This window comes from Saccoglossus kowalevskii, chromosome 12, assembly GCF_978046115.1.
Source record: "Saccoglossus kowalevskii chromosome 12, keSacKowa6.1, whole genome shotgun sequence".
Lineage (NCBI taxonomy): Eukaryota > Metazoa > Hemichordata > Enteropneusta > Harrimaniidae > Saccoglossus > Saccoglossus kowalevskii.
In genome coordinates this window covers 13,682,969-13,755,057 of record NC_140652.1, presented here as the reverse complement: position 1 = coordinate 13,755,057, position 72,089 = coordinate 13,682,969, and the positions used below count along the sequence as shown (strand labels likewise).

The 72,089-nt window shown below is 35.9% G+C and overlaps 4 protein-coding genes and 2 long non-coding RNA genes across 6 annotated transcripts; 2 read left to right on the top strand and 4 right to left on the bottom strand.

Moving 5' to 3' along the window:
* The first annotated feature begins 18,682 nt into the window (after positions 1-18,682).
* LOC146735542 (uncharacterized) lies at positions 18,683-19,465 on the top strand. The gene has a single exon (XM_085505905.1). The coding sequence runs from the start codon at positions 18,683-18,685 to the stop codon at positions 19,463-19,465; it is 783 nt and encodes a 260-aa protein (XP_085362031.1).
* Positions 19,466-22,468: 3,003 nt separating this feature from the next.
* On the bottom strand, positions 22,469-23,924 carry LOC102805151 (uncharacterized). The gene is made up of 2 exons (XR_438642.3): positions 23,139-23,924; positions 22,469-22,913 (listed from the first exon to the last, which is right to left on the bottom strand). It is a non-coding gene; the product is annotated as an uncharacterized LOC102805151 (long non-coding RNA).
* Positions 23,925-33,839: 9,915 nt separating this feature from the next.
* Positions 33,840-34,519, top strand: LOC146735541 (uncharacterized). The gene is made up of 2 exons (XR_014931106.1): positions 33,840-34,176; positions 34,402-34,519. It is a non-coding gene; the product is annotated as an uncharacterized LOC146735541 (long non-coding RNA).
* Positions 34,520-41,133: 6,614 nt separating this feature from the next.
* Positions 41,134-44,354, bottom strand: LOC144356556 (uncharacterized). The gene is made up of 5 exons (XM_078011269.2): positions 44,264-44,354; positions 43,732-43,809; positions 43,034-43,318; positions 42,700-42,742; positions 41,134-42,587 (listed from the first exon to the last, which is right to left on the bottom strand). The coding sequence occupies exons 1-5, from the start codon at positions 44,352-44,354 to the stop codon at positions 41,390-41,392; spliced, it is 1,695 nt and encodes a 564-aa protein (XP_077867395.2). The 3' UTR covers positions 41,134-41,389.
* A 4,289-nt stretch (positions 44,355-48,643) lies between these two features.
* On the bottom strand, positions 48,644-57,446 carry LOC144355115 (uncharacterized). The gene is made up of 4 exons (XM_078010520.2): positions 57,274-57,446; positions 55,991-56,759; positions 55,718-55,828; positions 48,644-54,035 (listed from the first exon to the last, which is right to left on the bottom strand). Exons 2-4 carry the CDS (start codon positions 56,355-56,357, stop codon positions 53,908-53,910), a joined length of 606 nt encoding a protein of 201 aa, XP_077866646.1. The 5' UTR covers positions 56,358-56,759; positions 57,274-57,446; the 3' UTR covers positions 48,644-53,907.
* Positions 57,447-58,073: 627 nt separating this feature from the next.
* LOC146735540 (uncharacterized) lies at positions 58,074-61,330 on the bottom strand. The gene is made up of 4 exons (XM_085505904.1): positions 60,961-61,330; positions 60,686-60,796; positions 60,174-60,237; positions 58,074-59,986 (listed from the first exon to the last, which is right to left on the bottom strand). The coding sequence occupies exons 1-4, from the start codon at positions 61,328-61,330 to the stop codon at positions 58,786-58,788; spliced, it is 1,746 nt and encodes a 581-aa protein (XP_085362030.1). The 3' UTR covers positions 58,074-58,785.
* Between the last annotated feature and the right edge of the window lie 10,759 nt (positions 61,331-72,089).

The following is a 72,089-nucleotide window of genomic DNA, read 5'->3' as shown; positions in this document are numbered from 1 at the left end:
TTAAATTTGATAACTAACGGGACTATGACATGCATGGCTTGTTCAATTATGCGACATTACAAATTGGATAAAAACCAGTTGAAAGCAGCCTATAGATGTTCAAATGAGCTGACTGTATAATTTTGGAAAACAGCGTGCAAAGTTTGAAAAAAACGAAGGAAATGTTGGCGGAGTTGCGTGTATATTTAAGTCATTATCATGACAGCCCCGTAGTTAAATTTCAAAAACATTAAGTAAATGCCTCATATATAAGCAGATTATCATAACCGTCAACCGAAAAATTGACACAAACTGCTTACAAAGTTGTGAAAAGCGATTGGAAAGTTGGTAATGTTTTGAAATGTTCTTGCCCTGAGTAAGGATTTAGTCATAATATTGGGGGCAGTAACAAATTTGACACAAAAATCTGTATTGCGGAAAATCAGAGCAGTTGTACTTTCAACATTATCAAACGCCGGTTAATGCATATAGACCCTTGACAAAAAATCTAAAAAATAATGTTTTGACATTTATCAATCACTATAAGTATCAAAGTATGAATAACTCAATCCATAAATACTCAATTCCGAACTGTAGACGTATGTGTGTAAATGGATTTTGTCCCATGTATTTCATTGTTGTGAGTTTATTGTTGAGTATGTAAATGCTTTATATGTTTCATACACGGTTTTATAAACAAGTTCTCGGCAAAACCACACTAAACGAGCATAGTTAATTATTGTGGAATATGAATATTGGTATATACGTGTGAAAACTTGTAATGTTCTTTTAAATTTGTAACAGACCAAACTTTCCTTTTTCCTTTCTAAATTATGGCTTTGAATATTATGAAGCATGGCATATAAAAATCACGTGATACAATGTCAGTCGAGGAATAAAAATGTTTATAGTGACACGTATTCCACATGATTTCGATCAGAAAACCCGACACTATAATAACATATAAAACATACTAATTCGTATTGTATAAAAAGTTAGTATGAAAGTGTTTTACATTTATGTTTTAAAAATATGTTTTCCACGTGACACAACGATAAGTTCCCGTCCTCAGCTCGAGAAAACATACCAGTGAAGTAAAATAGGCGTGTTGAATATCTTTTCTGTATCTACCAATTAAATAGTTTGTCCCATATTTTAAAATAAAAATGTGCACACAATCTTTTATTATTTGGTTACTACTTTTTAATCTAATAGTAACTCGCAAAATCGTTGTTTCTGACTGTTTAAGACGTTCTTTCAACTCCTGTGCTCTGTCGTACGCAATATCATATCTTTCTTGGTCCGTAAGAACAGTGATTATCTTATTTTGCCATTCTTCGACATCTTCTCTTTCTCCATTGTTATTTACTCCTATCTCGACAACAAGCTCCTCGGCAATGTTAGGGAATTCCATTTTTACCAGTTGGGCAATGCTCGAATTAATAGACAACTAAGTGGGAACACCAGCTGCGATGGCCGTCAACCCAAAAGGTTCACTGCGTGAGGGCACGATGAAAAGGTGACTTTGTTGGAGTCGTTCCTGCATTCGGTTTTGTGTGCCATATGAGTATCGCTTTACATCTACATATTTTGAAGTCGCGCTCTGAATAACTTTTTGACAACATCTTGTGTTTCCGTTAGAAATAGCGAGGACAGTCTACGATATCCTCCTTTTATTTTTCTTACCGTATATATCAGCTAATTCACTCAAAGCAGCAGCGACATGGTTATACCCATTCAGATGTCCAGAACGACCAACGGTCAGTACTTTCAGAATTTGGTCTTGTGGTGGCCTAATGGTTTGTAATTTGGAAATGGTAAAAGCTGCTTATGCTGTGTTTTCGAGAACTGGAAATTATGATTGAAATGATGGAAAATTCTTGGACCAATTGAAAACACTGCATCAGATGAGACAGCCTGACATTTTATGTCATCCTATTTATTTTGCAAATGGTTACTATTCCTATTTTCTGCATCCATCAATAAGTCTTCTGGGGTCACATGTGAAAATGAGAACAGTTTTGAATTACGAAAACACTTCTTTTTCAACTGGGCAGCTTCATTTCCCGTATATAACATATGCGCAATAATGACGCTTATATTCACTTTACACAGATACGGGAAATGAGTGTGGAGATGCATATTTAGCCATGACATATTTTTTTTCTGTTTACCCTTTTTGTCAGCAACAATCAATTTTATACCATTCTTCTCGGCATCTTTCTTGTCATCCTCACTAGCGCTTAGTGCAGTAGCATATACTTCAACTCCAGTTTGTTTAGCCATGAAAGTAATCTGCCGGTTAACACTGGACAAGCCTCCATCTGTAGAGTCCCAATAATTGTTCAGTAATAAAACAGCTCTAGCAGGAAACAGGTTTTGTGTTAACTATCGTAACTATAGTAGAATTAGCCTTACAAATTACGTTTTCACGTTTCGCCCGGCCCATTCTATACAACAGACAATATATCTTACCTAGTGTTTTCGGCGGTGTGTTCGTTTGCAACTTCTTGAAAATCTTAAAATAAAAATTGTACGAGCATTTGTATTATTAACTCTGCATAGAATTTATGTTTTGTCGGCATTGATTTTGAAGAAAAACAAACATAATAATTTCATGACAATAAGTTCGGTGATTCATAAATTAGTCTTGATTTTACATTTCCAACCAGACGCCATTTTATCTTCTATCAAATGGTGAAACAAAATTTTGCATATTTGTAATTAGCTTTCTACAATAATGTCTTTGGTAATATTAATTAGCATTAGTTTCTATCGGCTAAAGCTGTGATGCTTCCTTGACAAAGAAGCCATAATTTTAATATGGCATCCAAAAAGTTTATTTTTTATGACAATAAACATATTCCTCCAATAAAAAACATATGTACCTTGATTCGGTAAATATGAGGACTTAATAAAGTCATTAGACAGATTTCATATCATTCTTTGCAAATCGAAGATTTATTTGTTTTGAAGAGCGATCTGATGGTTTAGCTGCTTTCCATGAGTTTTGTTGAGGTAGGTGATTCCATTTCTTTTTTACACCCCTCTCCATTCCCGCTATCAGGGAGCGTGAAGACATGCGAACAACAATTCGCACTTCTACATACATACTGCTGACACATCGTACCACACTGTACAATCGTACGTTGTATAATGTAAGCTGTTGGTAAATCAAACTTTAAAAGGTAGAAGCCTGCTCAAAAATAAAAATACCCGGAATGTGTATCAACACCGGTCATTGTGTAACAGTTGTGTAAAAGAGATTATATGTTAAAGACCTATCGTATCTCAAAATAATGACAACAAGGGCGTACGATTCAGTCAGAATCTCAGCCAGAGTAAAATAAAGATCATTGATATAGTAAAATGAAGATTCAGACAAATGTTACTATTTGACGTATACAACACGCGTTGAATTCGAACGTGCGCTGCGTGAGGCATATTGCGTTTCATCATGTTTAGAACGTTCATCTCCTACTGACTTACCTGATTGATCATACGTATATTGAAATAATACAAATAGCACAATAAAACCACATGCTTGATAATATTTCCATTACCTGCATAGAATTAGAAAGATACAATAAATCAAAACACGCGTCTCTCTTAAACCAGATCACGAGTTTATTCAAACACGTTGTCAATGTTCTATATGGGATAGTTTATTAATTCTCTTACGGGTCCTTGAAATTGCATTCATCAATTTTTCAACATTGTAATTCCATATTACCAAGTTAAATTCACCCATTTCTCCATACAAAACGCATGGTAAAAGGGGTCTCATTTTACTTAAGTGTGTTCCATAAGTCTATTAAATTCACAAGCACAGTGCTCCTGTATAGTAATTATTTATGCAAATTAATTGTTCTGATAAGACAATAAGGCACTTTCCCAACAAGGGGTTGTGTCTAGTCGAAGGATGTTTATTGATTTTTTTTTATAAATAACAATTATCATTACTCTGGAAACTCAATAAATTATATGTCAACTTTCTGAAATGTTTTCACATGGATTTATGACTTGTTCATCCTATGTCACCGAACAGCATACCAAGAACTGCTTTACTTTGCACTGGCCTTTCTCGATTATGAACTCGTAGGTTATTATTCTCAACATCAATACGTGCATGCATAGCTTCCATGGTACATAAGTTATTTCTGAAATAACACAGTACATAAATTAGCAGATCAACTAGAAAATGTTACTGCATTGACGAGAATAACAAAAACGACGATGCCAAAATTCACATATAACCAACGTCTGTATTATCATTATTACAACCGGGCGATCTCTAAAATAAATTTCTGTGTTCAGTACACGTCACAAAGTATGTAAGTAAGGTAATTATAACTACATATCGTAAAAAACGATACGAAAACAGCACAGAAATCACATAGATATAATATCCATTCGTGAGTGCCCTTACAGTGGTACATTTAAAATAACTTTTGAGACCACATCACTAAAACCTTTGTACACTTATGTTCCAACGACATGCCGTCAACTATCGCAGATACAGGCTAGTGAACTTGATTTCATGTATTATTGGTAATTTAATGGTTTGGATTAGAATAATAAATAGTTATTCACTGATCGATGTTGGTAGTTTTGTCGGAGTTATTCCTATTCTCATGGGAATTAGTTAAAGTGTCTGTCATCGTCCCAAGTTTTAAGTGATTATCAAAATGCGATGTGTTAAATTATACTATGATCGCATTCAATTATAGATCAATACACCTTAAAAAGTTGACACAATATTGTCCATTTGTTATTACATTTCTATGTACATTTAAATACACAACATGGACATGTGTCATTTTCTCTGTTAATTCAGAATAAGAGAATATGCCAAAGAAACTGACAAATTAATTAACGGTGATTTTTTTTTAATTACTTCCAAGCATTTATATTAAATTGATGACAACTTTACCCAACATGTACGACCAAGAAAAAACGTGCCTTCTAACTGTATATACGAATAGAAACACATAGCAATCTGTTGTGCTGCCGGACTGGTTGACAGGTTTCCTTCAGTTTATTTCTCGTTGTTTTTATGGATTACACTATTTTTCAGCTAGCACTCATTTCGCTATAAGCACGCGGTGATTTTGCGACATGTCATGTCGTTCACAAAATATTATTTTTAGCAACTATGTCATCTAATTGTCACAAAACAACAATTAATTTAGAAACAATATTATCCCACAATGCAACTGTTCCAGCATCATTAAGGGTTAAACTAGCTGATCAAGCTAACAAATGTTGTTGAACATTAGTAGCGCCCCCTGGAGGCAACTTATAAAAAAAGTGTTTGTTTTCAATATAAAGAGCCTACTAGTATATCGCACATGCATAGTTATACACAATACTTCCGCATGACAAGCCCGATTTCAGGGTTCACTTTGTATATTGAGAATATAATGATAAAAACTAAATAAATTAATCTATACTAGTCAGTAAGCTCGCAATGTGTTAAAATAATGTCACATTAATTTCCTAGGTCACAATGCAGGTGGCAGTAACATACGCCATCTGTAATAAGGTTTTATTAATTTGAAATCCACTTCATTTTCCACGTTAACCCCAGAGATACACATCATTTTCAGAGGAAAGTGACCAGCACATACGCTGTCAGGGCAGTATTCCTATTGTGTACAATGTGTTATGGTACAAAGCGCCATGTGTTTACTTGAAATGAAAAGCGAAAGAAAGCGAGCCACCAAATTAAATAGGTCGCATGGGACCAACTGGCTGTTATATGATATATGATAGGTCCTAGGATGACAGGTATTACTCACTTGGTTAACCTACTTAGCCCCGCATACTTCACATAATTCTACACGGAGTACGATAGCTTAACGGAACCGATCCAACCACGCTGCAAACTATGTTATCATTGACCATCAAGCACCCTACAAAATGCTATAAACGTTGCATATATCGTTATCACAGATTGTAAGCACGGAAACGGTAACATAAGTGGGAAAATCCATTTGCGAGGTTAATGAAAGGGCCACATGATGTTATTCTGCAGTATGCATGGCCTTGCAGTGCTTTTCGTTAAGGCATCAATGTTGACCGGGTCAAAAGTACCGGACCGTGGTTTCTAACACAAAAGTGCCTGGATGCCGGTCATTGTATGTGTGAAAGCCGTTGACACTGAATGAAATACAGCATTTGTGAAGCGTTTCCTTCACAGTGAGTAGCACAAGTTTCTGATTCCATGTTATAATGTCCTTGAAGTTATTAGGGATATCCCAATTGAGTCTGAGGGAACTTGATATTTTTACTCTTTTTGTATTTACAAAGGCTGGGTGACAACTTTTATTTTCTGTTATTCTTTCATTTATGGAAAATTTTTGTTATCCTTTTTCTGACTCACCCACAACGATCCCACCCCAAAAACATCCAACACGCCCTGTTTTATAATAGGTGACCCCTTATGCTTTGTTTTGTCAGTAACATTTTAATAATAAATTAAGCATTTTAGGGACTCCACAAGCCATCGAATAACACGCGGGAATCTCTGTTCGACGATCGATAGACTAATATTACAACACTATTGTTCGATGTAAAGTCATTTCTATGAAAACAAACCGGTTGGCCGGGGAACGACACAAATGATCATTTAGTTGGTCGTTGCCGTGGCAACGATATGATGGGGTTTTCTTTAGTATTTTTTCCGACTAGCTATACTGCAGGTGTTCAATGAACTTCAAAGATTTTCGGTATTCTTAATTAATTTCTCTTGGCCTCATTTTGAATAACTTCTAGCTACCTGAGGGGGCTATCGAGGTTAAACACAATTAACTGACCTGAATTGTAATGATCGGGTTTTTTTTTTATTTCTTACTTTATTTTAATATACCATAGAAAAAGGATATTTTGTTTGAAACGTTTAGTTATATTGAGTAATTACCGATGACCACGATAACCTACTACAATTTTCTATATATTACACTCTAGAAGATGCATATTATGCTTAAATACTGCCATTCAAAATGTCCGGGTGAAGAAAAAAACGATTTCGTGAATTTCTATTTTTAGTCCTTTGGACCAACGAACTAATGCCATCAATTTTCGTATTATGTAAGCCGTATGTCGCAGACAAGGATATCTCGGAAACCATTCAGTAACTTTTTTTAAAACTTAGTAGGATGATAACTTGGGCTAACATCTTTAGACGTTGTTTTTGTTTTCGTTTTTTTAGTTGAATTGTATAAAAAAAAAATTCCCACATTTTTGGTAAAAAATGCATTTCCAGTTTTATTCAATATCTTTAACTGGATTGGTTTAATACTTTTTATACATTTTCAAGGAGTTATATTACACTCAGATTTGTTCATTTTGCAAAAATAAATGTATTTTTTTCTATTTTTACGGATTTTGTTATTATTAATTCAAGACTTCGTGGTCATGCTCAAAATGTAAAACTAGGTGCCGTTAAACATAATTAGGTGCTCAGCATTGTCTTGAAATATTTGACTACAATGAACCATGGTCATAGTATGTTAATGGTACATTCTAGTTGTACTTCAAAGTATCAAAATAATTAATTAAGTTAATGATATTCATAAAAACATGATACAATATCTGCCTTTTTACACCCACCCACTGTTAAGTATTGTGATTCTACCCTAACATGCCTTTTGGCATAGTTTGGTAATAGTTAGGTCAAACCTTGGTGGCATGCCCATCTGTATTTCTTTTACAAATGAGATTCTACGTAACTGGTAGAAAATTCTTGGTAATTCCTGTTGACTAGCAATTACAGTAAGTTAAGGAGGCTTGTATCAATAAATACTTGTTCATACCTGAATGTATCACACACAACCTGATTTAAATATAAATGTGTGAAAATTTACGACAAATTTATAGCATAACACAAATCACAGAGTTTTATTTGATCAATCCGATGTTGAGGTAGCGTCACCTGAAACCATAAATAGTTGTGGTGTTATGCAAAACGGTGCACTAATGCCAGACGAAGTGACCTGGCACTGTAGACTATAATCAATCACATATTTAGTGCACGTTTTATTGATTTGCTAAAAATAATATTCGGGAACATGCGGATTTCTTTTAAATATTCACCTATGAAACACAAGAAGACGAGAGAAAAGTTAGAGTCTGATTACAAATGTTTTCCTGACTGGTGTGGCAAAGTTGAAATTATTTATTTACATAAATTGTTTTTTCTATGATATGAGTACCCCTCATCTTTATTACGGGCAATTCGTCATAGTTGTTGTTAAGGGAAGATAACCTTTGACACATTGTACGTAACTCATTACGGGAATTAGGATTGGCTGAAATGTAGATAATGTGATCAGTGTTTCGAGGTTCGTTAGCTTCGAGTCATTTCTACCCAGCAAAGCCTGCTAGAAGTATATATTCGCACGACATTGGTGAGTATTTTTGAATAGAGCCATTTACGTTCAAATGTGGAAGGATGAACTGTACCGTAATGAAAATTCATAATGAATCAAAATGGAGGGTTATATATATTATGTATGTTTTATTGCACTACAGAGAAGGTCTGTCACCATTTTGTATTTTTGTCATAAGTGATGTGAGTATTAGAAAAAAGCTGTTGCGTCAATATTGTACTGACATACAACCTCGTATAATGTTCAGTATGTCGATTCAGTATCTGAATCATGAAGTTGATACAGATCGGGTCTCATTCGCATTTTGCCGTCCTTTTGTATTATTATTATTTCTGTAACTGGGTTACTCGTTTGCTCAGCAATGCGTCCAAACACCCAAGAAAACAGCCTAAAACTGTAGAATATGCAATAAGGGTTAACACGTTTGATTCATGGGGGTGGCGGAAAGGGTGTCACTTGTGCACTTTTTGTTCATGGAGGTTTTATCTGGTGATAATTTTTTTTATCAATTTGCCGAAATGTTCTGCAGCCAATAGCATGCAATTTCCATCTTGTATTTTTTAAACAAATCTTCCAGACTCCCCATAATTAGAATTAGAATTGATTGGTTGAAATATATGGCGAGCCGTAAGATCACGAGATCACGCAGAACGTTTCAAATATTCCACTCTGCTTTAAGAGGGATACAAAAGATATCATATTATGAGGTTCACTGTGATAATTCTTTAGCTCTACGTAATTCTTATGCATTTTGTAATAACAACGTGGATTTAGCTGATTTCAGTGACCAATGCAGGAAAGGCAAGTAACATTATGGAGTCGTTGAGACTCTCAATCATGAAGTTTATACAGGTCAGGTCTTATTGGCGTATTGTAGTGCATTCGCAGTATATTCTGTAACTGGTCCACTCTTTGTTTGATCATTTAGTACGTCATTTGGTATCTCAAGTTAACAGTCTAAAACAGTCGGACATGAAATAACGGTTAACACTTTAAAATCATGGGCGGGGCAGAAAACATTTGACTAGTGCAATTTGTGTTCGACTTGTCTTATCTGATCATTTTTTTTTTTTTTTTAATTTGCCAAATTTGTCTTACCAGAGCACCGTGCATGCAATATTGTGAATTTTCTCATTTATTGTAATTTGGTTCATATGGTTGTTGTAGTTGCCTGCAGACAAAGGCCTGACCAAAGGTTCGTCAATAATAGCACTGTTTTTTATTACGTGGCGTGACAATCTCGAGTTAACAGCTTTAAACCGTATAATTAGGAAATGCAATAATGTTTAAGAATTTGAAATCACAGGGGTGACAGAAAACGCGTGACTAGTGAAATGTTTGTGCATACATGAAATACATTCTTACCCTGACTAAGCTGATAATTTGAAACAAATTTTAATTTCATACACTGTTTGTTTCTCGATATAAGTAACATATTGAACATAATTGAACAACCAAGAAAGCAACATATATCAGGCTGCATCTTGAAAGCATCGAGATACCACATTACAACCAGTCATTACAAACATGAATCCCTCCACCCCTCCCAATACACCCTACAACATTAATGGTTCATATACTTATTTTCATTTATGTAAAACAAGCTTAGCCAATATATTCATCTGACTCATCAAACTTTTGAAAAACCACTCATTCATTATTGTTGAGTGAGGGCGCTATTTACTAATGAGAGGAATCTTTTAACAGAATTAAACAGAACTAAGATTACAAGCAGTGAACATCAAATGATGCTTTAATTAATGAAGGTATACAATTCACTTCCCTGAAAACATATTAGGACAGGACTTATAACTTGTACCCATAGTGCTTGTAGTCTAGGCACAGTTGAATACCTGTGTGATGCATGATTTCTCAGGCAGTTATTCAGATCTAGTGTTGAATTAAAATAAAAAAATAAAATTATTTCATAACAATATATCACAAGCAGTGAACATCAAGTGATGGCTCTGATTAATGGTGCAATACAGTGCACTTACCTTAAAACATATTGTGGCATGACTCATAACTTGTACCCATAGTGCTTGTAGTCTAGGCGTAGTGCGATATATGACTTCTTAGGCAGTGAATCAGATCTAGTGTTGAAATTAAAATAAAATAAAATATTAAAATGTATTCATTATAATATTACATGCAGTGAACATCAAGTGATGCTTTAATTAATGAAGGTATACTGTTCACTTACCTGAAAACATGTCGGGACAGGACTTATAACTTGAATTGTATCCATAGTGCTTGTAATCTAGGCACAAATTAACATAAAATATTAAAATGTATTCATTACAACATATTACAAGCAGTGAACATCAAGTGATGGATCAGATTAATGGTGCAATACAGTGCACTTACCTCAAAACATATTGTGGCAGGACTCATAACTTGTACCCATAGTGCTTGTAGTCTAGGCGCAGTTGAATACCTGTGCGATATATGATATCTCAGGCAGTTAATCAGATCTAGTGTTGAAATTAAAATAAAATATTAAAATTAATTTATTACAATAGTACATACAGTGAACATCAAGTGATGCTTTAATTAATGAATGTATACAGTTCACTTACCAGAAAACATATTGGGACAGGACTTATAACTTGTACCCATAGTGCTTATAGTCTAGGCGCAGTAGAATACCTTTGCGATATATGATTTCTCAGGCAGTGAATCAGATCTAGTGTTGAAATTAAAATAAAATATTAAAATTAATTCATTATAAAATTACAAGCAGTGAACATCAAGTGATGTTTTAATTAATGAAGGTATACAGTTCACTTACCAGAAAACATATTGGGACACGACTTATAACTTGTACCCATAGTGCTTGTAGTCTAGGCACAGTTGAATACCTGTGTGATGCATGATTTCTCAGACAGTGAATCAGATCTAGTGTTGAAATTAACATAAAATATTAAATCTAATTTATTATAATATAACATGCAGTGAACATCAAGTGATGTTTCAATTAATGAAGGTATACAGTTCACTTTCCTGAAAACATATTCGGACAGAACTTATATCGTGTACCCATAGTGCTTGTAGTCTAGGCGCTGTTGAATACTTTTGCGATATATGATTTCTTAGGCAGTGAGTCAGATCTAGTTTTGAAATTAAAATAAAAAATTAAAATTAATTCATTACAATTCTAATATCTTAAAATATAATTTATTCCATACTACTGTACCTTTCTGCGTCAATGTTGTGTCAATACAATATTATTATTTATAGACTTGCCATGAATGTGCCATGGGAAATTGATGTCAAATGTTGAATATGTTGGAAGCCCAAATCTCAGACAACTAATACACAGACTGGCAACGAGGCGTTTTCTATTGAAGTAATGCGTGCCACATATCTAGTAAACGTTGTGGAGCAACAAGATTATCATTAGATCTCACACAATAACGCGAGATCTATTCATATTCCAATCAATTATCGCGAGACATAAACACATGATGTGACACAGACGACAGTAGTTGTTCGTGAACCACACCATGGAGATAATAAAAGGTCATTGTTTTTACCTCCATTACCATATCAAAATTCCAAAATTGCATTTACCGAAGAATTTAGCGAATCTGAGGACGATAGTTACGAACAACATATATCGCCGAACGCAACAAAAATAACACATCCTCAGTTTTTACCGCTAACCGGATCACGCTGGTGCGCTGAAAGATATCGTGTACATGACACCAGCTATCCTATGTTTCGGCACCCCTGAACACAAAAACAAAATTGTTAACACACAAAGTGGTATAATCGCCCGAAACTCTGCTATATGCACTTCCCGAAAAAATCCACAAGAGCGAGAAATATCGTTTCGAAGTTGCTCATTTATGTTCAACAGTTCAACAACTATTTGAGGCATATACTAAGACATTCAGTTACTTGTAACTCGCCTAAATGTTGGTCGATTCTTCAAAAATCTTAAACACCTGCAAAGGTCAAAAATGTCCTGAACGCATCTCCTGATGTTTAAAAAATGTCCGGATATGTTTTACGAATCGATGAAATACGCAATTTCCGAAGAAGGGCAAAGAGTGCAGTATATATGGTGTTTGGTAAACTTCGACGGTGTCTATGCCAATACATGGAGGTACTAACGGAAGAAGCAACAACGCCTCTCAAGTGGCCACTTAAGCCTCTTAAGTGGCTTATTTCCTTTTGTTTTAACCCAAGTTAATCCTGATAAGGACATTGTCTAGCTCATCTTTGATTTCAATGATAGTTTGCGATTGCTTACACAAGTAACCAGTTAGCGGAATATGATATAACATTGCCGAGTTTTAACGTGACCATAGCATTTCTTAATAGATAGAGCTGTGCGTGAACGCTACTATTGCTGACCGTATAGCATAGCGAGAACGCAACCAACGTATGATATATCTGGTATTAGTATTCTAGTTGGTGGAGAAAGGACACATTTCGTACGCATGATGAAGCGTAGCCTCTATACGGAAATATATCTCAAGAGAGTTTAAAAATACGTTCAAGCATATTCGATGATCACGGTATTAGGTCGCCCTGAATATTGTCGGACGGAAGTAGAATTCTTAAAACATATTGTGGAAATAAACAAATTTCTCCAAAGTCAATATATATATATATGTCATGTCACGGTCTGGAAACGACAGACTCTTTTGCCTCTATCCGCAGACGGGCAAGTAGACGATTCACACATACAAATAGACTGTCAACAGCCGGCCGCACCTAAAATTAATCTATTATTATTATTATTAAATATTGATAAATAAGTATTGTTCCCGACGTCCCATGCGAATGACAAAATTAACAAAGGAGCTGATACGGAACAAAGCAAAAATAAATATATTTAGTCATTTGTTCACCTACTTTTCACTTGACTGCGAAGACTAAATCATATAGTAGTTACGTTAAAAAAAATTTGAGAAAACAAAGATCACGGTTTAGCCTGTCCAAGGGGCCGGCAAATGGGCACACGGGTACTGCATGAATTTGCTATTTTGTTTAATTACCTGCAAATAGCCACGACGAAGCCAGTAAATGAATTCGTACTGAGTCACATAATTGGTCCGTCATTGCACGGTTTTTTAGTAACCGTGGTCATTGGAAACCATAGAGATCGTGTGGTCCGAATCTTATCCCTGTTCTATTTACCGTCATAAGCTGCGTTATTTCCGGAATACGCTGTTTATCACCGCTTACACACCCTTGAAACATAACAGTAAACAATACCAAACACATTATTCATTTCATTAAAAACGACAAAGGGTATTTCTGTCTCGTACGTTCTCTCTGTGACGACTTTTTAAATTTGCGAACACAATTTTCATTTTCTTTGTCGAACCCGCTATGTGATAATGAGAAACGCATTAGAAACTGTGTAAATGTTCGTGGGGATTAGTACACCAACACCACCACCACCACCAGTTCGAGAAAACACGTCTTTACCGGAGCCTGGACAGAGCTGTTTACTACAGAGTGATCATGACTTGCAAGAAAATAACATACACGCTCTAGTAATCTAACTAAACCCATAGAAGGTAATAGGTAATACCTTCCAAGCCAAATCTAACTAAAATCTCACCTCTATCAAAATAACTTAGATCATGGCCGTACTAGTAGTACCACATCCATGCTTAGATTTATTAACTATTGCAGCAATGCCTTGTTTGCTGAATCGAATATAATATATACAATAGTACTTCTATGTTAAAATATTACAGGCACAAACATTTATTAAATATAAACTGACGTCTCGAAAAAAATGTTCGCAATGATATATATCTATAACCCGTGTCCGTGTTGTCCTTCGATATTTTTTGACAATGTTATGCAGGTCACTCAGGCACAAGATGTAGAACAAATTCTCAGAGGCAAAATTCCCGGTAGAAACCATTCAAGAAACCATTCCCGGTAGAAACAATCCGTGTAGAACAAACTCCCAGACAATTGCATGGAGACAATGTCGTTTAATATGAGACTACAACGTTCATATAATTTGTAGTTCAGCCACATATGTCTTTGCTATATATTATTTCGCTTTATGAAGCCCCAATAGGACTATTTGTATTTCGAAATAAAGATTGAAATAGGTGACTTTTAGATTTACATCAACGTTCCTTATCGTCCCTGTTCTATTACAATGCGTTGGCAGTAACTCTGTTAAAAAAAGATACATTAAATATATCCATGGAAGTAAAAGACATGCTCTATCATATACTGTCAAGTGATTATGCGACGCCAACAGCCGCTACAGACGTTCACTGGATGTTTATTGCTTATCCCCCTAAGACAATAGGCGTTTTGAGACCGGTGATTGAAGGACTGTGAATAAACACATGTTTTCTGAGATAATGTCCGCCGGTATTTTGCTCCGCTGAGATTTCGTTGCCCGTCAATTTACGCTGAAAATATACAACGGGCAACGTAGTATATCAGTTCTCTAAGTTCAGCATAAAACGACAGCAAATTTGGAAATTTCCGCTGTTTACACTAGAGGTATCAAACGCACAACTTCTAAATTTACGTCATTTCAGTTTCGACGGTTACGCAAGGCCAATTCGAAAGTTTATTTACACAAATGTAAACAACAGTTATGCTGCAAAACACGTTGCTAATCCGGCAAGCGGTTACGACGGAAATTCGTATTTTCATGCAGTGAGGGTTCTGGCCCTGCGTATTTTTGGGTGGATACCATTCAATTTCATTACCCTGGTTATGTGTTTGAATTGGTCTGAATTCACTTTGCTTCGTTACGTAACTGACTGTCTAATCTCGAACTTTAATTGTACATCCAGGCTAGGGTTCTGGCCCTGTGTATGTTTGGGTGGGTACCTTTTGATTTCATTACCCTGGCTATGTGTTACAATTTCTCTGAATTCACTTTGCATCATTACGTAACTGACTGTCTAATCTTAGACTTTAATTGTACATGCAGGCTAGGTACACCTATAGACATTACTCTGGACATTCAGTTCTTTTAACGTAAATTATGGAAATTTTTTGGCCAGAGCGCCCCATAGCATTTGTGGGGAATCATGTTTATTCGGAATGCTTTGATTGGATGGAAGTTTGAGCCTAGCAAGGTGTGATATAATTGGCCTGTTATGATGAGATTCTAATATGCATGAACCACTAATTTGACAGGAAAGTGATACTTATAATGCAGCAAGCTGTTTTAATTGCTGTTGTGATAGAGTTTTTATATTTTCCTGTCAAATGCATTAATTGGTCCACTGAAAAATCACAATACTGTTTTCCTGTAACTTGGACTCTTATTGATCAAGGCATTTTTAAAATCATGGGTTTTAACTCCCCTCAAGTCATGACCCGTGGTCTCCCATAAAATAATATTAAAATAAAGATGGCGGACAATAGCGTTGATTCATCTCGATCTACTCTGGATTACTTGGAGAAAATAAAGATTCTAGAAAGTTCGTATTTATATGCCTGTGTGTTGTTATATTTGTTTGTTTTTCACTGTCTTTGACTTTCCTTGAATATATTTGTTGATACTGACAACAATTCAGTCCTTTGCAATGCTTCAGTCAATGTTTTTCTTCACTACCTACCCATCACCTCGTTGGGCGCTATGTGGCTGGTGTGGTATATTTAAGGTTGGTTTAACCCACCAAATCAGCAAAGACGGTAGGGCAATTGTCACATTTAGAAAATATTTGTATTTATATACATAGACGCAGTTTCTTTTGCTTGAATCAAATTTACTGGCTTCCTACATACAGGTATATCGGTTTACCTGTTTCTAGTTGAAATTTAGCCAATCTTATTACCCAAGACAGTTGGACATTTGCCACAAGATTCATATAACTGACGACTTGGGACAAAATGCTCACATTATTGATGCATACGATATCTCCCATTTCTCCGAAAAGTTGCTGAGATTGTATTGCCAAAAGGTGTGCATACCATTTCAGCAAAATATGTTAAACTGGAAACCTGGAAATACGATTGGATGGCCTTCATACTTTCTACAACACCCATACGGATTTGTAGTTCCAAAAGGCTCTTACAAGAGACTACTCTCTGCTTGGAGGAAATATTTCTATTGATTTGTCAGCATTCCCACCTGAAGGTCACATTGCACTAGAAGAATCCAAAGAGATATACAGTGTGCTATACGAAAGACGATTAAAGCCTTCTGTGTTTCTGACAGATTAGGATGACCAAGATGTCAGTAAGATGACATAGAAATACATGCTCCTTCAACTATGTAATACAAATCATGAACGGGATTATACATTATCTATGTGTAATTGCTGTAGTAACTCTAGAATGTCCACGTAGCTAAACACTGAATATGACACACATATTACAACTAAGAACAGTTGAAAATGTTTGGAAACTTTGAAGGTACTCAAATTTGTATTGTCATCTACATTTGGTTTGAAGTGATAATCATGTTAACTAAAGTCATGTTACATGCCCGTAGCCAGGATTTTGCCGGGGAGGTCTTTTTAGTCCCAGAAGCGCTTCCTTGAGGGTCCGATGCATGCTCCCACGAAACATTTTGAAAATTGAACTTTCTGAAATGGCATTTCCTGCTATTTTGAGAGGATTTCAAGGGAAAAATCAGAGACACTCACATAACTGCTCCAGACGATATTTTATTGGATGAAAACTAAAGGCTGAGTATATTAGTTATGAAATGGTCTCCAGATTTTAATTAGTATTTGATATAAAGCATATATAATCATGTTCTAACCCAATAGCGTTGAGAGTCTTAACTTAATCCATAACCTAACACCTAATACCCTTAATGGTCTTAATGATGATCTTTTCATTATGCGCAAAAAAATAGAACAGTGGATTTTGGAGCATTTATTTTCGTGCCAATTTGAAAAATCACCACCGGGATAAGATTTTTCATAGAATCTCCCATGACGACCAAATGTCACACACTGTCCGAAAGACAGTTGCGACTTTCCGTTTTGCAAGGAGGCCGACAAGTCTCTTTGATTGAACCGCCAATTCGCGTCTCACGTAAGAACATTGAACTTGCATGGCCACGCCGTGTTGTCAAAAGAGGCGGCATTGTGTACATCATGACAACATCCTGTCATAACCTGGTCTCAATCAACTGTTCGTATCTTACAGTTGACACATCACAGCGAAACCCATTTGCTCCTAGAAACAAACGCCTAACACTTTGATTTTGAGATGATATGTCAGCTCCAATCACTGTATTCTCATTCTATATATAGAGAAATAGCGGATTATATGTGGGATTTTTCTAACACATAGTGGTCTCCTTATTTAAAAATACAAGAATGTCACTGTTGTTCTGCATTTTTATGTGAGTTTTTCTAAAACTGGCCAAAAATGTGTGGTTTAAGTTGTATTTTATCTAGACAGAAATATGGTAATTTAAACTATTAAATCTATTGCAGTAAAAGATTTTCCGTCAGTTACATAGCAATAGGCAATACATGACATTTCAGCTCTATTATGCTCCCGAAAAATTGTTAGACCTACTAAGATACTTCATGTTACACAATTGTAACAGCATTATGTATGTTGCTCTCTTAGAATAGTCAATGAAAGTTATTGTGGTCTTCTGATTAGTATGGGATAGTCTGAGTTATGTAAAGTATAAAATAAATGTTGACAAGCCAACGTGTTGAAAAGCTTTCCAATCCTAGCAATTTCTTTCTGCTTCTAGGGTCGATCGTGTGCTTCAATTTATTTCCTTTTCTAAATCATATGAAGGTCGACTAATACGATCAGATTAAACTAAGAAGAGAACAATCTGATGAAAACCATCAGTTCAGCTTGTGTAATTACCGCGACGCCAAATTAGTGTAACAATAATCCACACGTGATTTGGTATTAACAGTTTTAGTCAAGTTCAGGGTTTGTGTGTCATATTAAAAGAAATCCTTTTATTTCGCATTCACGTTAGTTTTAGCTATCACTTGACTGACAATGACTTAAAACAATTAATTAGTCCTAACTTTGCCAGTCTATATATATGTTTGTGCCGATGAATCGAGTAACTTATTAATTAAAACACACAGTTTAATGTTATGAGACGTCGCTGTGTAAATGATTGAGCGTTGGTGAATTTCGATATTCAAATTTGTTTGCAGAATTATTGGTTCAAATGTAGCTAAACTGTTGACATTTATGGATGATTTTCGATTCTTTTCTTGTCAATGCGTTTGGATGATAGACCCTTTATTTTTTCGATTCCTCATCCGAACGTAATTCAGATTATTTTTATGACTTTTGTTTTTCATTTTCCGACAACAGAGAGCCAGAGTAAATTCGATTGAAAAGTACGCTTGGTATCCACGATGTCAACTAGACCTATTCGTCACATTGCAGTATGGACGCACCAACGGAGTATGTCAACAACGCTATTACAGTGGTTTGCTGGAAGAGGAGACACGAAAACATTTTTAGAACCATTTCTCGTTCCATTAACGAATGGAATCGTCAATGACCCAATTATTAATGATGTTGAATACCAGGATGTTAAAACCATGCTCGAATCAGATTTTCCTGGGCATAACATCGTTATGTTCAAAGAGATGGCACAGTACGTGAGTGCAAGATACGATAAAATACCCGATGGCTATACACACACGTTCCTGATACGAGATCCAAATCAAAGCATCTGCAGTTTTTGGAAAATTGCAGAACGCAAACCAGATCCTAGATTCGGACTCGCTAGTTTGAAACCAGTGTTCGATTTGTACCAATATGTGACTCAAGAACTGAAACAGACAGCTATTATTATCGATGCTCATGATCTATCACATCACCCGGGAGTCATGCTGAAAACGTATTGTCAATCGGTCAATATACCTTTTCGAGAAGAGATGTTGAGCTGGAAACCAGCAATTATTGATGGATGGCATCCGAACCTAACGGATTACCTAGACACCAATCTTTGGTTCGGTAAAGCGCTTCAAAGTACCAGCTTTGAACCGCTACCTGAGAATGATTTTACTAATGAATTGTCTTCTATACCAGAAGCAGGACGGGTTGCTTTAGAAGAATCGAGACAGGTTTACAAATTATTGTACGAGAGACGTTTGAGGCCATCTGTGTTGCTATGTAAAGAGACTGACTAATAGCTATGTTTTTTGTCGCTGCCACCTTCGAATTAATCCGTTTATTGATGATCTGACATTCCAAGTGGTATGTCACTGCATTTTAACTTTCCATTAAACATTTTCCCCATTTTCTTCTGAATGTCTAATATACAAAATGCGATGTATGAAGTGAATTACACATAACAACCGGTTCATATTGAATAACAAGTTTATATCAAGACGAATGTTATGCTATTTTACTGTAGTTATTTTATGACGTCATACTTATGTAGTGGCTTTACTAAAATCTTGCGGGTTTGATTTGATGAACTAATACATTGTTAATTCTAATAAAACAACCTCATTTATATTCACATGTGTTATCAGGTAATTAAACCTAATAAAACTTTGTTCAGAAGTTATATTGTGTCACGTGTAGTATTAGCGTTGACTAGGTAACTAAGTTTACCAATAGTTTAGATGTTAAGTCATGTACAAAATGCTGTTTTATTACTGGCTTATTCACTGCGTGTGGATCGTTTTTTGGATAGTATTTATGTGGAAACTGGTTGACATGGTGTTTGCCCGATACCATAATAAATTGCTTATTATAGATTCTTAGAAAAATAGGACTGCATTGATACTTACTGAACACTTGTGGCAGAGAAGGGGAATCATCCGAGTCACCGTTGGAGTCAGCTGTGAAACTGAGGGAGCCCTGAATCCTGTGGTACGAACTTATTTCCATGATAGAGAGGCGTCGAGCTCTTGCAAACCAAAGCTGACGTTGAAACCCGATCGATTGCTTCCATTTGCGTGGAATTTGCTGGTGTGTAAATACCCCCTCCCGGGGGTGGCACTCCAAGCCAGACTTGGTACCCATGCTGAAGTATAGCTTTTCAAAAAAGCATTTAAACACGTACTTATTTTTGTGAAATTAAACACCTTTCCAAGTACACAAATTTAAATAGATATCCTGTATACATACTAAATTCATGCTGTTTCCGAGTTGCGGTAATATGAATTTATGCGATTCCGTTTTTCACACTTTATCTATATATTTTAAAAATTCGACCCTAAACACTGTACACGCGTATTCGCGTCGAATAAATTCAGCTTGTGCACCATATTTTGTTCAGAGAATCCCCCCGGGAGTAAATCGAAAGGAAACACTGAGGTATACCGTATGATTCATGTGTGATGGGCCGACTTCGTCATAACCGAGTGTCACATTTGTCACGATAATAAACTATAGTGATACTTAGGTCGACGACGTGTTGGACGTTCCGCCATCGCTCCTGTTTCGGTTTCTCTGGATTAAGTAGTGCTTTAAAGTTGTTGTGCTGAGATATTGTCCGTGTCGGATCTTGGGTGCAAACATAACATTTTGGATCTGTGCTTGGTTTGCAGCCAAAATTTTGGACACTTGCTCAAGTTGAACGGAAAATACGATGTCCACAACATGGTTGCTGGTTTCCAACGATTTACGTTAATGTGCGTAAGCGTTCACATTTATTGACTTTTGTTGAACTTGTGATTTGTTATTTTTCTGTGCGAGTTATTTCAATGCGTGTTTGCTATTATTTATTAGTAAATATTGTGACGTCATTAAGTCTATTGCCTTAAAAGGAGGTGCACGCAGTTTGTAGCTGATCGAAACTGCACTAGTGCAGAACACAGTGTTGGCTGATAGTTTATACAGTAATATTTGTAAGGAGACATTGTTTTTACTGGACTGTAGAAATATTTCATACATTAAGTGTAGCTTCAGTCACAACTGTATAGTAGTAATTGTGATTCATGATTAAAGTTATATTGTGTATATATTACAGTTGACTGATCTTGCATTGTATTATTTCTATTTGTTTGATAATATACTGTTTATTGTTGAAAATTATTATTAAGGTCTCATTATTTGTGTTAGCGTGTTCGTGGGTACGGTTAAAGCTGGTTCGACACAATACTTATCCATTGCCCTTGATTGGATTGAGAGGACCATTCTCTGGGGACTGTGTGTGCTGGCTCCCTTTTAATGCAGTGAGAAAAAAATTATGCTCCCCTGCCGCCCACTTCGGGTCCGAAATATTGGTCCGACAGCCTATTTGTGTTTGGTTGCCTAGCGACAAGTGGATGAGGGTGGGACACTTGCAACAAAGATGGCTGAAACCAAGCTATGTTTCTACTGAGCACGAGGGATTACGCAGAATTAAGTATGACATGACGTCGCTCGAGAAAAACTTCATTTAACAGTCATAATGAGCATCCCCATCTGCGTATGTCATTTGTTTGCTTTCTACAATCATCAATATAATCGAGGAGAGTAGTTTAAGTTACATTATAGGTACGACCATGAGGGCGCTGTTCATAGTTGGAAGTGATGATGAACAGCGCCCTCATGGTCGTCCCCATAATGTATCTGAGGTGGGAGCATATATTAGCATAAATGATGACGTCACAATAGGATTTCGTGCATAAATTAGCATAAATGAGGACCATGGCCGTAAAGGGGTTCATTTGAATGAGGATGACGTCACAATGGGATATTGTGAATATGCATAGAAAAGGGGTTCATTTGAATGAGGATGACGTCACAATGGGATATTGTGAATACATTTGCATACATAAAATTGATGTGAATACGAGGTCGTGTCGAGGTCATCGTGAATACATTTGCATAAATTACCATCATTTTTTTAATTATTTTTTAATTATTTTTAATTATTTTTAATTATTTTTTAATTGGACAGGCCCGTGCATAAATTAGCATAAATGAGGAGCAATGCCGTAAAGGGGATCATTTGAATGAGGATGACGTCACAATGGGATATTGTGAATACATTTGCATAATACGAGGTCGTGTCGAGGTCATCGTGAATACATTTGCATAAATTACCATCATTTTTATAATTATTTTTTAATTATTTTTAATTATTTTTAATTATTTTTTAATTGGACAGGCGTGGACGAAAGATTTTTCAGAATGTTTCGTAGAGGGCGCTCACACACACACACACACACACACACGTTAATAAATACACGTCATTTTGAAAACTAATGGAGTTTATTGCACAAAAGAAGTAAACAAGAATGAAATATTGACATGGAGTATATATTTATGACATGGTTGAGTATTTTTTTAACGTCACAAAAAAACATACGATGTGAGTAAGGAAAATAGTTGCGTAGTGTATAAATGTTTAGCGTGATTAAATATTTCTTTGTTAACACCTCGAAAAATACGTAGATACATGTAAATGTGCGGCGTGGTTAAATTTATTTTTAATGCCACAAAAAATACGAGTACATAAACGATTCGATTAAAACACAGAAACGAGAAAAGCCAATAATAGTAAACATTGATCAATAAAAAATAATTCATTCTATATATACATATGTTGTTTATTTTTACATTTCTTACTTCCTTTCAATGAGTCAAGCAGTCTGTACACTTTTTTTTTATTCCATCACTATAATCAGAATCGCTCATCTGTCGTACAAGAAAGAGAGAGAAAGAGAGGATAATATTAAAAACCGATAGTTATATAAAGAAAGTATAAGTTATGTGTTGAAAATTTAATAGTATGAATTATCCCGTAAAACTGCGGTCATCAATCCGCTAAAATGCAAAGTATGCAAAATCGGTTGATCGACGTACAGTTTGTTTTTCAAAAAATGGCGGACTACGCTACTATGAGTTAAAATGTATAATTACCTGATCGTTTCACAGAATAACTTTTGACATACATAATCATCACACGGAATGAGTTTACAGTGTAACGTAGCGATTTTCGTTTTCCCCCCGACGAAGAAAATATGTCCTCGCTTCTTGCCAAAGATTCAAAGGCGGTAGACCAAGTTTGACCTTCCGTGAAAAGTTCATCTCATGGACACTACGAGTCATACAGGACGTATTGGCAACACATGGCTTGAAAGTATTTGATGATTGTAGATCCACGTACGAGAAATCTTATAAATTCCATGACATGACTACCGTACGAGTCATAATAGTCTTCGTGGTAAGGGTATTTCAGACAGAAAGTGGCCCAACGCGTTCCACTCGCGAATATCAACGGTGTTTGATATAAGCGATGTGTATCATTCCGAAGCACACTTGTGAATGCCAGTCTGAACTCAATCACAAGATTAAATGTAAGGCGTGTCTAGTCCTAAGTGTTCCCAACGTGAAATAGACCTCCCACGTAGATGATAAACAACAGATGTTGGTATATTTATGTTATCTAAAACATGAACACTCACAAACAGCCTGAGGGATATCGAGTTTCAAGTTGAAAGCGTGAATTTCGACCTGCGTGTATGGGATACTGATAACATGACTCGACATTCTATTGACCCCGGCACTATCAGTCAATTCACTGACTTAAACCACAGTCACTCTACTAGGACGGTTAGGAAGCGCCGCGTCATTCTATTGTACCCACCCTTGTCTCCATAAACATTGAAACAAGAGAGGTGTTAACGAGTTAAGAAGTCATTAGCATTAAACAGGCGACGGAAAACACGCGATAAATCATGAGACAGTGCGAGAGTTGCGTCATTTTCCCCCACAAAGCATTGCAATACATGGCACTTTGACCTTTCAACGAAGAGCAGTCTCAAATGCGGAAATGAACATGCTTTGTATATACACGTTTTTCGCGAGAAAATCTTGCTGTCTTGTATGGCATTCTGAAATTATAAATAGTTAATAGAATACTATATTAGTGAATTTCCCCCAAAAGTCGCCCCTGTCTCGACTGAATCAAAACATGTTGAACGGGATTTGTATCAGTCGTCAAATAAAGCGAATGGAGGGATATGAAAGCACGACAATCAAAAATCTCTTTTGTCCAATTACCTCCTATGAAAACTATGCAATAAAGCAAAACGGCGACCACCTCCATAGACGAAAACATGCAAAACTTCGCCATAAAGTGACTCTAAAAACACACAAAAAATACGAGAATGGACAAAGGAATATTGTAAAGGTTTGCAGACATCAATGTTTTTAGCGATAAAATTGTTTCTAAACTGAGTGAGGGGTTTATTTTACGGACCGAAAGACTGTTAGAGATCAAGACAAAGAGACTGTCAACAAAACACCGTTTTTCTCGAGTAAAGCATCTTCAAGATTGCAAAAGAATGCTCATCTGAAAAATACAATATCACTCCTAGTCACAGTTCAGTTGAGATTGTAGTTTGATGTAAAAATAAAGCACAATTTTAAAAAGTTCACGGTCTTCTCGAGGGTCTTCTCGAGCAACATCGAACGCAATAAATAATGGTGAAAAATAGTGCATTCCAATGACAAATACGTCATAGTTTTGAGACCAGCATAGGTTCTCAGAAGCTGCTCGTTCACACATTTAACCAATAGAGCTTCCTAACCGTCCTAGTAGAGTGACTCCTAGTAGAGTGACTGTGCTTAAATTATTTTTATCAATTAGCCTTTGCTAAAATACTACCGTCATTTTCCACGTCATTAAAAAAAACATGGCCCGCAGCGGAGGGATTTGAAATAAAACACGTTCAATCTCGTAATGACGCGTTCTCCGTGTCAATGTTACGATTATACTCGAAATTGACTATTTGGGGGATAAAAACTGGGTCAACTTGATTCAGTCAACATGAATCTGACCCAGGCAGTATGATGATTCCAGTCCGTCACCAATTCACTTGTCTGAAAAGGCACACCCCAAGGGTGTATGACGCCTTGTCTCAATTCAGGCCGAATCAAAGACTGTGCACGCCGTCGATCTATATCTGTGATCGATGTAGACGAGAAACATTCCACCACTCTGATCGTTTTTATATCATCGGTAATTCAGTGTACCGCTCGAATGTAATGCATCAATCAATAGTTTAGTTTTGAAGGTTTATTTTACAATAACTGGAAAACCGACCGAAATCGCGAAATTTTAGGATTCAATCTTTACTCAGTCAAACATCAAAACTAAGTATTCAGTTCATTCTCTCTTCACTAATAAAATGGCAGTACTCAGCAAACTATCATTCATCGTTTTTTTAAACATCATTTCGAGTATCCACGATTTCGAAATACTAGAAGAGGCAAGAACGAACGTTACATTTGAATGGTCAAATGACAAGGGGCTGACCCCGCTCGAACGTGCAACAGAATGTATTAAATACATTGACCCATTTGAAAAACAGAGTCAACCTCAAAACATTGAGAGCCATAGCCGATGCTTCAAACAACGAGTTTCTCTTCAAATGGTTCAAAACCAAATTAAATGAAGCACTATGATTCGTCACAAATTACGCTGACATCCTTAGCAGCCTGGCAAAAGAAATCACTCAACTAACCACACCACCAGATTCAAATTTCCACGATCAACGACAAAAAAGAAACATTATAGGCGATCTCCTGTTCGAGGTAACGGCCTTGGCTTGGCTACAAAGAGACAATTGTAGTTACTAGCTCGAGAAATTGACCCATATTTCTAAGACAAAATTAACCAAATTTTGAAATTATACATATTTTAATACCAAACTTGTCATTTTTACCAACAAACTACTGAATCACAGTACGTATAATAACGTATACCATTGACAAATTCAGACTCCGCTTATAAATTATACTCGATTATGTCTTTACCACTAATTTAAAATAAACAGTTATATTGGAAAGAATGAGATGAAATTTTATTATTATCATTGTAGATTCAATAAGCAAACTGGAAGCGGGTCAAGAAATCGTAAATGTTTCATATTATAGAGATGGTGCGTAGTTTGTTCTTTGACGGTAAACACGTACGCATTTTCAATGGCGAACATCGACCAGTAATAATGGCATACACTTTGTATGCTAATTCATGTTTAATAAAATGCGCTAAGTTTTGATTATTCCCAAGATGTACAGAGAGCACTCGCTTATCCATTAGACAGATTCCACTATACAATTATAATATCCTGACCGCATTGTTTAAACTCTCGTAAATCGACTGTTTGACGTGACTGGGGCACCGGTGGACGAGAAATGCGTGCGTGCACATTACATTTCGTTAACACTTTCATTCATAATAGTATCACTTGCAATATGGCGTAATATCAATCGACGATCCTCAAAATACTGTATGTATGTATGCACGTTGTAGTTCGAATGATTAGATATTTCTTTTATTTTGCCATTTTTGTCGATTCTTTCATTATGAACAGTGTTGACTTGCTCTCGAAATAAATACTTTACACCGATGTTACCGTTTGTAATGTTTATAGTGTATACGTGAAAGATATTCGCCTTTGAAATAATAATTGAAGACACAACTATATAGTCTTCAAATCAGCTGGGTGTTATTATTGAAGTAACGCACGACGCGTGATATTGTTTTAATGGGGTCTGATCGCGTTTCATAACTCCTGTATTGAATAATGCCATGAATCAAATTGTCCTAACAACATGGTAAACACGGGTCAGCAATAAGTAGCTATTTTATCGGTGAGGAAAGATCTGCTTCTTGATTGCGATTATGATTATGTCTAATATAATTAATAATAATCTATTACTCTACGTACACAACTTGAAGCGGGCTTTTCAATTCAACTCACTGTGGCCGTACACAACATGGCTAGTTCCCCCTTCGAAAGAGTGCGTGCGTGTGCTGCGTTAGCAACACTATCTGTGACCACTGAGCTTTTCAAATATTTACAAAGCACGATGTGATAACTGAGGTGGTAAACTGACCATGATGTCAATATCCAACCATCTAATTTGCACAATAATAATTAAAATTGAAACCGTATTCATGCGTGGGATCTTGGTTGGAAATACAACGAAGTAACAAAAAACCAGCAAAGTGTAACAATAATAAAATCACAAACATGTGAATGTAAAGCAAAAAAAAAAAAATATTTGGTGGTTGGTTTAGGCATTTGGCATTTTAGGATTTTTTTTTCTTATCGTGCCCTGAATCAGATGTGGACGAATGTTCCTAGCTCAATGATTGTTTTGTCATTTTAACCTTTTTAGTATACCTGTTAGGTGTTCATCATCTGTCCTAAAGTTGATTTTATTGTATTTAATATTTTAATCATGATTTTTTTTGTTTCTTATTGTATAGATTACAAATGAGAAGATATTGTTTTTCGTTCACTGTTTTGTCATTTTAACTTTTTTAGTATACCTGTTAGGTGTTCATCATCTGTCCTAAAGTTGATTTTATTGTATTTAATATTTTAATCATGATTTTTTTTTGTTTCTTATTGTATAGATTACAAATGAGAAGATATTGTTTTTCGTTCACAATTTTCTAGTTGTCACAAACTGAGCAAATTCAGTCTTCAGCTATAAGATTATATACAATAAAGTAACAAAAATAAGCAATGTGTAACAATAATAAAATCACAAACATTTGAATGTAAAGAAAAACAAATTATTTTGTGATTGGTTTAGACATCTGGTATTTTAGTTTTTTTTTCTTGTCGTAACCTGAAACAGATGTGAACGAATTTTCCTAGCTCAATGATTATTTTGTCATTTTAACTTCTTAGTATATCTGTTAGGTGTTCATCGTCCGTCCTAAAGTTGATTTTATTGTATTTAATATTTTAATCATGATTATTTCTTTCCTCCATGTATAAATTACAATTGAGAAGTTGTTTTTCGTTCTCAATTTTCTAGTTGTCACAAACTGGGCAAATTTAGTCTTCAGCTATAATGTTATTATATCTACCCCTTTCCATTTGAAGGGTATGAGCCCTTATTCCGAGTTTCGCCTTAGCGCAGCACTATGTTTTAGATTTTTGATTGTGGTGAGATATTTTTTATATGCAAATTCTGTTTTAATTTTCTGTAGGTTCGTAACTTGTTTTTATGATGTGTACTTTTATTTGCATCGTGTAATGTTTCTGTGCTATGAATTTCTAAAGGATTGTTCGAATTACCTGTCAATATTTCAATGATTTTCTTTTTTGTCATCCTGAGATTTATGTGTATTCCAAATATTATTTTTTCCATAGTCAAATTGTTTAAAATCTGATTCATGTCTTTTACAAGGATATTTTCTCAACTCTAGCAGGCTTGCCAAATTTCTTGGTTTGCTATTTACTTTGATCCATGTCTTTTACCCAGTTGTCTTTTCCCTTTTCGTCAATATGTATGCCATTCTTGTTTTACGATGAATATTCCTGATTTGTGTCTAGACCAATGGAAAAAAAATGAAAATATATTACTGCAAATACCTTCTAAAATTAAATAGCAAAGCAAGAAATTTCGCTAGCCTGCTAGAGTTGGGAAAATATCCTCCCCCATAGCAACTAGATTGAAATATTGGATCAAAATAAATAATTCTAACCCAAACTCGCTAGTTCACGAAGCTCACAAACTTGGAATACATATTGACGAAAAGGGAAAAGACAACTGGGTAAAAGACATGAATCAAAGTAAATAGCAAACCAAGAAATTTGGCAAGCCTGCTAGAGTTGAGAAAATATCCTTGTAAAAGACATGAATCAGATTTTAGACAATTTGACTATGGAAAAAAATATTTTGGAATACACATAAATCTCAGGATGACAAAAAAGAAAATCATTGAAACATTGACAGGTAATTCGAAAAATCCTTTAGAAATTCATAGCACAGAAACATTACACGATGCAAATAAAAGTACACATCATAAAAACAAGTTACGAACTTACAGAAAAATTAAAACAGAATTTGCATATAAAAAAATATCTCACCACAATCAAAAATCTAAAACATAGTGCTGCGCTAAGGCGAAACTCGGAATAAGGGCTCATACCCTTAAAATGGAAAGGGGTAGATATAATAACTTTATAGCTGAAGACTAAATTTGCCCAGTTTGTGACAACTAGAAAATTGAGAACGAAAAACAACTTCTCAATTGTAATTTATACATGGAGGAAAGAAATAATCATGATTAAAATATTAAATACAATAAAATCAACTTTAGGACGGACGATGAACACCTAACAGATATACTAAGAAGTTAAAATGACAAAATAATCATTGAGCTAGGAAAATTCGTCCACATCTGTTTCAGGTTACGACAAGAAAAAAAAACTAAAATACCAGATGTCTAAACCAATCACAAAATAATTTGTTTTTCTTTACATTCAAATGTTTGTGATTTTATTATTGTTACACATTGCTTATTTTTGTTACTTTATTGTATATAATCTTATAGCTGAAGACTGAATTTGCTCAGTTTGTGACAACTAGAAAATTGTGAACGAAAAACAATATCTTCTCATTTGTAATCTATACAATAAGAAACAAAAAAAAATCATGATTAAAATATTAAATACAATAAAATCAACTTTATGACAGATGATGAACACCTAACAGGTATACTAAAAAAGTTAAAATGACAAAACAGTGAACGAAAAACAATATCTTCTCATTTGTAATCTATACAGTAAGAAACAAAAAAAAATCATGATTAAAATATTAAATACAATAAAATCAACTTTAGGACAGATGATGAACACCTAACAGGTATACTAAAAAAGTTAAAATGACAAAACAATCATTGAGCTAGGAACATTCGTCCACATCTGATTCAGGGCACGATAAGAAAAAAAAATCCTAAAATGCCAAATGCCTAAACCAACCACCAAATATTTTTTTTTTTTTTGCTTTACATTCACATGTTTGTGATTTTATTATTGTTACACTTTGCTGGTTTTTTGTTACTTCGTTGTATTTCCAACCAAGATCCCACGCATGAATACGGTTTCAATTTTAATTATTATTGTGCAAATTAGATGGTTGGATATTGACATCATGGTCAGTTTACCACCTCAGTTATCACATCGTGCTTTGTAAATATTTGAAAAGCTCAGTGGTCACAGATAGTGTTGCTAACGCAGCACACGCACGCACTCTTTCGAAGGGGGAACTAGCCATGTTGTGTACGGCCGCAGTGAGTTGAATTAAAAAGCCCGCTTCAAGTTGTGTACGTAGAGTAATAGATTATTATAAATTATATTAGACATAATCATAATCGCAATCAAGAAGCAGATCTTTCCTCACCGATAAAATAGCTACTTATTGCTGACCCGTGTTTACCATGTTGTTAGGACAATTTGATTCATGGCATTATTCAATACAGGAGTTATGAAACGCGATCAGACCCCATTAAAACAATATCACGCGTCGTGCGTTACTTCAATAATAACACCCAGCTGATTTGAAGACTATATAGTTGTGTCTTCAATTATTATTTCAAAGGCGAATATCTTTCACGTATACACTATAAACATTACAAACGGTAACATCGGTGTAAAGTATTTATTTCGAGAGCAAGTCAACACTGTTCATAATGAAAGAATCGACAAAAATGGCAAAATAAAAGAAATATCTAATCATTCGAACTACAACGTGCATACATACATACAGTATTTTGAGGATCGTCGATTGATATTACGCCATATTGCAAGTGATACTATTATGAATGAAAGTGTTAACGAAATGTAATGTGCACGCACGCATTTCTCGTCCACCAGTGCCCCAGTCACGTCAAACAGTCGATTTACGAGAGTTTAAACAATGCGGTCAGGATATTATAATTGTATAGTGGAATCTGTCTAATGGATAAGCGAGTGCTCTCTGTACATCTTGGGAATAATCAAAACTTAGCGCATTTTATTAAACATGAATTAGCATACAAAGTGTATGCCATTATTACTGGTCGATGTTCGCCATTGAAAATGCGTACGTGTTTACCGTCAAAGAACAAACTACGCACCATCTCTATAATATGAAACATTTACGATTTCTTGACCCGCTTCCAGTTTGCTTATTGAATCTACAATGATAATAATAAAATTTCATCTCATTCTTTCCAATATAACTGTTTATTTTAAATTAGTGGTAAAGACATAATCGAGTATAATTTATAAGCGGAGTCTGAATTTGTCAATGGTATACGTTATTATACGTACTGTGATTCAGTAGTTTGTTGGTAAAAATGACAAGTTTGGTATTAAAATATGTATAATTTCAAAATTTGGTTAATTTTGTCTTAGAAATATGGGTCAATTTCTCGAGCTAGTAACTACAATTGTCTCTTTGTAGCCAAGCCAAGGCCGTTACCTCGAACAGGAGATCGCCTATAATGTTTCTTTTTTGTCGTTGATCGTGGAAATTTGAATCTGGTGGTGTGGTTAGTTGAGTGATTTCTTTTGCCAGGCTGCTAAGGATGTCAGCGTAATTTGTGACGAATCATAGTGCTTCATTTAATTTGGTTTTGAACCATTTGAAGAGAAACTCGTTGTTTGAAGCATCGGCTATGGCTCTCAATGTTTTGAGGTTGACTCTGTTTTTCAAATGGGTCAATGTATTTAATACATTCTGTTGCACGTTCGAGCGGGGTCAGCCCCTTGTCATTTGACCATTCAAATGTAACGTTCGTTCTTGCCTCTTCTAGTATTTCGAAATCGTGGATACTCGAAATGATGTTTAAAAAAACGATGAATGATAGTTTGCTGAGTACTGCCATTTTATTAGTGAAGAGAGAATGAACTGAATACTTAGTTTTGATGTTTGACTGAGTAAAGATTGAATCCTAAAATTTCGCGATTTCGGTCGGTTTTCCAGTTATTGTAAAATAAACCTTCAAAACTAAACTATTGATTGATGCATTACATTCGAGCGGTACACTGAATTACCGATGATATAAAAACGATCAGAGTGGTGGAATGTTTCTCGTCTACATCGATCACAGATATAGATCGACGGCGTGCACAGTCTTTGATTCGGCCTGAATTGAGACAAGGCGTCATACACCCTTGGGGTGTGCCTTTTCAGACAAGTGAATTGGTGACGGACTGGAATCATCATACTGCCTGGGTCAGATTCATGTTGACTGAATCAAGTTGACCCAGTTTTTATCCCCCAAATAGTCAATTTCGAGTATAATCGTAACATTGACACGGAGAACGCGTCATTACGAGATTGAACGTGTTTTATTTCAAATCCCTCCGCTGCGGGCCATGTTTTTTTTAATGACGTGGAAAATGACGGTAGTATTTTAGCAAAGGCTAATTGATAAAAATAATTTAAGCACAGTCACTCTACTAGGAGTCACTCTACTAGGACGGTTAGGAAGCTCTATTGGTTAAAGGTGTGAACGAGCAGCTTCTGAGAACCTATGCTGGTCTCAAAACTATGACGTATTTGTCATTGGAATGCACTATTTTTCACCATTATTTATTGCGTTCGATGTTGCTCGAGAAGACCCTCGAGAAGACCGTGAACTTTTTTAAATTGTGCTTTATTTTTACATCAAACTACAATCTCAACTGAACTGTGACTAGGAGTGATATTGTATTTTTCAGATGAGCATTCTTTTGCAATCTTGAAGATGCTTTACTCGAGAAAAACGGTGTTTTGTTGACAGTCTCTTTGTCTTGATCTCTAACAGTCTTTCGGTCCGTAAAATAAACCCCTCACTCAGTTTAGAAACAATTTTATCGCTAAAAACATTGATGTCTGCAAACCTTTACAATATTCCTTTGTCCATTCTCGTATTTTTTGTGTGTTTTTAGAGTCACTTTATGGCGAAGTTTTGCATGTTTTCGTCTATGGAGGTGGTCGCCGTGTTGCTTTATTGCATAGTTTTCATAGGAGGTAATTGGACAAAAGAGATTTTTGATTGTCGTGCTTTCATATCCCTCCATTCGCTTTATTTGACGACTGATACAAATCCCGTTCAACATGTTTTGATTCAGTCGAGACAGGGGCGACTTTTGGGGGAAATTCACTAATATAGTATTCTATTAACTATTTATAATTTCAGAATGCCATACAAGACAGCAAGATTTTCTCGCGAAAAACGTGTATATACAAAGCATGTTCATTTCCGCATTTGAGACTGCTCTTCGTTGAAAGGTCAAAGTGCCATGTATTGCAATGCTTTGTGGGGGAAAATGACGCAACTCTCGCACTGTCTCATGATTTATCGCGTGTTTTCCGTCGCCTGTTTAATGCTAATGACTTCTTAACTCGTTAACACCTCTCTTGTTTCAATGTTTATGGAGACAAGGGTGGGTACAATAGAATGACGCGGCGCTTCCTAACCGTCCTAGTAGAGTGACTGTGGTTTAAGTCAGTGAATTGACTGATAGTGCCGGGGTCAACAGAATGTCGAGTCATGTTATCAGTATCCCATACACGCAGGTCGAAATTCACGCTTTCAACTTGAAACTCGATATCCCTCAGGCTGTTTGTGAGTGTTCATGTTTTAGATAACATAAATATACCAACATCTGTTGTTTATCATCTACGTGGGAGGTCTATTTCACGTTGGGAACACTTAGGACTAGACACGCCTTACATTTAATCTTGTGATTGAGTTCAGACTGGCATTCACAAGTGTGCTTCGGAATGATACACATCGCTTATATCAAACACCGTTGATATTCGCGAGTGGAACGCGTTGGTTCACTTTCTGTCTGAAATACCCTTACCACGAAGACTATTATGACTCGTACGGTAGTCATGTCATGGAATTTATAAGATTTCTCGTACGTGGATCTACAATCATCAAATACTTTCAAGCCATGTGTTGCCAATACGTCCTGTATGACTCGTAGTGTCCATGAGATGAACTTTTCACGGAAGGTCAAACTTGGTCTACCGCCTTTGAATCTTTGGCAAGAAGCGAGGACATATTTTCTTCGTCGGGGGGAAAAACGAAAATCGCTACGTTACACCGTAAACTCATTCCGTGTGATGATTATGTATGTCAAAAGTTATTCTGTGAAACGATCAGGTAATTATACATTTTAACTCATAGTAGCGTAGTCCGCCATTTTTTGAAAAACAAACTGTACGTCGATCAACCGATTTTGCATACTTTGCATTTTAGCGGATTGATGACCGCAGTTTTACGGGATAATTCATACTATTAAATTTTCAACACATAACTTATACTTTCTTTATATAACTATCAGTTTTTAATATTATCCTCTCTCTCTCTCTCTTTCTTGTACGACAGATGAGCGATTCTGATTATAGTGATGGAATAAAAAAAAAAAGTGTACAGACTGCTTGACTCATTGAAAGGAAGTAAGAAATGTAAAAATAAACAACATATGTATATATAGAATGAATTATTTTTTATTGATCAATGTTTACTATTATTGGCTTTTCTCGTTTCTGTGTTTTAATCGAATCGTTTATGTACTCGTATTTTTTGTGGCATTAAAAATAAATTTAACCACGCCGCACATTTACATGTATCTACGTATTTTTCGAGGTGTTAACAAAGAAATATTTAATCACGCTAAACATTTATACACTACGCAACTATTTTCCTTACTCACATCGTATGTTTTTTTGTGACGTTAAAAAATACTCAACCATGTCATAAATATATACTCCATGTCAATATTTCATTCTTGTTTACTTCTTTTGTGCAATAAACTCCATTAGTTTTCAAAATGACGTGTATTTATTAACGTGTGTGTGTGTGTGTGTGTGAGCGCCCTCTACGAAACATTCTGAAAAATCTTTCGTCCACGCCTGTCCAATTAAAAAATAATTAAAAATAATTAAAAATAATTAAAAAATAATTAAAAAAATGATGGTAATTTATGCAAATGTATTCACGATGACCTCGACACGACCTCGTATTCACATCAATTTTATGTATGCAAATGTATTCACAATATCCCATTGTGACGTCATCCTCATGAAAAATCTTTCGTCCACGCCTGTCCAATTAAAAAACAATTAAAAATAATTAAAAATAATTAAACAAAATAATTACAAAAAAAATTGATGGTAATTTATGCAAATGTATTAAAATATCCCATTGTGACGTCATCCTCATTCAAATGATCCCCTTTACGGCATTGGTCCTCATTTATGCTAATTTATGCACGAATTCCCATTGTGACGTCATTATTTATGCTAAAGCTGGACTATAGGTACGACCATGAGGGCGCTGTTCGTATGATGTCATCGCATCCGATTATGAACAGCGCCCTCATGGTCGTACCTATAGTCCATACTAAACTACTGAGGAGGTTATGATATCTACTGATGTGTCGTTAACACTTGACATGAAACAATAAACAGATACATACATTATAATGAATAGAGCATATCAGCTTAAATAATTTTGGGAACAGCATAATCGGTGATATTCGAATTGGTCAACTATCAGTGTTGTGAAAATCTTTTTCACGTTCACAACTTGATCTCGCGTAGCGTTAAAAGCGCGTCTTTCACAAAAATCCATTGATTTTGAAGTCAATTTCAAAATGCCGATCTGTCAGAGAAATAATGTTGAGATACTCTTACTTTATGAAAAATTGTCCATCATCAAAACACATTATTAAGCACAGAAATACACACTTTCGCGATTTACAAATTCCACGCGATGTTTGTGTTCAGCAGAATGTGTTATACTTGTTTGAACTGCGTTTAGAACTATCATATTGCTAAGGCTCTTTAATTATTTTCTAAATGCGAGGTTTGTACATGGTTAATATCATTCTACTAACCGAGGAGAACAAGTATAATGTAAAAGAGGTAAAACTGTAAGCAAAGACGCAACATTTCTGAAATAAAATCAATATTTATTTAAGTGTTATGTATCTTGTTATCTTCTGAATCAATCAATGTGAATGTATTGGAATGACACCAGAGGCCTGTAGCACACAGAAAAAGCAAACCTCGATCTATGTCAAAAGGATATATGACCGCTTTTATCAATAACATTTTTTTTCTTATACTTTATAATAACATAAAAATACTTAAACAATAATGTACTCCCAGGTGGCTCATAATGAATTTGAATTTTCACACGTTGGAACTTAGCTGCAGCTAGTTAAAACTAAGATAATTTGGAAGAAACGACCGAAAACATTCAACAGAATCGCGTCTACATTATATGGGTCTCGTAATCTGTATACTGTATATTACGTCAGAGCGATCACCAACGATTCTCATTCACAAACACAAGCACATACAGTGTGCAGCGGTCATTTCAACATAACACGTATATCCAAAAAATAGACAAACTTGGAACTTCCTATCCTAGATGATGCTAATTTTGCGATTATCGGGAAGACCAGTGATGTGTCGATGGATTGAAGCTCGTAAACCAGACAGCGACGGCTTGCTGTACTGCACCTAAGTTCAAAGTTTATTAGGAATCCTGTCAGCTAAATGCTGTTTTACAAAGAGCCATTTAAAATATTACATTACAATACAATACAATACAGAAAAAAAAAGCTATAAAAATATATACAAATATACAAGCAACAATTACATTAAAATATTTCAAAATTAACCAGTATTTTGTAAAATATACTGAGAACATGACTTCTTAAAACCAGCAAACGTATCGTGATTATGCACATGCTGGGGAAGAGAGTTCTGACAACTGAAGTAGTGAGAGAGGACTTGTGGCCAGATGGGACCCTAAAGTTGAAACTGTGTCATATATGACACTTGAAACTGTGTCATAGGAGGGCACTTCTCTAATATATTTGAATTTGGAAATAAAATACTCAGATGCCAAATTATGGAACACTCTCCACTTTAAAACTTTAACACTCATATCCATCGTAAGTTAGACGACATACCCTCAATATGGGTCCGAGGACCAGCCTTCAAAATAATTCGCATTGCACGATTTTGTAGTCTCTGTAATCTGGAGATGTTCTTACCAGAAGATACAGACCACACGGTTAAACAGTAATCCATATGAGGTAAGATTAGAGTATACAAAAGTGATTTACATGTTTGGAAATGGATGAATTGAGAGCAGCGTTTTAAAATGCCCAAACCTCTATTTATGTTTTCAATTATACTGTTAAAGTGTTCATCAAAGTTGAGGTGGGTATCCATAGAAACACCAAGATATTTTAAAGCCCTAACTTGCTCTGAATTAGATTGATCTAGCTTTACATTAAGGGTAGTTGTTGGTAAATGAAGAACTTTCTGGTGATTAAAAATCAATATAGAATTAGTTTGCCAACATGAAGGCTTAGCTTGCATTTTTTAAATCTTCATTTAGAGCACATGTGACCGTAACAATATCTTTCGGTCGGTGGTCGTCGTGCCGCGCATGTGCGACATTTGTGTTGATAAACATTGATTTTAAATTTCCCACAACCATTACGTTTTCCAACAAAATCATGAGTACGTGTTTTTGACCAAGGTGTACACTAATTACCGCCGGTGACTCATTCGATACCTTCCAATCACCCCAAAAATCACAGTTAAAGCTTCATAACGTCTCTATAGCGGCCTAAATTCAAAGTCAATTAGAATTTTATTGTGAATGTTTTCGTTTTACCATTTGTGTCACTTCATCCGAAAACAATTTTCGTAATTTTTGTAATAGCATGAGATCTGATTCAGTAATGCATTGGTCATTCTAGCGCCATCTATAGTCAGTTTCTGACTTTATTGGAGTAACCGGAAGTAATAAACAAATAGAAAGTTTTCGGGTCAGCATGGTATCCTTGACATGTCAGCGTTTTGATACCAGTAACTTAGTAGATCTATCACCGATATTTACTGCATTGTAGTGATCGATGCGCCGCTGGGTTAATCTATCAATTCCGGTAAGAATGATTTTATGATTTAATTAAGAATAGTTTCCCCATTGAGCTTGTTTGTTATGCCTCGGAATACTATCACAGTCACTTGGGGGCTTGTCGGTTTCAAATTTCGATTTCTTACCTTAAAATGCGAAACACAGATTTTGGAGGGGATCGGGTGTTACGTTAATAACCATTGTTCAGAATCGCTAACTTGGTTTTATTCAAAACTGCACAAATCTCGCGTTTTCTGATGATATCCGTCGATTTCATGAACGAAAATGGGTATGTGTGGGTGGGTGTGTATGAGGTGGGTGGGTGGGTGTATGTGGGTGTCGGTGTTTGTTTGTGTGTTTTACAACTTGTAATGTTCTTTTAAATTACCAACAGACCAAGGCAGAGCTCCAGAAGGAGTACCTACACTTTATGCAATTTTTTTTAATTATGCTAATTTATTCATGACGTAGCAGTTTCTGTGCTCATGAATATTCATTAATTTGTGGGTCAATACATTTTAAAAAGGGCGATATATTATTTTTGGGGGAAGAGTTAGAAAGGGGGATTAGCAATCCTTAGGGGGTCAATACAAAAGAAGTGACGCATTTGGAGAGCAGCCATGCTCCTCGTGTCTGTTGTTGCACGTGACCTACAGCTGTCAACTGTGTTTAAGTAATTTCCATTATTAACAAGTGGTTAAATTGTGACAATAAATGTGTGGACAAATATTTGAGATTAATTTTGGTGTAGACAACTCTCGTTTAATTATTTTACACCATTACAAGTTGTTAAATTGAGAGAATAAATGTCTCAACAAATATTTAATACTTAGTTTGATGTAAACAACTCACGTTTGATTAATTCCCACAATTACATGTTGTTAAATTGAGAGAATAAATGTGCGGACAAATATTTTAGACTTATTTTGGTGCAGACAGCTCTCGTTTAATTATTTTACACCATTACAAGTTGTTAAATTGAGAGAATAAATGTATGGACAAATATTTTAGACTTATTTTGGTGTAGACAGCTCTCGTTTAATTATTTTACACAATTACAAGTTGTTAAATTGAGAGAATATGTGTGCGAACAAATATTTTAGACTTATTTTGGTGTAGACAGCTCTCGTTTGATTAATTCCCACAATTACAAGTTGTTAAATTGAGAGAATAAATGTGCGCACAAATATTTTAGACTTATTTTGGTGTAGACAGCTCTCGTTTAATTATTTTACACCATTACAAGTTGTTAAATTGAGAGAATAAATGTGCGGACAAATATTTTAGACTTATTTTGGTGTAGACAGCTCTCGTTTAATTATTTTACACCATTACAAGTTGTTAAATTGAGAGAATAAATGTGCGGACAAATATTTTAGACTTATTTTGGTGTAGACAACTCTCATTTAATTATTTTACACCATTACAAGTTGTTAAATTGAGAGAATAAATGTATGGACTAATATTTGAGACTTATTTTCGTGTAAACAACTCGCGTTTGATTAATTCCCACAATTACAAGTTGTTAAATTGAGAGACTAAATGTGTGGACAAATATTTTAGACTTATTTTGGTGTAGAAAAGTCGCATTTAATTTACTTCCACAAATTACAAATTGTTAAATTGAGAGAATAAATGTGTGGACACATATTTTAGACTTATTTTGGTGTAGACAACTCTCATTTAATAATTTTACACCATTACAAGTTGTTAAATTGAGAGAATAAATGTATGGACAAGTATTTGAAACTTATTTTGGTGTAGACAACTCTCATTTGATTAATTCCAACAATTACAAGTTCTTAAATTGACAGAATGAATGTATGGACAAATATTGACCATTATATTTGTGAGTAAATACCTGTTGTTTAATTAATTTCCACCTCTACAAGGTTGAGAGAATAAATGTGTCGACAAATATTTGATAATTATTTAGGTGTAAGAACTCGTGTTTGACCAACTTCCACCATTGCAAGTTGTTAAAATAATGAAATAAATATACTGGTATCATTGGATATTTGATTCAATTGTGAAACTTTCTAACAAAATGTTAACTGCTGGCTTCGAACCCTCAATCAACAATTCCGCAGACACAGTATAAATTCAACAACACCACAGAAGATATTCGTCTGTTGCCTGAATTGTTTTCGTAATATAGGGAACGCCATCGACACTTTAACAAAACTTACCTTGACTTGGGTCTTGTTTATCTCTTGTCACAATCTGGAAACTGTTGAAGAAATTGCGCGTCGTCCAGTTTAAGACGTTAGTTATTTTATTATTTATTCATTCAGTTTTGTATGGTGGAGTTTTGTGAGGTTTATTATTTTTTTGCGACGTTCTTTGTTTACTTGTTTACGGTTTGAGAGATTTCAGTTCATTTGATTTACGTTTTTACGGTAGCTCTGAACGGGACTCGAACCCACTGTCTTTTCAAGCTAATTTTGTTTTATTTTGCAACACGCCAAGACGTTGGTCGTTAAGTGGTGTTCATTTTTCTAACTACTCCAGTGTTCCGATGAGTTGAACGGAAAAGCCAAAACGATTGCTGGTTTCTGATTGCTTCGGTTCTGGTGAGTGTGTATATAGTGTGATTCGAACCCATGTCGTTTGTATTGGGCGTTTTTTTTATTTCCCATGTTGGCTACGCCGTAATATGCAACCACTTCCCCGTTTTATTGTGATTTTGAGTGTTTAATGATGTCTTCCTCACCCGTCACGCCATGACCCAGTTTCAACCACACGGCCATTTTGCAACACAGTGAGTGACCCTCGGCGTCACCCGACTGACTATATGAGCGTTCTGTTCAACTGTTAAGCTAGGATTTATTACCGTTATTATATTATATTGTCACGTGATTTGTTTTTACCTTATGTGTAATGTCTTAAATATCTTTATTGTAATTTGTATATACCAATTCGTATATACCGAGGAAACGACCCCGATTGAAGGTCATGTATTTTATGACGTCACCAATTCGTGTGTAGGTACTGCTTCTAGATCTGTGCCCAGACCAAACTTTCCTTTTTTTCTTTTTAAACTATTGCCTTGAATATTATGAAGCATGGCATATATAAATCACGTGATACAATGTCAGTAGAAGAATACAAATGTTAATAGCGACACATATTCCACATGATTTCGATCAGAAAACCCAACATTATAATAACATATAAAACAAACATATTCGTATTGTATTAAATGTTAGCATGAAAATGTTTTACATTTTTGTTTCAGAAAATATGTTTTCCATGTGACACAACGATAAGTCTCCCGTCCTCAGCTCGAGAGAAAACATACCAGTGAAGTAAAATAGGCGTGTTGAATGTCTTTTCTGGATCTACCAACTAAACAGTTTGCCCCATATGTTACGTGAAACAAAAAATGTGTACACAAATGTATGAACTTTTACTAATTGGTTTATACTTTTCAGTCTAATAGTAACTCACGAAATCGTGACTGAGAAGATAGAATTGTTCCCGACTGTTGAAGACGTTCTTTCAACTCCTGTGCTCTGTCGTACGCAATATCATATCTTTCTTGGTCCGTAAGAACATTGATTATCTTCTTCTGCCATTCTTCAACATCCCCTTTCTCTCCATTGTTGTTTACTCCGATCTTGACAACAACCTCCTCGGCAATGTTCGGGAATTCCATTTCTACCAGTTGGGCAATGCCCGAATTTATAGTAACCAAAGTGGGAACACCAGCTGCGATGGCCTCTAGTCCAATCAACCCAAAAGGTTCACTACGTGAGGGCATGATGAAAAGGTGACTTTGTTGGAGACGTTCCTGCATTCGGTTTTGTGTGCCATAGGGGTATCGCTTTACATCTAGATATTTTGAAGTCGCGTTCTGAATAACTCCTTGCCAACATCTTGTGTTTCCGTTTGAAATACCGAGGACAGTCCACGAAATCCTCTTTTTATTTGTCTTATCGTATATATCAGCTACTTCACTCAAAGCAGCAGCGACAAGGTTATACCCATTTAGATGTCCAGTACGACCAACGGTCAGTACTTTCAGAGTTTGTTCTTGCGGTGGCCTCATGGTTTGTAATCTGAGAAATCCATCATCCGGAAACAGTAAAAACTGCTCATGCTGTATATTTGAGAGCTGGAAATCATGATTGAAATGATGGAAAATTCTGGGACCGATTGAAAACACTGCATCGGAAGCGACGGCCTGACATTTTATTTCGTCTTGTTTATTTTCCAAAAGTTTACTATTCCAATTTTCTGCATCTATCAATGTGTCCTCCGGGATCACATGTAAAAATGAGAACAGTTTCGAATTACGGAAACATTTCTTTTTCAACTGGGCAGCTTCACTTCCTGTGTATGGAATATGCGCAATAATGACGCTTATATTCAGTTTACACAGAGACGGGAAGTGAGTGCGATGATACATATTAAACCATGACATATTTGGTTGTTTACCCTTTTTGTCAGCAACAATCAATGTTATACCATTCTTCTCGGCATCTTTCTTGTCATCGTCACTAGCGCTTAGTGCAGTCGCATATACTTCAACTCCAGTTTGTTTAGCCATGAAAGCAATCTGCCGGTTAACACTGGACAAGCCTCCATCTGTGCAGTCCCAATAATCGTTCAGTATTAAAACCGCCCTAGGAGGAAACATGTTTTGTTTTATCGTTATTACTATTGTAGAATTAGGCTTACAAATTACGTTTTCACGTTTCGCCCGGCCCATTCTATACAACAGACATTATATCTTACCTTGTGTTTTCGGTGGTGTGTCCGTTTGCAACTTCTTGAAAATCTTGAAAAAAAAAATGTACAATCAATTTTATTATTACCTCTGCCAAGAATTCATGTTTTGTCAGCATTCATTTTGAAGAAAAACATTATATCTTCTATCAAATGGTGAAACAAAATGTTGCATATTTGTAATTTGGTTTATACAGTTGTCTTTTCTAATCTAATATTAAAGGACTTTAGTTTCTATCGGCTAATGCTGTGAGACTTTTTTTGCCAAAGAAGCCACAATTTGAATATGGCATCCACAATATTTTTTTTTACAATCTATTCCTCCAATAAAAAACATGCGTACCTTGATTCGGTAAATGTGAGGACTTGTTAACAAAGTCATTAGAGAGATTTCGTATCATTCTTTGCAAATCGAGGATCTGTTTGTTTTGAAGAGCGATCTGATGGTTTAGCTGCTTGAAGCTTTCCATAAGGTCTGTTAAGGTAGGTGGTTGCACTTCTTTTTTACATTCCTCTCCAATCCCACAATCAGGAAGCGTGAAAACATACGAACAACAATTTGCATTTCTGCATACATACTGCTGACTCATCCTACCACACTGTCCTGTCGTACGTTGAATATTATAAGCTGTTGATAAATCAAACTTTAAAGGTATAAGCCTGCTCAAAATAGAAATAACCAGAATTTTTCAAATTGTTATTATGTAACATCGGTCATTGTGTAACGCTTGTGTGAAAAAGATTTCATAATAAATACCTATCGTTTCTCAAAATTTAACATGGGGTGAACAGTTAAGCCAGAGGATTTAGTAAAAAAAAGATTCACACACACGTTGATTACTAGAACAATTATATTTTACACATAAAATATTGTGATGCAATCACGAATTGAGTAGTATGATTCTATACGCCATTCATACAAATACACGATAATGTAAAGCGTCTCAATCGTCCATTTGACGTATACAGCGCGCGTTGAATTCGAACGTGACGCATGTTGCGTTTCATCATGTTTAGAACGTTCACTTCGTACTGACTTACCTGATTGATCGTAGGTATATTGAAATAATACAAATAGCACAATAAATCCACATGCTAGCTTGATAATATATTCGTTACCTGCATAGAATTAGAAAGATACAATAAATCAAAACACGCGTCTCTTATAAACCAGATCAGGAGTTTATTCAAACACGTTGTCAATGTTATATATCATTGCATTTATCAACTTTTTAACATTGTAATTCCATATTACCAAGTTAAATTCACCCATTTCTTCATACAAAACGCAGGGTAAAGGGGGTCTAATTAGCGTGTTCCAGAAGTATATTAAATTCACAAGCACAGTGCTCCTGTATAGTAATTATTTAGGCAAATGTATTGATCTGACCAGACACAAAAATAAGGCACTTTCTCAATAAGGGATTGTTGCTAGTCGAGGAAGGTTTATTGATTTTTTTTTATAAATAACAATTATCATTATCCTGGAAGCTTAATAAATTGTATGTCAACATTTTGAAATGTTTTCACAAGGATTTATGACTTGTTCATCCTATGTCACCGAACAACATACCAACAAATGCTTTACCTTGCACTGGCCTTACTCGATTATGAACATGTAGGTTATTATTCTCAACATCAATACGTGCATGCATAGCTTCCATGGTACATAAGTTATTTCTGAAATAACACAGTACATAAATTAGCAAATCAACTAGAAAATGTTAACTACATTGACAAGAATCACTGGAGAATAACAAAAATGCGACGGCGTACTGTCTGAGTGCATACTATAAGGTATGCTCGTAATAACCATTTTATTATACATGTTTCTTTCCAAGGATACATCACGGAAACGCCGAAATCCAAAAAGATTAGAACAAAATCAGCGAACTTGTTTGTGTGGAGTCCGGTCAAACCCTGATGGCAGCCATGTTTGTTTCTATTATTAAAGGACGCTTACGCGCGTAATCGTTCTGTATTTGGAATTCGGATTTCCTTACATGGCAGAATGAAAATACCCCGTAAAATACCGCAAAAATTACGCAATGCTGTGACTAATGGCGTTACGCTGACTGATGTATAATACTAGTAATTATAACTATATATTGAAATCACATAAGTATAAAATCCATTAGTGAGTGCCCATATAGTGGATCATTTAAAGTAACTTTTGGGACCACATCACTAAAACCTTCCGACGCTTATGTTTCCAACGCCGTGCCGTTAAAGACAAATGTCGAACATACACGTTAGTGAACTTGATTTCATGTATTATTGGCGATTTATAGGTTTTGGATTAGAATAATAACTAATTATTCACCGATCGATGTTGGTAGTTTTGTCGGATTTATTATTCTCGAGGGAATTAGTTACAGTGTCTGTCACCGTCCCAAGTTTTAAGTGATTATCAAAATGCGATGTGTTAAATTATACTATGATCGCATTCAATTATAGGTCAGTACAACCTTTAAAAGTTGACACAATATTGCCCATTTGTCATTACATTTCTATATACATTTATAAATACACAACATGGACACGTGTCACTTTCTCTCAATTAAGAATAAGAGAATACGTCAAAAAGACGGACAAAATACTAATTAAAGGTAATTTTTAAATTACTTGATGACTACTTTACCTAGGGTTCATATATCAACATGTGCGACCATGAAAAACGTGCCTACTAACTTTATACTGTATACACATAGCAACGCATAGCAATCGAGAAGTTGTGCTGTTGGACTGGTTGAAAGGTTTTCTTCAGTTTTTTTCTCGTCGTTTTCATGAATTACAATATTGTTCAGCTAGTAACCCATCGCTTCAAATACGCGCTGTTTTAGCGACATGTCGGGTCGTTCACAAAATATTATTTTTACCAAATATTTACCAACGTTGCAGTATCATTAAGGGTTAAACTATCTGATCAAGCTAACAAATGTTGAACATTAGTAGCGCCCTCTGGAGGCAAACTTATAAAAAAAGGTGTTTGTTTTCAATATGGGGAGTCTATATCGGTCGAAAGTTAAACCACGTGCATAGAATTAACACAATACTTCCGAATGACAAAGCCCGTTTTCAAGGTTCACTTTTTATATTGAGAAAATAATGATGAAAATAAATAAATTAATTAATATATACTAGTCAGTAGTCTGGCACTGTGTTTAAATAATGCAACATTAATTTCTAGGTCACAATACAGGTGACAGTAACATACGCCATCTGTAAGTAGTGTTCATTAAATTGAAATCTACTTCATTTTCCGCGTTAACTCCAGATATACATGTAATTTTCAAAGCAAAGTGATGTCACCTCTTCACCAGCACATACGCCGTCGGGGCAGTATTCTTTTTGTGTACAGTGTGTTATATAGTACAAAGCGCCATGTGTTTACTTGAAATGAGAACAAATAAAAGCGAGCTACCAAGTTAAATGGGTCGCATGGGACCAACTGGCTGATACGTATGTAAGTTCAATAATATTAAGTAAGAAACGGGATGTGAAATGAAATGGATATCGAAAATAGATCCACGGGATACCTTGCAATCGTGTCTGAGCCTCAGTCTTCTCAGAGCCAATAAACCCACCGTCACAACAGTGACGCAAATTTTGAGTGAGGGTGTAAACTATAACTACACAACCGCAGACACTGCTGTAACATTGCCTAATTCTTTGATATGAACATGAAATACCCGGCAGCCCGGGCAAGTAGTAGCGGCTACCTGATATATGTTAGGTCCCAAGATGACAGGTGTTACTCACTTGGTTAGTCTTCTTAGCCCCGTATACTTCGCCTATATCTACACGGAGTACGATAGCTTAACGGAGCCGATCCAACCACGCTAACAACTATGTGATCATTGATCTTCAAATACCCTACGAAATGCTATAAACGTTGCATATATCGTTATCACAGAATGTAAGCACAGAAACAGTAACATAAGTGGGAAAATCCATTTCCCGCAATCCTTTGCGAGGTTAATTAAAGGACAACACGATGTTATTCTGCAGTATGCATGGCCTTGTGGTGCCTTTCGTTAAGGTATCAATGTTGACCTGGTCAGAACTACTGGACCATGGTTTCAAACACTTAAGTGCCTGGATGTCGGTCATTGTATGTGTGAAAGCCGCTGATACTGAATGAAATACAGCATTTGTGAAGCGTTTCCTTCACAATGAACAGCACAATAGTCTGATTCACTTCTAGAACGTTCATGAAGTTATAAGGGATTTCCCATTTGAGTTAGACTGGCACAGTCTGGGCGATTTATTTCTTTTTAAATTTAAAATTAATTAAACAAAATAGCGAAATGAAGGTGTTAACGCAAAATCCCCTGTAACCGCGAAATCACCCAGACTAAACTAGTGTGTTTTCATACTAGTTTTTATGTTAATGAGCAGGATGACAGGCAAACACGTTATCCAATAAGAGTAGTTTGGCCTTTAAACTATATCTAGTTAACCTTTGTACCTGAAGACTTCACTTTTCTTCAAATTTCTTGATCGTCAATCATAACAAACGAATTACTATTTTTAACGTTCCGTACATATTATTCTAATGAAGAGAAGTAGCCTGCGTGTAGCTTTATCTAGCCTGGGTTACAGTGAAGCGCGATCTGCACAGAAGACCCACAATGTTTACCTCATTATGCAACACGCACGCCCCACTCCTTTTCTGTATCCGTTCAGTGATGTCATGCATAAATAATAGCAACAGATTCGCTGCATATAAGACTAGTCTGCGGTGGTTTCGCGTTCACCCTACCTTTCGCAAATATTTTTCCATTTTTTTTAACTGTCTACATTTGAGTCTGAGGGAACTGGAATTTTTATTCAATTATTATTTACACAGACCGGGTAACAACTTTTATTTTCTGTTATTCTTTCATTTATGGAAAAAATATGTTTATCTTTTTTTCCAACTCACCCTCAATAATCCCCCCACCCCCCACCCCCAAAAAAACCTTATGCTTTGTTTTGTCAGTAACATTTTGCTAAACAACCTAAGCATCTAAGGGCGCCACCAAGCCACCGAATCGCACGCGGGAATCCCTGTTAGAGGATCGAAGTTAGACTAATATTATCATGATTGTTCGATGTAAAGTCATTTCTATGAAAACAAACCAGTTGGTTGGGGAACGACACAAATGATATTTTGTTAGTCGTGGCCGTGGCCACAATGTTGAATTAGTAGTAAGTAAGTATTATTAATTGTAGTTCTGTTAATCACATATACGTAACATAATTAGGGGGTCACAATGCCTAATAGTGTATATGAATATTTTAATCAGAGAACAGACAGGTTTAAAATGTTGCAAATAGACTAGTGCTGAGTTTTACCATCATGACGATGTTTTTTTTTGGGGGGGGCTTTGCATAAATTATTATTCATATTTTATAATCCTTAAGCAAGGTCAAGGGTAATGTACTGTAACAGCAAAGATTTTCAATATTGCCATGTAAAAAGGATTTAAACGGCTAGGGCTTATTTTTCTATGAACATAATTAAATTATTCTATTTTTCTTATAAATAAATTTCTCAATAACTGCAGTTCAAGAAACGTATAAGATAAACAGTATTTATAGCACTTGTCTCACGGAAATATATTGTTGGGTTGTAATGTAATAAAATGCGTTCAGATAATAACTGTAAATGCAATATTATCCTACCCAATCTGCCACAAAGGATTAGGCATGACATGATTTTTATGTGCATTAATGATGATATTTTAGTATTACCATATTTGCTGTATGATAAGCGCGTCTAATAAACGTAGCATGGTGCATTTGCTTATATAAAGCAGGGATCTGCGCAGCTCTTTGGGTGTGCTGATCGCTCATTAATATTCATGAGCTAATTAGTATTCATAAGATTTACAAACCCTGGAAATACCCATATTGTTTTGGGTGTTGAGTACTGCTTTTGTACAGAAGATAAGAGCTACAGAAGAAATATGTCATATCATTGTGTTATTTATTTTTCATTACATAGCAAAAACTATGAGCTTTTTAAAATACAGTTCTGTTGCAGAAGAAACAATATGTCAACTTACTGCTTATTTATTTAACTATAGTGGAAACGTTGGCATTAGAAATACAGTGAGTGAGTTGACTAGTTGTGCTCAGATTCAATGGAAACGTTGGCATTAGAAATACAGTGAGTGAGTTGACTGGTTGTGCTCAGATTCAATGGATACGTTGGCATTAGAAATACAGTGAGTGAGTTGACTAGTTGTGCTCAGATTCAATGGAAACGTTGGCATTAGAAATACAGTGAGTGAGTTGACTAGTTGTGCTCAGATTCAATGGAAACGTTGGCATTAGAAATACAGTGAGTGAGTTGACTAGTTGTGCTCAGATTCAATGGAAACGTTGGCATTAGAAATACAGTGAGTGAGTTGACTAGTTGTGCTCAGATTCAATGGAAACGTTGGCATTAGAAATACAGTGAGTGAGTTGACTAGTTGTGCTCAGATTCAATGGAAACGTTGGCATTAGAAATACAGTGAGTGAGTTGACTAGTTGTGCTCAGATTCAATGGAAACGTTGGCATTAGAAATACAGTGAGTGAGTTGACTGGTTGTGCTCAGATTCAATGGAAACGTTGGCATTAGAAATACAGTGAGTGAGTTGACTAGTTGTGCTCAGATTCAATGGAAACGTTGGCATTAGAAATACAGTGAGTGAGTTGACTAGTTGTGCTCAGATTCAATGGAAACGTTGGCATTAGAAATACAGTGAGTGAGTTGACTAGTTGTGCTCAGATTCAATGGAAACGTTGGCATTATAAATACAGTGAGTGAGTTGACTAGTTGTGCTCAGATTCAATGGAAACGTTGGCATTAGAAATACAGTGAGTGAGTTGACTAGTTGTGCTCAGATTCAATGGAAACGTTGGCATTAGAAATACAGTGAGTGAGTTGACTGGTTGTGCTCAGATTCAATGGAAACGTTGGCATTAGAAATACAGTGAGTGAGTTGACTAGTTGTGCTCAGATTCAATGGAAACGTTGGCATTAGAAATACAGTGAGTGAGTTGACTAGTTGTGCTCAGATTCAATGGAAACGTTGGCATTAGAAATACAGTGAGTGAGTTGACTAGTTGTGCTCAGATTCAATGGAAACGTTGGCATTAGAAATACAGTGAGTGAGTTGACTAGTTGTGCTCAGATTCAATGGAAACGTTGGCATTAGAAATACAGTGAGTGAGTTGACTAGTTGTGCTCAGATTCAATGGAAACGTTGGCATTAGAAATACAGTGAGTGAGTTGACTAGTTGTGCTCAGATTCAATGGAAACGTTGGCATTAGAAATACAGTGAGTGAGTTGACTGGTTGTGCTCAGATTCAATGGAAACGTTGGCATTAGAAATACAGTGAGTGAGTTGACTAGTTGTGCTCAGATTCAATGGAAACGTTGGCATTAGAAATACAGTGAGTGAGTTGACTAGTTGTGCTCAGATTCAATGGAAACGTTGGCATTAGAAATACAGTGAGTGAGTTGACTAGTTGTGCTCAGATTCAATGGAAACGTTGGCATTAGAAATACAGTGAGTGAGTTGACTAGTTGTGCTCAGATTCAATGGAAACGTTGGCATTAGAAATACAGTGAGTGAGTTGACTAGTTGTGCTCAGATTCAATGGAAACGTTGGCATTAGAAATACAGTGAGTGAGTTGACTAGTTGTGCTCAGATTCAATGGAAACGTTGGCATTAGAAATACAGTGAGTGAGTTGACTAGTTGTGCTCAGATTCAATGGAAACGTTGGCATTAGAAATACAGTGAGTGAGTTGACTAGTTGTGCTCAGATTCAATGGAAACGTTGGCATTAGAAATACAGTGAGTGAGTTGACTAGTTGTGCTCAGATTCAATGGAAACGTTGGCATTAGAAATACAGTGAGTGAGTTGACTAGTTGTGCTCAGATTCAATGGAAACGTTGGCATTAGAAATACAGTGAGTGAGTTGACTAGTTGTGCTCAGATTCAATGGAAACGTTGGCATTAGAAATACAGTGAGTGAGTTGACTAGTTGTGCTCAGATTCAATGGAAACGTTGGCATTAGAAATACAGTGAGTGAGTTGACTAGTTGTGCTCAGATTCAATGGAAACGTTGGCATTAGAAATACAGTGAGTGAGTTGACTAGTTGTGCTCAGATTCAATGGAAACGTTGGCATTAGAAATACAGTGAGTGAGTTGACTAGTTGTGCTCAGATTCAATGGAAACGTTGGCATTAGAAATACAGTGAGTGAGTTGACTAGTTGTGCTCAGATTCAATGGAAACGTTGGCATTAGAAATACAGTGAGTGAGTTGACTAGTTGTGCTCAGATTCAATGGAAACGTTGGCATTAGAAATACAGTGAGTGAGTTGACTAGTTGTGCTCAGATTCAATGGAAACGTTGGCATTAGAAATACAGTGAGTGAGTTGACTAGTTGTGCTCAGATTCAATGGAAACGTTGGCATTAGAAATACAGTGAGTGAGTTGACTGGTTGTGCTCAGATTCAATGGAAACGTTGGCATTAGAAATACAGTGAGTGAGTTGACTAGTTGTGCTCAGATTCAATGGAAACGTTGGCATTAGAAATACAGTGAGTGAGTTGACTAGTTGTGCTCAGATTCAATGGAAACGTTGGCATTAGAAATACAGTGAGTGAGTTGACTAGTTGTGCTCAGATTCAATGGAAACGTTGGCATTAGAAATACAGTGAGTGAGTTGACTAGTTGTGCTCAGATTCAATGGAAACGTTGGCATTAGAAATACAGTGAGTGAGTTGACTAGTTGTGCTCAGATTCAATGGAAACGTTGGCATTAGAAATACAGTGAGTGAGTTGACTAGTTGTGCTCAGATTCAATGGAAACGTTGGCATTAGAAATACAGTGAGTGAGTTGACTAGTTGTGCTCAGATTCAATGGAAACGTTGGCATTAGAAATACAGTGAGTGAGTTGACTGGTTGTGCTCAGATTCAATGGAAACGTTGGCATTAGAAATACAGTGAGTGAGTTGACTAGTTGTGCTCAGATTCAATAAATAACGGAGGAAATAAATTAATTATTTTCTTTGTATTTACTTTTTTTAGTAATAGTCCGACCAGAAAAAAAAAAACACATTTGCGGTAAAATCAATTTCATTTGATTGTTGACAATTCCTGACAAAATATTTACACAAGTCATGAATTTAAGTGGTTTACTAGGTAAAGTCTGTGATACGACTTGTGTATAAATTATACGGTGTTTTTTTTCATCTCAGTCCACATTGTAACAGCAGCTGATTAGTTGTAGTTTTCCGTGGTTGGCCCGTCGATGGCGATGCGCACTAGGCTATCCAGACTTCTTTGACTGAGACGCTTGCGTGATTACGTGTTTAAAACAATAAACTGCACTTGTTGTATACTGGTCATTAAACTGTCACCTTTTTTATCATAGCTTAAGACATAATTTACGTAAGCGTAACTATATGATTAATCAATGTAGACAAATGACATGAATGTGCACAATACTCAGTTAATATATGTACCTATAATAGATATCTGGGAATTAAATATGTACATAATTAGATTTGCAAATAATTAATGAGATCACATGACCATCTAGAACATATGTCTATAATGCCGCAACATTTTGAGCACGCAAATATTATCTAATAATTTCACACACAGATGAATATCGAAGTTATTACAAATTGTCTGTGTATATGTCAAGAATAATTCATATTACTTTTACATTAATTTCCCAAGGAAAATAAAATATGAAGCTATCAAAAAATTAAAGAACAGTCATATTCAAAGTTAAAAAGCTACCGTAGTGTGGGATTCGAACCCACAACTATCACGACGAGCCCAATCATTGTCTGCTTCATAGCAAGTATGGAGACTGCATGGCCTTGTGTTCAGCAGGTCAGTCGTGCATGCCCATTTGTCACGCACTAGGCGAGTTGTGTTGTTTTTTCTTGAAATAGTTGTCCTGATAAGATAAAATAAATTATAGCGCAAGAGGTAACGTGCACATATTTTTTCATTTGTGACATTGGTAAAATAAAAAAAGCCAGAGTGTTAAACACCTGGAAGTATGATAAACAGAGCACTTCGTCTTAAATCAAGCATGGCCGCCGAACAACGTGTCCAATGTCAAGAAATTGACAAACTTCATTTCAATTTATACATACACGCTAACCAAATTTTGCAGCAGAGCATTTTATGCATTTTTTTCAATATTAACTATAGCAAAATAAGTCACACCACGTGACCTTGTATATTTTCATTCGTCATATTGACAGTGCATGTGCCAATGATGTTAAAAAAATGTATATGACTGCTAAGAACCCGGAAGTATGGTAAACAGAGGAGGCGGCACGAAATGTTGCAGTGGGTGCATAGCAACGTCTCGCCAAGGACTCGAACTTACTAGGGGGGTTCCGGGGCATGCTCCCCCTTAAAAATAAAGACATCTAGACCCCGTGAAACGTTCCAGGTTGATTTTGTGATTTTGGAGGGACGACCCCCCCCCCCCCAATAACCCGTGAAGTCTAACAGAACACGCTGCATTCAGGGCAATGTCATCCCCATGTGCCACTGGTAAATACTCACTTCCTGCTTTGCTTCAAACCAATATGTCCGCCAAAATTTCGAGTCTTACTGTGTGTATCGCGGGGAGAACATTATGTTACCATAAAATTAACTAAATGGCGTACTAGTATTTATTATTTCATTCACAAAAAGAGTCGATGATGTGATCGTCCCTCGAGTGACTGTGCTTGGACCACGAATGTGTATCTTTATACAACTCACTAAACATCAATGAATACAATATTTCATATTACCTTCATATTTTTCTAAAATAGCTAAACTAAATTGTGTGTCTAACATGTAGCGACAAAAGCTGTTCAATTGTTAGACTATGCTGTCAGTCAAAAAAAACTTCAAATTCTGAATTGCCAGATGATGAGATTGTTTCATGGACACCAGTTCGAATGTCTTTTCAAAATAGTTGTACAAGCCATCCCAGTGACCAAATCACAATGTCAGATTGATTCGCTGGTTTGTAGAACTTGTCTTGTTCTTCTTCTTCTACCTCAGCCTACGATTCCTCGCAACAATATATATGGTAGCAATCGTGTTTAACTGGACATAGATAGCTGCTGTAATCGTAATATGGTCGACGACAAGCCGCAAAGACTAACCAAACACGCTGCACCCAGCGCGATGTATTTACTATCAGTAATTTTTATCAACTTCATTCCATTGCGGAAGGCGTCTTCTCCGTCTTCTGGAACCTCCAGGAAACCGGTTGGTTGGGGAAGGATCGCAATATCGCGACACACACGTGTAATAAATTTTCGGCTCTGTATTTAAAAATAAAAAAAATGATTACAACATAAAACGATAGTGTTAGTTACATGCACGCAGTTATTCAATGCTGGCATGTCCGATAATTGTGCATCGTTGCAGGTTTTACACAAGTACAAAACTACATTACCCAAAACATTGTATGAGACCCGTTAATATAAACACTTATGACTATGGAGGTCGCAAACTGTTCTGATTCTATTACCATTATTATCAAAACTGGCAAATACATTCCCTGTGTGGCACAAAACGCTAGAAATGTATTACAGTACAATGCGTTTAATTCATATCTTCTGTAACTGAAATGCGATCTGAATAGGAAAAAAACATGAACTACATCTGTAAAGCGAACAATATTTCTAATCTTTTTGCTGTATACATTATTGTTCTGAACTGGTATTTTAGTTCATACAAAACGCACCTTAAGATCGTTCGCGGACATTCGACCTATTAAACAAGAGTGAAAAACTATCGGAAAACAATCACGTTCCTTTGTTTCAAAAATTAAATATAATTGTTCAATTTTTGACTTGTATGAAATATTTTCGAGATGGAAACCTGTCTGAAATCATGCAAAAATGGTCTCTTGTTTTTAACTATATGATTTTTTCACCATATGTACCCAAACGAAATATGATGAAAATCTTTTTACCATAGGAACCAATGGAAAATGTTTCAAAAATCTTCATTGTAATGACTATTTAATACATTTTTGTGCGAAAAGTATTTGCCGATAATTTGTAATGATAGCCAATACCTCAAGCCCAGCTCCATTACTGATTCTTGACTCTGAAATGACGTCACAGTTTTCAACTCCGCCATGGGAAGTCTATAGGATTTTACGCGCGGAGGAAAGCGCGGTAAAGCTAACCGGTCGAAACACGAATAGGTAATTTGCTTTAGTCAGTGGTAACACTGCGATTTCGGTGACGACGCCCGGACTGCGGTCGAGACTATTGTTTGTCGCGTATTTTTCGATATCAACACAATACAACGCATGTAAAATGAATTGTTTATTTACATGTCACTACTGCGCATGTTACTGCACATATATGAAATGCATTATGGGAGATAATCCCTAAATGTTTACGATGAAACGAATATCACCCTGGAAACTCGCCTGATTATATGTAACATTTTGGAAACGTTTTTACAATAACAGGATTTAAATAATATATAAATTTTTCGTCTCATGTCATGGAGAAAATGTTTGCGAGATATGCACATTAAATAATCTCAACATAGGAACCGATGTAAAAATTTAGATCATTTTCAATGACATTTCAGAATCTTGTATCGATATTTCGAAAAATTGTCCTTTGACGTGCATTTTTCCATAAAACGGAAAGTAAAATCTTTAATTTAGCTATTTGGTGTGCGTGATTGTTAGTTTGATTACGTCAGCAATTTACAGACTCGATCGAGGACGTTTGACATCAAGAAGTTCAGCCTGCTCATGCATACTCAAATTTACTCAAAGCAATCTCACATCTTTCCGTGTACTTCGCTGTACTTCGGGATAAAATATATATATATCATATATACACATATTTACTATTCTGAGCAATTAGCCATAAACTACGATGTACATAATGACCGACTGTGATGACGTACTTGAACGTCTGTATCACGTGTTTCTTGAATACGCAAATGGTCTATTTCAATCGATTATACATACCGGGTTCGAAGCATAAGGCAATCATGTACGACGTGAATACGACCATTATAAAGCAAAGTACAACTAAAGAAACTTCGTTTCGAGCTTTTTTCTTCTTATACGTGCATACACCTACAATACAAAGCAATGCCTGATAACTTCTAGAACAAAGTCAATTATATCTAATTCCACATTTCCTGTACTCTTAAACTTAAAAATTATTCACGAATCTATATATTAAGATCTCAAAATATACTATTATCTTCAAAATAAAAAAAATGTTGTGAAGAATACCCTTTTCTGGTTTCTTGTCATTGCGTAACTTGTCTTCATGCTCTGAAAATCCTTGGCGTGACTGCGACGTAGCCGCCTCATTATCTACAGTCAACGCTTCTTCAAACGGTACGACATACTGGTCAATCAGGTCTTGTCTTTTCAGCGAAGTCAGCAATTGTGTGATTAATGCCAAATTATTTATGTCAATGTGCCCTTGTTCTTCTAATTTTAGAAATATGTCAGCCGTTCCATTCAGCTCTTGCATGTCCTCTTTATCAAGTTGATGGCTTACAATTAGTTGTTTTATTTGTTTCTCTTCTTCAGAAACGAGAGCACCGCTCAAATCAAGGTAAAGCAGGCGAAGTGGATTTATATACTTTGCCATATTAACTGGCCTATGTTGACTTTTTTATTTCGAATATGTCAATTTCCCTAATTGGGTGGCCCAGGAGTGGATTCAATTTACATGGCGTCTAGATTGAGCTTACTGCTCCTAGCAACAAATGATAATTATGTCTCGAATTGTGATGGATATTATTTACGTTACATCAGGAGACGATACACTATTTAAACAGCTATGTTTTGCTAGAATTGTATATCTTCAATTTGACATGTTTCTACTTATTTTGTATTGGGTGGCATAACGTATGTTGATTACGACTCAGAGGTACATATATTACATAACGTATTACTTCTAATTCCTTTCAAACTTGTTGATGAACTGTGTACATAATTCGAATCAAGTTAGTTTTTTTCCCGAGTAATTGCGTTCCAAACCATCTGTAGACTAAAAGAAATAGATAGTGGTAGGTTAAAATGTAAAGACGTTACCACCCGGAAACATATCATAAATTGAAAATTAGTCATCATCAATGTTAATAGACCACATGCGCCATTCATAGATCTGTGTGAATCCTACTTCGTTTGTGCACGGTCCCCTTCTCTATAACAACCACACAATAGTTTAATGTTACCTTCATGCGGTACAATCGGTTACTCGGGTATAACATTTACGTAATTCTTAAGACATGCGCAGTGCCAGTGTATCTTAATTACTTGACACCAGGTCATTGTGTCTCACTTGAAACCGACTGCGTGTAAATCCTTGTCGACAAGATGATATATTCAATCATGTTTAAGATACATTATACTTCCCCTGCACACACGCATACACCAAACACATATATACTATCACGACTATGTCACAGTGATAGGGGCTTGATCTATTATTACCTGCGCAGTGTTGGCAGGTAATTTCGTCTACGTTTTTTACGAGGACATTATGCAGTACTATTACTCACTTGTTTAAACCGCGTAGCTCTTCACATATCTATCCTGGAATCGTTGTGCGGGACATATATAGAATTTACAGGACAGGTCCAAAAAATTACTTTAGTATTACGAGATTTGACATCAAGCACCGCACAACAACAGAAACGTTAGTTTCCCCCAGACGTAGAACGTACACAAAGTTGAGAATAACATATTGGGAAATTCCGTTTCCCATAAACCTTTGCGAGGCTAAACAAAAGACAGTCTCATGATGATATACTACAGCTTGCCTTGCAATGTTGACCAGGTCACTCTTACTGAACCGTGGTTTCATTCAGTTTGAACAAATGCCTGTACCCCAATTCCACTGTTAAAACTCTGTGTGATATACACGTCTAGTCTCATACTGCAATTACACTCTCCACAGATGACAATGTACAATCTTGAAAAAGCTAATAACATATACGCCACAAAGAAAAACACAACTGTAAACTATCTGCTGGTTTGTATTTTTAAGTCAAATAATTATCTTCATGATCACAAGATTTCCCCCAAATTAAGCAGATTCAACCAAAGTGGTATTGGCATTGTTTAAAAAAACTGCCGTCTAAAAAAACTGGTTAGGTTTTGCTAAAATTCCACTCGCAACTCTAAAATTTGCTAAATTTTATCAGAATGGGCATTTTCACTTAATGTAATCTGCACCTATATCTGCGCAATCTATTGCTGTTTCTAGGCTCTGTCATTGGTGGTAATTAATATGTGAAGCACCAATCAAATATTTGCATATACATATAAACATTATTGAAGTAGACAGACACGTATGTAGTCGCTTATTCATTATTTGTTTATTGAACCGGCAAATTGATGAGCATTTAAAGCAACGCTCACCTATTTGTCAGGTGCTACGAAAACTGGTACATCTTTGTAATTCTGCCACCAAAAATATTCTCTCTCAAAAATGGTGACCCCCAAATATGGAACCATTATTGCAACCTGTTTTTCCAACATACACCCTCTGTATTTTTTTCTCCCCGAACCTGTGATATTTGTGGCATTTGTGAACGTCTTGTGACACCTGAAAAACCTCCGTTAAAATCATTATGAGAATCCCTTCTATTTTACAGTAGATGCTAGAAAACTTGTTGAACATTTAACATTTCAATCCAGTGACAATTAAACGTGTGCAATGGATTTTGATGGCAAATAAAATATAATATAATAAACTTTAACCATTCAGCTAGAACAAATTTGAATAATTGCAATGGCGGGCAACTCTTACCTTTCAACTTTTATTTCTAGTCTAAACGAATGATCTGTAAGTAAGATATTGATGCTGTATAACTAATGAAAGGCGATTTACGTAACCCTATCACTAACAATACTTATTTTCTGATTTTTTTTTTGTTCGCACTTCTCAATGAAATTCTACTTTTCATGTTGGATTACATTGTTTAATAGGACTTGAAAACTCGTCTAACAAAAATGCGTAAACATGTGACAGGAACTAAGGTATAATCAGTACCTCATCTCAAAACCTCTTATCCCAACAACAATCGACTGAATTTCTGCTCGAAGTTATCTTTACCAACTAATTTCCTAAGTCTGTCCCTTAGCATATAAGCTGTGGTATGTGTAGATGTATAGTTATTTAAAAGAACTTTGTGTAACACCCTTCGCCATGCCGCAGCCTCGTCTAATTCATCGCGAGCATCACTGAAATCCACAATACAGTCATCAGCCAGATCCGGTAGTTGTTCTCTAATGAAGACAGCCAGGCCTGTGTTATTACTGACCAGAAAAGGAACACCAGCCGCGATGGCCTCTAGGCCGACAGAATTAAAAGGTTCACTGTGAAACGGTAAGACGAAAAGATGACTCTGTTGAAGGTCTTCCTGTAGTTCTCGTTGTGACTTGCAAAGTTCACGTTCCACTCTAAGGTGGGGTGACGTCACATTACGCATTACTCTGCTCCACCAATAATCATCAGTGTCGGAAAGTCCCCGGATGAGCCATGTCGTCGAGCTGTGGTTGATTTTGTGACGTACTTCCGCAATGTCACTCAACGCAGCGGCCAGGCTACCAAAAACCTCAACATTCCTAACCCCCGTTTCAGGTCCCAGAGATAAGACAGTTAAATGATGATGCAATTCTGGTCTTTTTAAATAAAATAATTTTACAGACGGAAGTGGCAGATAATGCAATTGTTTAACGGGCAGTAATTCAAACGTCTTTTCACAATGGTTAAATACTTTGGGACCGACGGAGAACACAATGTCGGATTGATTCGCTTGTTTGCAGAATTTTTTTTCTCGTTCCTCAAGTTCAAGCTCAGTCCATGATTCTTCGTGCATCAATTCATCCATGGGAGTAACGTGAATGAAAAGAAATAGATTGGCATTGGGGAAACAGTCTTCTTTTAACTGAATTGCTTGTTTCCCTGTAATCGGAATATGGCCAATAACAACCCGTACGTTTTTAATTTCACAAAGTGTCGAAAAACGAGTATCCCCCATACTCCCAGACCACGTGGTATCTAGCTCTTTCCCCTTTCTATCAGCAACGATCAACTTGACTCCATTCCTGTGAGCGTCTTCCATGTCTTCCTGTGACGCATTTCCGGTAGTGACGTAGACGTCGAAAACTACGGTAAGTTTGGCAAGCATAGCGATATTGCGATGTGCACTTGAAAGCAAGCCTCCATTTGTTGTACTCCACGCTTGACCAAGTATTAAGATGGATCTGAGCGCAAAACAGAAAATGGGATTTACTATTATATTGCATTACTTTAATTCAATTTTGAAATATAGGTTAATTTGATATTATGCACATTATAATGTATAATAATCACTATTTGTAGTAACGTTCAATGGTAATGGCCAATATGTAAAGTACTGGTTTTCAGCCAACACTGAAGGTTATGGCTCACCTTGTTTTCGTTGCGCTTGGACTTTGAGTTGACGGTCCAGAGTACGTGTAATAAATCTTCTCTTCTATATAAACAAATATGAAATGAATGAATTGATTTGTTAAAGGTATTCATCACAGAACAGTACCAGATATAGTCAAGTGTTGCATGCATATAGTTACCAAAGTCTTGCATGTCAAATGTTAGTGCATCATGTTGTTTTTGTTATCACCTGTACAACACTGATACGTCTTTATTCCCTATGTAGTACGAACACCGTAGAAAGATATACACGAATAGTGTGTATATAGATGAAAACCACACAACTACATATTATCCTGGATTTTTCTATAACTCGAGATAACACATCTAATTGCAAGCCGTGGTGTGATATGTATTTCCGACTGTTTTAATAAATAGAACACGACAAGCCGAGAATTAGGACTTACAAAATGGCGGATTAAATGACGTGCTCGGACACTCATATCACGTGATACTAAAACCCGCAAATTGTCTATTTCATACTTTCTTACCGGGTTGGAAATATACAGCTATTGCATACGATGTGAATACGGCCATTCCAAAGAAAAGCACAACTAAGTAAATTTCATTTCGCTGTTTTCTATTGTGACACACACCTTCACCTACAATGAAAGACATGGTAACTATAATTTGACGAATTAAATTGTTTTCCAATAAATTTGAGAAAGTGGTGGTTCTCAATTGCAGCAAACTTGACGCCGAGATTTCATAGAATGCCATTCCCAGGACAAGTGAAAAAAAATATTGCAATAATTTTGAGGAATACCTGTTTTTTGTTTATTTTCATCACGTAATTCTTCTTCGGACACTAAACCAATTTGCTTGCGTAACTGTGACGTAACCGTCTCTTTGTCTATTGCGAGCACTGTTTCACACGGTATGACAAACTTTTTAATCAGGTCCGGTCTTTTCAGCGAAGTCAACAATTGTGTAATTAATGTCAAATTATTTCTGTTTATATATCCCCGTTCTTCTAATTTTAGAAATATATCAGCCGCTCCGCATAGTTCTTTTATTTCCTCTTTATCAAGTTGACGGTCTACAATTAGTTGCTTTATTTGCTTTTCATCTTTAGAAACGAGTTCGCCGTTCAAATCAATGTAAAGCTGACGAAGGGGGTCTATATATGTTGCCATGGTTGCTGCCAGAACTGTATCTTTATTATTTCTATTAATATCAGTTTCTAAAATTGAGTGGAGTGAAAACAATGTGTATGGCTTCCAGATTCGACGCAATGCTTCCAATCATCCCACCGGATATACAATATGTTGCGTATTCACTAAGTAGCAAATGGTCAAACTAAATATATTGAAAAATCCTGTCATGGGAAATCATGAAAAATACCCAAAAAAATTCACTTTGTGAATTTTTTGAAAATAGGCGCTATTACATCGTTTGGTTGTCTCAGTTTTATAAACAGGTTCGGGTTTTCTTTATGTAATCAATACAATTCGGTTCCGTGTCACAGTAGATTGTATCGGTTTACTGTCTCAGTCGGGTGAGTTCGAATCAAATTAATCGTTCGTCCGTTTCGTTGTCTCCCATGTCATCTGTGGACAGAAAACATGTAGCCAGTGGTAGGTTAAGATGTAAAGACGTTAATATTTCGGACAAGTATTTAAAATTGAAAATTAATTATACCAATATCTCGCAGACCACTGAACGTATTTCGAAGATTTAACGAACTAAGTATATGTCGGTTTAATATTTTTAATGAAATGAACATGCCCGCAAATTAAAGACGAAATGTGGATACATTTTGAGTATGTTAAAAAAAATAATTCAATGTTACATCAATCAATGTATAAACAATTGATCGTCTCTTGAATCATATATACTTTATTTCTGACTCAGGCCAGACTTTTCTTATCCCTTGTTTCGCGAACCCGCCGAATGAACAGGAGCCGAAAATAAAATAAAAATATAATTTTATTTCAGCGTAATTTCTCGCACCCGCTGACTTGTAAGAGCAAAAAATGTTAAAAAAATATTATTTTTATCTTCATTATTTTACCGCCCGCCGCATAACAAATCCAAGTTGCATTTTCGTGGGAGTATCATGATCAAAGTACCGAAGTCTAGCGCAGATGAGAAACAAGGTTATACATTGAATAAAATTGTATTTCATTTTTCTTTCCGATCAACGATCTCACTTACAATTCTTTGAGAATCACACAAATCTAATGGAAAAAAAAGAATTAATTTTATTTTTTTCCCGCCCTCCTCAAAAAAAAAATGTCTTATAAAAACTCGCGAAACAAGGAATAAAAAACTTGTGAAGTCTGGCCTCATGACAGATAATTTGTTTACTACAAGTCAACCACATGCTTATAGAAAACATGGCCACCATGGTAAAACCTGTCGTAAAAATACTGCATCAACTGCAACGTATGGTAAATCGTGCAAAATTGCTGGACTAATGTGCTTTTTCGTGAGAATTGGTCACCAGGAGAATTGTTTAGAATGCCCAGATGCAGATTAAAAGGGGGGTAAGGAGTTAGCGAAGTACCAGCTTAGGTCATATTGTCAGTCAATATATTGCCGAGTGTAACCAAGCACCTCCCGGCCCTAACACTCGTCCCGGTGCTACATTTCTATTTCTAAGTTTGAACTGATGTGTTCCGAAGTAGCAATTGGGGGCGCATTCATTATTAAGCGCTAAATTTATTTAATTTAATTTCTTAATATTTTCGTGTTTCCAAATGTCTTTAGCAAAGTCAGTACTGAAAAGATTGAATAGCAGTAATCAGGGCCCCTAATACACGCTTGAATGCGCGTTGTTACAGTCAGTTAACACGCGGTTTACATCTGGTTGGAGGATAAAATTGGTAAAATGCGCAGATGTGGCGATGTAGCTCTGGATTTCGCTGGTGTCTGTTTTTGACATTTTCTGATGCATCGGTAGTCTGACTCGTTCCTCTATTGGTAATTTAGAACATCCAAATCAGAATATTTGTCAAATGTGTTTAGATGACGATCGATCATACACAGGTGAGCCTAGACAGCCATAAACTGTCAACAACCTGGCCGACATGGATTTGTGTCGTCCGGTATGGTAACTGACTACGTCTTGTACTGTACCTCTAGGGTTTCGCAATTACTAATAGACGACCGAATCAGACTACCGATGCAACAGAAAACGCCAAAAAAACAGACACCAGCGAAATCCAGAGCTACAGAACTGCATCTAGAAAAGGTGTAGTGTTGCTTAGTACTGAGCTGACACCATCAAACAATGACAGTCAGCTGATCGAACTATGACAGGGTCACAAGACTGTATTTGGCCGTACTAGTATTTCCCGGCATTTTGTTTTAACTAAATTATATAGAAATGTGCTGCTATTTGTCCTACAGTAATTAGTTTAAGCCGAGATATTGCACATGAACTAATAGATGAGACAATATGTCGGATGGAATGACACTGCTTCAAATTTCTGAGCGTGTAACTTTAACCGAAGTCACTTTGATATTGCACCGCGGGAGAAACAAACCAGTTCCAGCCAGTCTAGTATAAATTATATTGTTTTCGCCACGTAAATACAATCCAGCCGCTGCGCATGCGCAAGGCAGAATCTGATCGAACCAGAGTTCAGAGTTCAGATTTCCATTGTTCTAAAAATAGGCCTGCACTACGAAACCCTTTTGTGTCATCCAACGGGTCAACCGAATCGGGCTACTTTTCAATTTGTTATCGAGTCCGGGTACAAACAAATCCAAAAACGCCCTTCTCGATAGCACGGCGCGTGTTTGTTCCAATTAAATTATATCCGGTATATGTATAACAGATTCCTGCCACACATATACATAAATATACGTTTATGAAACTTGGGAAAACACTACAAACATCCAAGGTCAGCAATATGTACCGTGAGGCTGAGAATGTACACACCGGCTACTGAAATGTATAGATCGTTACTTCAATACTCACCAGTTGTATTATACTAGACACTGTCGCATCTAAATTTGGCTGTCACCCGGTCAGCAACATCACGGTTGTGCGAATCACTGTCAATCTGGGCACGTTGTTTCGTTGTCAACTCGGAAAGGCAACTCTAACTATTGAGACTTATTAGCTAATTCTGAGGTGACTAATACCCGTTAGTGATAGTCGAAACTTGGCGAGGCCTAGCAATTTCCGTCATTCGCCCGGTTCTATTTCGAAGATATGCTTACCTAGAATGCACTGCGGCACAAACTAAAATTAAGCATGTAAAGTTTTACTTTCAACAATCGTGCGGCTTCATTCCCGCCATACAGTCGGTTATCTACCGTAAAATCCCGGGGGAGTCTCTGAATAAAATACGATACGCAAGCAGAAGTAAAAAACGCGTAAAGGGGTGTTATTTAGTTATTTGACGCGTAAGTTTGAAAAAAAGAATTTCATGAATTCATACTACTAGTATCTCAACTTGGAAACAGTGTGATTATAGTATGTATATAGGGTATCTATTTTAAGTTTCTGCACTTAAAAAGAATTATAATTTTACAAAAATAAGTACGTGTTTAAGAGGCTTTTTTGAAAGGCTATAGTACTTTAGCATGGGCACAAGGTCTGACTTGGACCCCCCTCCGGACTTCAAATGTCCGACCCGAGTGTTGCATCTTTTGGCGCGTGTTTCCCATCAGTGTGGCGACTATATACTTTTGGTTAAAGTACGGTAATCGTCGCGCCACGCATGTGCGAGATATGTGGGTCTTATATAAACAGAGATGGCGCTTCCAAGTTTTTGTTTTCAAGCAGGTAATTTTTAGGTGATTGGAAGGTATCTAAGGGGTCACCGGCGGTAATCAGTGCAAGTCGCGTTCAGGTAACCCTCATACTTGTGATTTTCATTTGAAGAGCGCATTGGATTGTGGGGAAATCATTGTTTATCAACACAAATGTCGCACATGCGCAGGGCTACAACCACCGCGCTTTAAAGGAAACATCAATCCAAACAACATAATGACCTCTGAAGAAAAAGCTCCACAAATGTAGGAGAACGCAATTTTCAGTTTTGTTATATCACTATTCATTCTCTAGATATTCAAATTTTTATCAGTATTATGTAGTCAGCCATCTTGATTTTCAAGTAAAGGATTATGGGTAAAGTATGAGAAAATGAGTATTGAGAAAATGATTTCCTTTAAAGATACGTGCAACAAAAGGATAACGTCACTATTCAATCAATGTACATGTGCATTGCAGCACACTCTCTTCGTAGTACGTTTGTGCCCGCCTAAAACGGAAAATATTTTTCATTAGCATAAGAACAAACCATGGAGCTACGCAGTCAAGAACAAGTACGATAATCCATCTATGAAATAGTAGGGATGGTCGAACGTGTACTTTTATAGCAGTTCTGTGTTAATAACACGTTCAAAGCTGAGGGCGCACTAAGGCAACACGACTACATTGAAGTTAATGGCAGAATTGTATATAATTGTTTATCTAATTATATAATTATCTAATTATATAATTATATAATTATATAATTATTTTTATCACAAGAAATTGTATTTCAATGTAGCCATTGTTTAAAAAAACGCGGAGTGTGACCACAGTCTCTATATCACCGGCTGGAAACGGGTATTGATTGCGATGTGATTTAATCCAGTGTGCGCATCCACAAAATGCACGACGTATGGTATGTATGGTGAAGTAATATCTAGTCTTCACTATACTGTTATTCCATTGAATAAAGTCCATTACAATTCATTCATTCAATAATGATTGATGATCCAGGGATGCAGCAGCTTTATTACAGACGTGGACAGAAATAGAAAAAGTTACATTGCACGCTACACCGTGGTAGGCTGTTATTTGTTGTGATCTCCCTGTTATCCTATGCCCGCCACCCAGGTGGTTAAAACCATAAAATTTATATAGCGCGAAATTCTCTGGAAACTTGTAGCTTTGATTTTGCTCACAACTCGTTTAAAATAAATGTGTTTTTTTTTTACATATTATTTATTAAATTCGAGGTGATCAATAATTGTACATCATGAGAGGACCTGTAATATGACACCGTACTAATAACATTAGATTGTTACTTGTTGAGTCTTTGATTTGTGTTGTAGCTGTCGTGTGAGGGCGCAAATGGCGTGTTTCCGCCGACGTCAACCTCTCCATGTTTATTTAATGATTTATATGTTGTTGAGGGCGCAATATAACCCATTAAAATATGTATTTTTACATCTACGTATTAGTGTTACGTTCAGTAAGAAGAGTTCTTCTTATTCAGATTTACCTGTCGTTGAGGGCGCAATAGAACCGATTAGAATATGGATTTTTACGTATTACAGTGTTATATTTAGTAAAAAGAGTTCTTATTGTTAAGCGCGACTATTAGTTAACCAGAAAACAATGGCGCAATTAGAAGAGGGCGTGGTAAATGACGGTGTTATGATGAAACGTCCGCTAATGATCAACAGATTTGTTTTCGCATGTATTTATCGAGATTCTTAAACAGATGAACTAGTGATTTAAAACATGTTAAAATGTTTCTTACCACACTTCTTTGCGCTATAGATCTTATCAAAATATGTATATGGTCGTGTGACCTCATTAAAAATGCAAAACTGTCATGTCTGGAGAACTATTCAGATAGAGACTAAATGAAGATATATGACTTGTTATCTGATCAACATATTTAATAATCTATGTGACCTAATTAAAAATTCATAATTATGTAAATGTGATAATATTATCAGTGACATACAGCCATATTACTATGAGTCGAGCAATATTGAGGCCACCAACGTCACAAATACGTCGCCGCTAGATGGCGCAACTTAAACGGATATTTTATTGTATTTACTTATGATGACGCAATCTTAGCAGTGATAACTTTATTCACATATATTCCATTAATGCTTTTTTCATGGTGGCGTTCTTCTTGACAGCCGTGAATTTATCTAAATTAGGTTTATCTAAATTCATGTTTATTGGACATTTTTATAAACTAGTCAACATGTTTACAACATAATCTATACCAGCTTCTGCCAAGTGATTACAGAGATAATGGTATTTTCCATTTTGGGCACAAATGATTGCAGTGCCAGCGGAAAAAAAATGTTATCATAAATCTACGTAATCAGAAGGCATATATAGTTCATCAGCGTTCCAATGTTGTCCTATGTACAGTCATTAACAACTAACAACTGCAGCCTGTCATATGCATGCAGACTTCGTTCTAATCATGAACATGATAGTCAAATATGATTTGTTAATTGCTCATTATTTTATGATGTGACAAGTCGATATATCAACGAAATAATAATTAAACAAACAATGAAATGGGTTAATAACAGAACATATGTTTAGCTGTTCATTTTGCTGGTTCAAAAATGAACATGCGTTATACAGTTGATTTTTTATCCGCTTATCATGCCAATGTGGATAACTTTGAATATATTTGGGCATGTTCATATAATCTTGAAATAAAATAATAAATAAAATATTGTTTTAACAACAAACATAACACTATTTGTTAGATAAAAAAGTGATAAGGCTAGTGCGCATGCGCTTTGAATTATCTCTACGTATAGGTATTTACTTTGTGATAAATTGTGGCCAACTGTTGTTATCAAGATGTAATATAAAACAGGAGTATTTATACATGCTCAAAAATATATAAGTTTCACATATTGCCACTTTAACCTTCACTCGCTGTGCAATGTCACGATGAAAGCAACACGTGCTCTGTGACCAATGGCTAATGGCGGATGTGAGATGACACATGTGAAACGAACGTGCATTGTTTCTTAACAAGATTAGTATCATTCTTGTCACGTACCGCTATGTCAAGCAGACGTATTACAGATTTGTTTTTTCAGCGCATCAAACGCTCCCACTGTTCGTTACAAGAGATCGCATGTGTTGTTTGATGGTGTCGGCTCAGTACAGGCAACACCTACACCTATTCCCAGTTTTATCCTCCAACCAGATGTAAATCGCGTGTCAAATACTCATTCCACTGTACAACTATACGCACTGCCAAAAATCGTTCATCAATGAATAACTGTGATTACGTTTACTCTAGAACATACTTGCTGAATGGGTGGCTATTAGTTGTTATGTATCCCTCGTGTTCAAGATCATGACGTTGATTGGTCAGAACGCGGTCATGTGCTGGCGAATAAACTCATACTGACTCGACTTTCGATTTATGCTATGTTATATAGTGTCTGAAAACATTCAGTTTTAACGATCCCGAGACATTAGTGATTTCGATTTCGCCTCGATCATTCATATCCTCTTCGGCTCATTGAAACTGCATTGTTTGTATTATATTACTCATATAATGATAAATATATACAATATTAATAAGATATCCAGTAAACAATTATCGCTTTCCGGTAAAATCTCCGGCGCCTAACACAAATATTGTTTGTGTGGCCTTTATAGTCGGAATCCTCTTATATGTGTATGCACCATATGGTAATCAGAGAAAATTAATCCAACATCTGCATAGATTAAAATATATCAATATTTATTGTTTGCTTTCCATTTGTTGCTTACTGGCTGTTTATTAGTCCTCTTTTTATATTATTTAATTGGAAACTCACGAAAACGTATGGTCAATTTTCGAATGCTATGTAGTGTGTTTTGCCTGAGATATTAAACTTGTGAACATAAGAAACCAGCCAATTTCTTACGTTAGTAATTACACTTATGAATATTTATAAAAAATCTAACTGACTTGTTACGTGAGTTATCAGTGGTATTAATATTTATTTTGCGCTCTATGATTATCAATTTTTAAACAAGTCTTACACAGATGGAGGCTCGATTTATTCACTCAATAAATCATTAACTGTATTAACCAGTCAGGTGTATATAATAGATGGACAGATGGAAATCGACTACATGCGATGATGATATGAGTAGCTAGGAATCTATTCTTTTGTTTGCAATGTTACATGGAATTGTACTACCTTGAATCTACTGCACTTGCGCATTCAAGTATAGTCGGTCGCTGTGTCTATTTCCACCTACGCTATCATATAGAATACGTGGATACACCATCTCACGACGAATGAATACATTATTAGGGTTTCGAGCCCTATGGGTCGAAACCCTTTTGTAATTGCTATGTTTATTAGGGTTTCGAGCCCATTTGGTCGAAACCCTTTTGTAATTGTTCCGTTTATTATTATTATTAGGGTTTCGAGCCCATTTGGTCGAAACCCTATTGTAATTGTTCCGTTTATTATTATTATTATTATTATTAGGGTTTCGAGCCCATTTGGTCGAAACCCTTTTGTAATTGTTCCGTTTATTATTATTATTAGGGTTTCGAGCCCATTTGGTCGAAACCCTTTTGTAATTGTTCCGTTTATTAGGGTTTCGAGCCCATTTGGTCGAAACCCTATTGTAATTGTTCCGTTTATTATTATTATTATTATTATTAGGGTTTCGAGCCCATTTGGTCGAAACCCTATTGTAATTGTTCCGTTTATTATTATTATTATTATTATTATTATTATTATTCTTCCGCCTAAATTTTTGGTCACGCTTTATGTCAACACCGTTGGACCGATCAGTTCCATACTTGCCACAATGGTAAAGCTGTATGAGATCTGGTGCATATCCTAAGTTCAGACACATAGGTCACATGACCAGGCCGCCATCTTGGATTAAAGGCGAAATTTTCAATGCCGAATTGCGCACCTTTCTGAGGGTCTGAGTGCTCCAATTTTTTTATGATAGTAGCAGTGCGACAAGGGCTACAAATTTCATCAAAAAAAACTTTAGCGGTCACGTGACTTTTTTTTTTAGAATTTTTTGAAATTTTGTTTTGCATCTCATTTGCATAATTTTCGACAAATCAACTAACCCTGAATAACTTTGAAAGATCATATGACATAGTATTTAATTCCAAAATATGGAAGTCCATGCGAAAAGCCGTTTTTTATAAGAAGATTTTAGAATGTTTTTTCATATTTTTTTGTTCTTTTATATGGTCACGTGACCTCATTTTATAGACATAATTGCAATATCTCAAGCACTGTTACAGATAGGAACATGCAACCAGTGCAATATTGAAGTGATGGTACATGAAATTCTACTAACAAACAAGATGACCATATATGGTCATGTGATCTCATTATATATGCATACATGTAATATATCAAGCACTGTTACAGATAGGGACATGCAACCTGTGCAATATCGAAGCTATAAGACACGAGATGTGACTAACTAATGTGATGACCATATATGGTCATGTGACTTCATCAAATATGCATAAATGTAATAACTCAAGCACAGTTACAGACGGGACCATGCAACCAGTGCAATATTGAAGTGATGGTACATGAAATTTTACTAACAAACAAGATGACCATATATGGTCATGTGACCTCATTGAATATGCATAAATGTAATATATCAAGCACTGCAAGAGTTAGGGACATGCAACCTGTGCAAAATCGAAGCTGTGGGACATGAGATGTGAGTAACTAATGTGATGACCGTATATGGTCATGTGACGTCATTAAATATGCATAATTGTAATATCTCAAGCAGAATCACAGATAGAGACATGCAACCTATGCAATATCGAAGCTATGAGACAAGAGATGTGGCTAACTAATGTGATGACCATATATGGTCATGTAATTTCATCAAATATGCATAAATGTAATAACTCAAGCACTGTTACAGATTGGAACATGCAACCAGTGCAATATTGAAGCTATTGCACAACAGAAGTCACTAACATATCCGATGACCATATATAGTCATGTGACCTCATCAAATAAGCATAAATGTAATAACTCAAGCACTATTACAGACGGGAACATGCAACCTGTGCAATATCAAATCTATGGAAGAAGAGATGTGACTAACTAATGTGATGACCATATATGGTCATGTGACCTCATCAAATATGCATAAATGTTATATTTGAAACACAGTAACAGATAGAAACACACAACCTGTGCAATATCGAAGCTATGAGACAAGATATGTGACTAACACATCTGATGCCCATACACAGTCATGTGACATCACTAAATATGCATAAATGTAATAACTCAAGCACTGTTACAGACGGGAACATGCAACCTGTGCAATATCGAATCTATGGAAAAAGAGATGTGACTAACTAATGTGATGACCACATATGGTCATGTGACCTCATCAAATATGCATAAAAATTGCAATATCTCAAGCACTGTTACAGATAGGAAAATGCAACCAATGCAATATTGAAGTTATTGCACAACAGAGCTGACAAAAACATCCGATGACCATATATGGTCATGGGACATCATTAAATATGCAAGATTGTAATACCTTAAGCACTGTTACAGACAGGAACATGCAACATGTTTAGTATGAAGGCCATGCAATTTCCTTTAATATATTATTGTCAATGATGCTGATTTTGGAACGCTGCTAATAAGTCAGTGGGCTCGAAACCCGACATTGCTGCAACGCAGCTATATTTATTATTATTATTCTTCCGCCTAAATTTTTGGTCACGCTTTATGTCAACACCGTTGGACCGATCAGTTCCATACTTGCCACAATGGTAAAGCTGTATGAGATCTGGTGCATATCCTAAGTTCAGACACATAGGTCACATGACCAGGCCGCCATCTTGGATTAAAGGCGAAATTTTCAATGCCGAATTGCGCACCTTTCTGAGGGTCTGAGTGCTCCAATTTTTTTATGATAGTAGCAGTGCGACAAGGGCTACAAATTTCATCCAAAAAAACTTTAGCGGTCACGTGACTTTTTTTTTTAGAATTTTTTGAAATTTTGTTTTGCATCTCATTTGCATAATTTTCGACAAATCAACTAACCCTGAATAACTTTGAAAGATCATATGACATAGTATTTAATTCCAAATTATGGAAGTCCAGGCGAAAAGCCGTTTTTTATAAGAAGATTTTAGAATG

Excerpts from the sequence above, each read along its gene's own strand:
- LOC146735542 (XM_085505905.1), top strand. The coding sequence starts at position 18,683 with ATGTCAACTAGACCTATTCGTCACATTGCAGTATGGACGCACCAACGG.
- LOC144356556 (XM_078011269.2), bottom strand. The coding sequence starts at position 44,354 with ATGGAAGCTATGCATGCACGTATTGATGTTGAGAATAATAACCTACAT. Across the intron at positions 43,810-44,263 it reads GCAAGGTAAAGCATTTGTTG|GTAACGAATATATTATCAAG; the intron begins GTATGTTGTTCG and ends AATTCTATGCAG. Across the intron at positions 43,319-43,731 it reads ATATACCTACGATCAATCAG|CTTATAATATTCAACGTACG; the intron begins GTAAGTCAGTAC and ends ATTTATCAACAG.
- LOC144355115 (XM_078010520.2), bottom strand. The coding sequence starts at position 56,357 with ATGGCAAAGTATATAAATCCACTTCGCCTGCTTTACCTTGATTTGAGC. Across the intron at positions 55,829-55,990 it reads TGACAAGAAACCAGAAAAGG|GTGTATGCACGTATAAGAAG; the intron begins GTATTCTTCACA and ends TTTGTATTGTAG. Across the intron at positions 54,036-55,717 it reads TGCCTTATGCTTCGAACCCG|AGCCGAAAATTTATTACACG; the intron begins GTATGTATAATC and ends TTTTAAATACAG.
- LOC146735540 (XM_085505904.1), bottom strand. The coding sequence starts at position 61,330 with ATGGCAACATATATAGACCCCCTTCGTCAGCTTTACATTGATTTGAAC. Across the intron at positions 60,238-60,685 it reads AGCTGTATATTTCCAACCCG|AAGAGAAGATTTATTACACG; the intron begins GTAAGAAAGTAT and ends TTGTTTATATAG. Across the intron at positions 59,987-60,173 it reads CCAAGCGCAACGAAAACAAG|ATCCATCTTAATACTTGGTC; the intron begins GTGAGCCATAAC and ends TTTTGCGCTCAG.